The sequence below is a fragment of the Pseudochaenichthys georgianus genome, chromosome 21 (genome assembly GCF_902827115.2).
Source record: "Pseudochaenichthys georgianus chromosome 21, fPseGeo1.2, whole genome shotgun sequence".
Classification (NCBI taxonomy): Eukaryota; Metazoa; Chordata; class Actinopteri; order Perciformes; family Channichthyidae; genus Pseudochaenichthys; species Pseudochaenichthys georgianus.
Genome location: NC_047523.1, coordinates 23,094,168 through 23,162,265, shown reverse-complemented (window position 1 = coordinate 23,162,265; position 68,098 = coordinate 23,094,168). Strand labels below are relative to the sequence as shown.

Here is a 68,098-nt window from a genome sequence, read left to right as displayed (position 1 = left end):
GCATCCATATGAAACAGAACTGTACACAGATTTACTTTTTCTTTATGGATATTTTACTAATCACTCCCCTTTTAAACTGTATTCTTGTGTTACTGTCCTATAGTATTTCATACCCGTTTTGTATTTATTCTCTTATTCTTTAATAACTATAATGATCATATAAAGGTATTCCTCGCAAATACTTGTTTACATAAATGGTGACCAAACCGTTTGAGACCCACTGAGATAACCTACACTAAAGTGAACTATCTAAACACTGAGAGAGTCCTTACCTCACTGAGCTGAGGTTATACGATCCTCTCAGTCTGACAGGAGAGGACTCTCCTCCACCTTGGTGTAGAAACAGCTCTTTATATCCGTTAGCATCGCTAGCTAACCAGATGCTAACATCAACATTCCACGTTACCTATTCTTTCACACACACACATACGGGTATTGGGCCGAGCGCGACACCGTACTTCCGGTATCCGCCGTTTTACGCGAGGTGCAAGCAGCCGTACACCGTCCAGGTGTTGCTAAGCTTCCTGTACTGAATATCATAGTCTATTGCCTTAATCAATATCGAGTCAACTCTAAAATACCACATATATGCAATGATATGATAATATTATTGTGACAAGTGGGGTATTCACCTGGTGTTTCCAGAAATTAGACGTAGATGCAGCCAAAATCAATGAAGGCCACTGTCGTTTTTCAATACATCTGCAGGCAGTCTGTAAGAGCAATCCGACAACCCACACAGCTCTAGTTTACGCTGGTAACGACCTAAAGCACACCCCTCAAGTCCAGAGATGTAATCCGAAGACATGCAGCGATTTCTTCGGTCGTTAATTCAGAAAAAAAAACTAGTGCGCTCTGCCTGGCTACGTTAGCTAGCTGTTTATATTTGCACTTCCAGGATATTTGCAAAGCGAGAGCTGTGTCCTGGTCCTCGGCAGTAAGTCAGACCCATTTCCGGTGAGGGTTGGCCTCCGCCAGGGCTGCGCTTTGTCACCAATCCTGTTTGTAATATACATGGATCGGATTTCGAGGCGTAGTCGTGGGGGGGGGGGTCTGCAGTTCGGTGGACTAAGGATTGCACCACTGCTTTTTGCAGATGATGTGGTTCTGATGGCTTCATCGGTCTGCGACCTTCAGCACTCACTGGATCGGTTCGCAACCGAGTGTGAAGCGGCTGGGATGAGGATCAGCACCTCCAAATCTGAGGCCATGGTTCTCAGCAGGAAACCGATGGACTGTCCACTCCAAGTATGGAATGAGTCCTTACCCCAAGTGAAGGAGTTCAAGTATCTCGGGGTCTTGTTCTCGAGTGAGGGAACAATGGAGCGTGAGATGGGCCGGAGAATCGGAGCAGCGGGAGCGGTATTGCAGTCGCTTTACCGCACCGTTGTGACGAAAAGGGAGCTGAGCCAGAAGGCAAAGCTCTCTGTCTACCGGGCCATTTTCGTTCCTACCCTCACCTATGGTCATGAAGGATGGGTCATGACCGAAAGAACGAGATCGCGGATACAAGGGGCCGAGATGGGTTTCCTCCGCCGGGTGGCTGGTGTCTCCCTTAGAGATAGGGTGAGAAGTTCGGTCATCAGGGAGGGACTCGGAGTTGAGCCGCTCCTCCTTCGCGTCGAAAGAAGCCAGTTGAGGTGGTTCGGGCACCTAGTTAGGATGCCACCTGGGCGCCTCCCTAGGGAGGTGTTCCAGGCACGTCCAGCTGGGAAGAGACCAAGGGGTAGACCTAGGACCAGGTGGAGGGATTATATCTCTTCGCTGGCCTGGGAGCGCCTTGGGATCCCCCAGTCAGAGCTGGTTGATGTCGCCAGGGAAAAGAAAGTTTGGGGCTCTCTGCTGGAACTGCTACCCCCGCGACCCGACCACGGATAAGCGGGAGAAGATGGATGGATGGATGGATGGATATTTGCACCTCCAGGAAAATGGTGTATTTATATATATATATATATATATATATGGCGCGTGTTGCATTGTGGGTAGCTCGTGACGTCACTGTGTGTGAAAGACTTGCGCACTCACAAAATGCGCTCGTGCCACACACACACAGAGCCGAGCTTGAATGAAACACAGAGACCCAGAAGTAGGCTACTTGTACTGTACTGTATATCATATTATTTTCGATGGCTTTACTGTATAATCAGTGTAACAGATCGCCACCGGGCTTTCATCTAAACACACAGCCACGTAATGATAACAAAACAAAGGTCGGGGGTCATTGGTCAAGCAACACACCAATCAGAGAGCAGCAGTGAGCACACCTCAGGCTGTGTTTTATATTTGTATTCTTTATTTCTGACGTATTTCACACAAAAAACCCTTTAGTGGAAATGTTTTCACTTATATGATTTAATTTTAAAAAACGACAAAGTGGCAAGGCTTGCCCACCCTGCGTTGGGGGGGGCACAGTGACTCATTTGGGGGGGCATGGCCGAATGACCCCCCATGTCGCCAACCCTGCCACTCGCAAACTATCCTTCATTGGTACTATTAAAACAAGTATGATTATTTACAACACAATAGGCCTACTGCCCTGTGGATGTGGAACTACGACGGAGTATTAGGGCCACACTTAGAAGAAGAAAAAACAGAGAGATTTCGAGAATAAAGTCGTAATAATACGAGAATAAAGTCATAGTTACGAGAATAAAGTCGTAATATTATGAGAATAAAGTCATAGTTACGAGAATAAAGTCGTAATGTTACGAGAATAAAGTCATAATTACGAGATTAAAGTCGTAGTTTCATAAGTGAGACAACAGGAGCGTCCTGCAATAAAATGAGGAATGTGGAGCATCTTGTGAAGCAGTACTTTAGTTTAGGTTTATCAAATAACGAAATAGCCTACTTAATATTTTGGCACATCAGCATCAGATTATCATAAGTATTAGAACTTTGAAAAGGTTGTGCAATAAACTATGTCTATTATTTCGAAGAAAGAACCAAACGGACTTGGAGGAGATTGTCTCCTTTCTGCTGGAGTAAATGGCTGGTTCTGGCCAACTACAAGGCTATCGTTGCATGGTTACATCTACGAGCTGTTCAAAGGGGATTTGTTGTTTCACAAGAAACGAGACTTGTAATCAAGGCTTTGGATCCAGAAGGAGTCGGACGATAGCCTAGTGGAATCGGAATGAGCTCCCCATTGAAATCAGGACAGCAGAAACACATCTTCCGGCGCAGACTGAAAACTCTCTTTCGACTCCACTTCGAGCGATAGAATTACTAACAAAGAATTGCTAACAAAGAACTTATATAGGGGAGAAGGGGGTAAGTTGAACCACCACCCCCTGTAACCATGGCAACGCCTTATAGTTGTAATCAAGTGACCAGAAATTGTGCAAGCTCCACCCATTTCTCATTGCCTGTGAAAGAGAGATACTCATTGTGGTCTGGTAAGTAAACATTTTTACAAAAAAAGTGTTTTGCTTGTCAAAGTAAATTTTCTAGATGTCAGCTATATCGGCTGTCATGTCAAAATCCAGGTTTAAACACTTATGTTGTATATGTTGATATGTTGGCAGCGTATTAAACCATGTGAATCATTAAGCTAAAGATGACTCTGAATTGTAATGCTATGGTATTTTTTCTAAAATGGTGGCTATCGGGTAAAGTGAACCATGGGCCATGGGGTAAGTTGAGCCAGTTTTTCAATGGAGAAATTAAGTTGATAATAAGAGCTCATTGTAGGCTACATTTAAAGTTGAATTTACCCTGTGTTTGATTGGTAAGATGTATGAAATTGTATCACCATTTGTATGATTACTTTTCCTTTTAACATGTTAAAACAAATTCAATCAATTCAATCAAATTTATATTAAAAATATTTGAAAAACTAAGCTTGTATTTGGTTTGTAATTTATTGTTTATAGTTACCTTTAAGATTTGTTGTAGGGATGCCCAGGTTTGAACAGTGGTTCAATTTACCCCCTGACCTGGACTGATCACGGGGTTTGTCAAGCTAAGCACATGGTGTAGTCCCAAACGATAGCTGAGGATTCTGGGTAGTGTAGTGTCTTCTGCCATCCAAAAACTCCGAAAAAATCTTTGTTTCTCCGAATTGAAGGGGGAAAATACAAAAGCATTGCACACAATTCAAACCAATCAATGTTGTGTAATTAACAAGGACAATTTTGTGTTTTTTAGTCGATGAGTAGTGCAGATATCACTGTAAAATCAATCGACAGTAAGGAGAATTCTTACTTCCGGGTGTACAATTCTCCGTTATCCAATGGGAATGGACGCTCGTAATACAATACAGGGGACATGATCATTATCTTTTAAATAACGTTAACTAAAGGGAACAATCTATTTGACACAGCTGAAGCTCTGGCCTTCCTTACAAACTAACTAATTTAATAAAAATCACAGTTGCATTACACACAATGCACTGTTTTTTGAGAACACAAATTCGTAACTAATGTAATTTTTACATTCTGACGAATTGTTTTAATTATTATGAATACAAATAAAATAAAAGAAGCCTCCCGTGAGTTACTACAAGCTATAAAGTAGATTTAAAAAAACGTTTTATAGAATAAAAGCTCACTGCGGGACGTTGTAGAAATGCGTGTGTGCACCACGACAAAGGAGCCTCATTCACTTTACATTGGGGTTGTTTGCGTGGTGCCGACACGTAAATGTAACAAAGTTCGTGACTCCACCACGCATTGTGGTGTTAAGAAGTCGTGGTTTTCACGCATTCTGGTGAGATCAGGTTGAACCCGATCCTGCCCCTCCCTCTGAGGTTAGGTTGCAGGCTAAGAGCTCAACTCAGTGAAAGCACCGCCTCCTGACCAATCAGAGCTCAGTGTGCGGAGTTTAAAGCGATCAAGTCATATTACAGGAGAAAGGAAATACAGAAAAACTGCCGTCGCAGGAAAGACGGCCGGCAAAAATCACCGACTGTGTGAACGTGAACATTAATAGAATATCACCTCCCATCTTCAGCGCAATCTGACTATTATAACATTAGCGTTAAGAAAGCTTACTTAAATATCGGCCACAACATAAGTAACCAGATCAGAGTAACATTAAGTACAGTCTGCGGCATATCACTTCATAATGTATCATATCTCTCCTTATCTGAGTCAGCTGAGCCGTATCTGGCCGTGCAACACTCACAGTGTCACATACTGTATGCAGAAGTATTATTTTAAGCAACACATAAGTTGACGAAACACTCGAGACAAATGTAATTGAAGTCAGATCGTGTTTTAGACGGGGCAGTGATATCATAAACCTGTTAATGTACGCATTCAAACACTTTTTCTTTTACCAGCTGTATTCACCTTGCAGGTGCAACTATGTGGCTTTTATCCTGGATAAAGTGTCATGGATGTTTAAAGTTTAACTTCTTCATTTTTGACTAGTATTAAAGTTCACTTTTCATTCAGGAAGTATGACTCTGCGCTGTCAGTGCGCTTCTCCATGTTTGTGATTGGTCGAATGCTCCAAATACCACCCCTTTCATGTGAACGCGCACCTAACTAGATAGGACACGGCTGGCTTGAGCGATCCACTTGATAACCAGCGTCGTAGTACAGTTTAGCGAGAGCGCGTATGTTTTGGATTAGGCCAACCGGCTAACTCAAACATATCCAGGTTAGGTTGAACCAGGTTCGCAGTATAGGCCCCTGGTCCCGACCAGGTTAGCTGCTTAGCATATATTACCATGGAGATCTAGCCTGCTAAAAAGAGAACCAGCTTCGGATGACCGGAAAGCCGGAGTTTTCCCTGAATTTAGCCGGCTAAGCGAAAATCCTGCTTCGCAGTATACCCCCCTGGTTAGGTTGCAGGCTAAGAGCTCAACTCAGTGAAAGCACCGCCTGCTGACCAATCAGAGCTCAGTGTGCGGAGTTTAAAGCGATCAAGTCATATTACAGGAGAAAGGAAATACAGAAAAGCTGCCGATGCAGGAAAGACAGCCGGCAAAAATCACCGACTGTGTGAACGTGAACATTAATAGAATATCACCTCCCATCTTCAGAGCAATCGGACTATTATAACATTAGCGTTAAGAGAGCTTACTTACATATCTGCCACAACATAAGTAACCGGATCAGAGTAACATTAAGTACAGTCCGCGGCATATCACTTCATAATGTATCATATTTTCTTATCTGAGTCAGCTGAGCCGTGCAACACTCACAGTGTCACATACTGTATGCAGAAGTATTATTTTAAGCAACACATTAAGTTGACGAAACACTCGAGACAAATGTAATTAAAGGAGACCTATCATGCTATATTTAAATGATATAGTGTATGACCATACCTATATAAGGTATATTTATACATTTTATTTTTCAAAATACCAAACAGATCATTTTTTAGACATGCCTCGTTTCGCTCATTTTCGCTTTATTCCAAGCCCGTCTTTGAACATTCTGAGCAGCAGCTGACCACGCCCCCCTGCAGAAGAGCAGGCATGAGCCGGCGAGTCACGTTACCATGCTTGCTGTGATTACGAGTGTCGAATAAACATGTCATCTCAGAGCAATGCATGTGTTCAAGCATACTATCAATTTGATCCAGAAACTGACCCTGAAGCAGCGGAGGTTTTGGTGGAGGTGCAAAAATCTCGGTTGCAGCAGGACGTTTCTGAATGGTTAGCTGACAAGCTGTTGTCCCCATTTATTTTACTCTGTTACGATGCTTGCTCCTTATTCCGTTCATATTTTGGCTAATTAGCAAGAATGCAATGTGTACAGTTTGTAACGCAAAAACAGCGATATATATATATATATATATAAAGGGAGACATTCATATTTTCAGCATATATACAATGGCCTCATTGCGTTTAATAGTTTACAGTCCTTTTCTTCCAACATCCTGCAACAACCGTTGGAAAGTTGAATAACTTAGGATGATAAAAAGTATAACTCCAACAACACCTCAGTTGTCAGCAATGTGTGTAGTTTCATGTGTTTTTAAAAGCTCAGTTATTGACTTCTTTGTGCAAATTGCGCCACGACGTCATTGTACTATTATATACTACACAGCAATGGCATAACACACCCATGTGTACGACAAAAAGGTCCACACACACACAACCTTATGCTTTTGAAATCAGAATATTCTTTACCCATCCAAACATGAATAATCACGACACATTTTGATATCAACTTGGAACTTTATTGTCAAAATCAACGGTTAAAAAAACCCATACAAAAAAACTAAATGTAGCCTACTTGTATTTTGTATAAATGACACTAAATATTTTTACAGAAGCTTTGTGAGCTGGTGCTGGGGCTTCCTTGGACGCAGGATCAGAGTGGTGATTCCGGCCTGCGTTGTCCTCAGGATACGCAGGGAGTTTCCTGATCCGTGAAATGTCGATGTTGGGTTCAGACAGCAGCCAAATTGAACCGTGTAGCATACCCGGCGATGACCTCCTCCCTGTCAGGTCGCTCATAATGGTGCAGGGTCCACAAAGACTTGCTCGAAGATGAGGTCCATCAAGTTGGCCACGTAGGGCTGTGCAATGGTAAAAAAAGCACAACAAAAAATGTGGTTTAGATTAGTATATGCATGTAAAAAACTGAAACTTCTTAGCAAAGCTCTCTATTTAGCAAAGCTCTTTGCTTAGCCTTTTCCAATCTGAGTTAGTTTTGAACCGTAACGTGCATGCTGTGTTTCTGACTCAATACAGATGATGTGTTGGAGAGGGGCTGAGCTCAGTAGACTGACTGTAATGCGTGCTAGCCACTAATTAGCCTTTTGCTAGAGGTAAGGCCTTGTCAACAACAACAGACCGACGGGGCTTTAGCTCAGTTTTACTCGTGGTGTGTGTCCCCCCTCGCATACATACAGTGTTGTATCCTAACACACCCCCATTTATATTCATGTGCGCAAACAAGTAAACACACAAAAGCTTTTACATATAACGCTGCAAAACACGGCATGTTTCATTAGCGTAGCGTAGCTTAGCTTACAGATCGATGATATCTGATCGTTCTTACAGACTACAATCACAAAAGCGTTTACATATAACGCTGGAAAAAACGGCACTTGCCTACAGAATATTACGTTTGTTATTATAACTTACTCAATATGATTGTAGAGGATACAAAATACTAATAAATAGTAGAATAAATACTTGTGTTATCGCCTAGGGCGTGGCTGTACAGCCTTCACACAGATCGCCATTACGGCAGTATGTCTGAACATGTTAGCAAATGCCTGATAATTCAAATGACAAAGCAAAGACTGCGGAGCGTACAAAATAAAATGCGACAAAAATATATAAACACCTAACCGATTACTATTTGGGTTTGAGGCGACATTGATGCGGCGAAGCTACATGCTACATGCTACAAGCTAGAGATAGCTTTATCAGGAAAAACACCGCTAAATAAAAACTTACAGCTTCAAAATTGGATGTGTCCTCACTGGCCTGGTCCCGGATGGTTGGTATTGATCCCGGGTTTAGCATTAGTTTGGAGGCATATCCGTGTTGGACTTGAGAGAAGTTAATAAACATGTCCGTGGTAAAATGTTTGGAACACACAAACAGAAATCTTCCGTGGTCTTCTGGCACATGTCCCTTGTAAATGAAGTCTAGCCACAGATTCATTTCTTTTTCCACTGATGGCATTGCATGCAGTCCCCTGTCCCGAGTCTTGCAGCCAACAACAGCACAACGTTTAACTGGCTTAGACATCCTGGCAAGAGCAGGCAAAAACACAGATGTGACTGGGGTGTTGATTATTCAGCCTGCCGATGCGAATGAGAGGTTTGGCAATGCACGTGGCCGTGGCTCATTCCCCTGATAGGTGGAGAGTTGACCAATAAGCGGAGCACTTCTTTGTGACGTAGAAAGTATTGGAATGTGGATCCGTTTTTTTCAGATCCGTTGCAGCCCCTTTTTTAGAGATTTGGCGAAGGAGGAAAATAGAGAGGGTTGTGTTTTCTGACACTTGGTGAGTTCCCTGGAACACCGGGGACACATATTCATGTATAAAAGACGTACAAAGGTGCATTTTGCATGATAGGTCCCCTTTAAAGTCAGATCCACTCGTGTTTTAGACGGGGCAGTGATATCATAAACCTGTTAATGTATGCATTCAAACACTTGTTCTGTTACCAGCTGTATTCACCTTGCAGGTGCAGCTATGTGGCTTTTATCCTGGATAAAGTGTTTAAGTCATGGATGTTTAAAGTTGACTTTTCATTCAACAAGTATGACGCTGCGCTGTCAGTACGCTTCTCCATGTTTGTGATTGGTCGAATGCTCCAAATACCACCACTTTCATGTGAACGCGCACTTAACTAGATAGGACACGGCTGGCTTGCGAGATCCACTTGATAACCCGCGTCGTAGTACCGTTTAGCGAGAGCGCGTATGTTTTGGATTAGGCCAACCGGCTAACTCAAACATATCCAGGTTAGGTTGAACCAGCTTCGTAGTACAGGCCCCTTAAGAAGCCTTTGTTGTTCCACATGTGGAGCATAATGACATTCCAACAGTCAATGCTTGTGAGGAGGATGTTGGTTTGGGTAGCAGCAGCCAACAAACAAAACAAATTGGAAAACAGGCAGACTCCGCCTCTGTTCACTCTTACACTTGGGCTTTAAACTAAGACGGGTCATACTGAATAGTTTGTGCACACATTTTTAACATGTGATCTTTCTTTCATGTAGGACGCTTGAGGGAAGTTGCAACGCCTCGGCCAATGGGATGTCTTCTCCACGTGAAATACATTGAAGGCATCATTTATAACTTGAGACAATTTTCCAAAAGTTATGACTTTTACTTAGGTAGTAATGGATTACATCTAACACGAATCAAGATCTTATAGAAAAAAAGGAAAGTGTAATCCTTAGTTACATAGGAAAATATGTAATCGGATTAGTTTTACTTTTTTTAATAATAGGGAAACTCAGGATTACAATCTTATTCAAAACCTAAAAAGAGCATATAGTGTTTGTTGCTGGAAGCCGTACTGTTCTAGGCTAATACTTTCATTGTGAATCTATACACCTACTGCCTGAATATATACACCTACTGCCCGTATAATTTATGGTATTATATTATACATTTAAGTAAAAAAATCATATTCATATTTCTTCTCTCCTGTGTTTATTTGCATTGCATTTGATATTGAGGTAATCCAAAAGTTATCACGTTACGTTGATCTTGATACTCACATGAAGTTACTGGTTGTGTTTTTGGCAAGTAGCCCTCCCAACCCTGTACATAAGTTATATCATTTTAATTACTGATAGAGTTGTTGCACATCTTTAATTTATTTTGTAGTGTTCTTAAGTCATAAAATGATTCGATGTTTCTATTGTAAAACAAATATTTATCTGCATACTGAACAATTTCGAAACTCTCTAAAAGGTATTATCTTCTGTGACGTTACGACCCTGTAGGGATTGTGGGTATTGCACTTCATAATTACATTCTATGGTATGCTTATGACATATTTGATGCCAAAATACATGGGATTAGGGGAGACCTTCTTGTTGTTTGCATTGTCACTGATAAATGACAGCGTAGTATTCATTGCCATGCTCCGGCTAGGGAAAAGATTTGAGCCTTAATGTGTAATGTTTTCTGTATTGTATGGTAAGCTTATCCTTTCATTTGATAGACCCATTTGGATGTGATAGCTAACATTTTCAGTAAGCAGTAGACAAAAGAAGTGAAAATATGAATGTAATTTATTTTCAATATTTACATAAATACAGAATTATTTTAACAAATAAAATAACAAAAAACATCATAACAAATACAAAATAAAAGGTTTGACAGACAGCCATGCCCAGCATGGGCCTAGAGAGCTACAGAGTCCATTGGGGGAAGAGGGGGGAGGTGGGATGTGGGGAAGAGGAAGAGCAGCCATGTTAACAGTGTTATGGCTACAGATGTAATATCTAACTCAACATTAGCCATGACAGTCTGGGCTTAGCAAGGGCCTTAGAATACATACTCTAAAGGCCAAATCCAAAAACAGTGATACTGACATTTTAGCAGTTCACAGTCTTTGGAGGTGGTCTTTCAGGCAATTGGCTGGTGACTTTAAAAAAATATCATTTCCCCTAGGGGTGAAATAAACTCTATCTCGCAAAAACAGCCCAGGACTGTCATGTCTAATGTTGGAGTGGTCAACAATGACACCATTTAGACTATGAACAAAAGTAGCCATAACACTGTTAACAAACTTCTGGGCCTTGTCAATTTTGACAGGATTTGCACCAGCCCTCCACCGGCGCCTCTGGGAGAGCATGATCTTCATGCCAGGGTGCCGATGGTGAAGCTGGTGCAGGTCCTCCTTCATCTGGTTCAGCAACTGAACACTGGGCACATCCCCCAAGTCATTGCCGCCACAGTGGATGAGGAGGACATCCGGGACTGCTCTTCCTTGCAGGGAGTAGGAAAAGAAAGGGAGGACACCTCTCCAGCGCAGTCCACCCCAACCGAACCAGCACACCCTCAGGTCGAGGCCAAGGTTACTGCCGATGGTCTCTGTAGCTCTCTGGGCTCCACGTCGGACATAGCTGTCTCCGATTATCCATACAGTCACTATGGGAGGAAAATAAATGAGAGTAACAAATGCTTCAGATAATGAGGAATATCAAATTAAGTATAAAGGGTTGCTCATTTTGTTCCTTTGACAATAACATACAAAATAACTGAAATCACACCTGTATGGTTAAAAGTAACAAGAGAGCAAAACCTCAAAAAACAGATTAACAGCACACAGTTTATATATATATTTATACTGTGTGCTGTTTATCTACAATTGTGCACACGTGTATATATACATATATGTATAGTATGTTTGTGTGTAATGTCAACCATCTGAAGTCATGTAAAGTAAGCCAGGACCATCAACTTAAAGGTTGTGCAGTTTGGCGTGGAGGAGGTTGCCATCTTCTTTTTTCTTAATGCTGAAATAGATAAAAATGGTTTAATCAATATAAAAGCACCTTTCTTTTTCTACAGTCATATTTAATTAATTAAATGTAATTCACGCAACACTGGCCATATCTCTGCTAGTTTACAAAGTTTAGTTACATTTATATTTACATTTATATTTGAAAAACGGTGAAGCACTTAAAAAACAATTGTATAGTGTAGGTTCAAGAACATTTCAATCAAAAGGACAAGTTTTGTAAAGTTACAGGGTATCTTACCATCAGAATATACCGGGAACGAGGAGCAGTAACCGCAAGCTGGGTTGTTAGCATAGACTGTGTTGTTAGCATAGGTTGTTAGCTCAATACTGAGAGCATGTTAGCTTCTTAGCCTGAGCTAGGTCTGGAACGTCACGCTCGGTGGCAGCAGGTCCCGCCCTGTCCCGCCTCGGCACCGCTGATGATATGATGAATTGGAAATGGGGGACCCTGATGTAAACAAGACGAAAGTCTTTCTCTGGTCTGCATCCCCTTAACAATTGTATTTTTTGAGCTGTACTGTACCCAATATACAAGCTGTTAATAAACTTTTCAATCAATCAATCAAACCGCCTCTTTGCCCTTATTTGGAGCAGGCGGGAGAAGGCGGGAGTTATACTCTGACGTCACTGTCGAGCCGTTAGTGGCCGACTCCGCCTACTAAGGGCTTCACGGCAACTCTGCAGAATCCTATGGGTGACGTCACGGACCCTACGTCCATTTATATAATAAGGTGTTACAACCATAGACTGGATAAGATATCCAGTCTATGGTTGTAACACCTTCAATATCTCCAATCACAAACAAGCTAGAGTGATTAAACTCACTCTGCACATGCGCAGTTAGATTGTAAGATCGCTGAGAAAAAAAGGAGCCATGTTTGAATTTCTCGCGTAAGATATCAGCAAAAGTGTGTTTCTGAGGTAAAATATTAACTAAAATTATATGATGTATTTTTTGGATACTGTCTTGAGTTCAAATGTCTAGGAATCCAAACTAGTATTATTAGAATAACTGTTTTGTAAGCTACAAATATAACTAGCTAAATATGGGTCAAGCTAGCAATCAGGCAGGTTCACAGGGGGTGGAAGCAAGACTGGTGGTCCTGGGACGGTTGTAACATGGCACATTTACAATGATGGCTCATTTGCTTGAATGATCAATTGTTCATTCAAGCATACAGTTGTATTGTTGGTTGGTGTGTATTGTCCCTGTAAATAGACAGAATATAATACTGTACAGTAGGCCTAAAGTGTGTGCGTGTGTTTACAGTATGCCACATGTCAGAAAGAGGAAGACAGACAGGGGAGTGCCACTTGCTCTGCTGCAGAGGGCCTCAAATGAAGTTGAGAAGGGCAAATCATTCAGGGAAGTGGCAAAGTCCCTGGTCTATGCCATGTCACCCTGTACCGGTTCCATAACAAGAGGCTGAGGTTGGAGAGTCAGGGATCACAAACACCCCCAAGAGTAGGCTACTAGACACCAAAGAAGGTATTCTCAACAGAGCAGGAGATGCTTTTGAGAGACTACCTGATGGAGGCAGCTGATTTATATTATGGTCTCAGCTCAAAGGAGGTAGGTCTACATAATTAAGGTAGAAGCACCTCTCAGAGAACAGTTGAATCCTTCACAGAGGATGATGCTTTGTGTGTTATCTGTTATCCTGGGGGATGTGTGAAACCCCATTCAAATCTTGTTGCCTTAGAATTTGACAGCTTTCCCTATTTGTTGTTATGTAGTGTGAAAAAGGTAACCGTTATTAACATGTTACAACCGTGCCTGGCATGTGTTACAACTGTCCCTGTACACAAGGACAGTTGTAACAGTTGAGTTTTTAAAAAAAATATACATTTTCCAACCTGTAGGCCTACTTATTTCATAAAAACATCTTAAATACATTGTTTCAGTAGCTGAGATATTGATAATGTATAATATAGCAAAATGGCTATCCTATTGTAAATGGTTTTTTACTTATTGGGGAAAAGCCCAAAAAGTTTTGCAACTGTCCCTGGTCTCCCCTACTTATATGATTCTGTTTTCTTCAAGTGTGTATCTTGTTGGTCGAATGCACTTATTATAAGTCGCTTTGGATAAAAGCTAATGTCAGCTAAATGCAATGTAATGTAATGTAGTCGGCCAGAACCAGCCATTTCCTCCTGCAGAAAGGAGACAATCTCCTCCAAATCCGCTTCTCAAGTCACTTATGAAACTACGACTTTAATCTCGTAATTATTACTTTATTCTCGTAACATTACGACTTTATTATCGTAATGCTATGACTTTATTCTCGTAACTATGACTTTATTCTCGTAATATTACGACTTTATTCTCGTAATATTACGACTTTATTCTCGTAACTATGACTTTATTCTCGTATTATTACGACTTTATTCTTGAAATCTCTCTGTTTTTTTTCTTCTAAGTGTGGCCCTAATACTCCGTCGTAAAATATATACCAAATGCTAAAAATAGAAAAGTTTTTTTTTTACTTTGTCACATAATTTATGAATTTCCCATCTCAGAGGTCAACTACATCAAATCTGTCTGTAGATGGCGTTGTTTACCAACATGATGTAGCCCATCGCTTTAGTATTGCCATAAATTCTGCTTAACTTTCACAAAAAATGATTAACGATCAGTTTGAATTCAGTTATAAAAGTGCATTAAAGATGACACCTCACATGGTAGGAAGGCCAGTATGGGTTTTCTTACGATAATATAACCACAAGACGTGTAAAACTAGCTTTAAAAACAAAACAAAATACATTTAGCCTTCTGTAGCGGGTTCATAAGGAAACATACACTGTTAATGTTACTCTAAATATGCTACACAAAACGTGGTTTACCTTGTTTACGCCGTTATAGCCGGCATAACGTAAAGCGAGTGTTTTGCTTGACATTTCAACGCACCAATCAGCCGCTGAGGAGCTGATTGAGTCTACTTCCCTACACTGGGAGAGCTGAGGGGAAGCGGACGAACAGCTCGCACGGATATCTCATCATCAGCCACGGTACACGATCAGATCGCCTGTGAGAGACCTCCGGGACACAGCGGGCCATCGAGTTCTCTTTCCCCCCGGTTACGGTGTCTGCTGCAGGGAGATGGCGGGTATTTTGGCGTGGTTTTGGAACGAGAGGTTCTGGCTCCCCCACAATGTAACCTGGGCTGATTTAAAAAACACAGATGAAGCAACGTTCCCGCAAGCCGAGGATCTGTATCTGGCTTGTCCTTTAGCATTCTGCATCTTTATGATTCGGCTGGTTTTTGAAAGGTGGGTCTAAGCACGCGATAATCCAGGTAGCTGTGGTACGGTTGTTGTGTTGAGGAAATGCTCCGGTGGATGATGCAGGCAGCACACCCCGCTGTCCATGTTTATTTATCTGTTATCTAAACAATGGCATCTTATCTGGTTAGCCCACAAATCAACACGGTTGATCATCCTTGTTTCTGCAGGCCTGCAGCGTTACGCGCTGTCTGCATTTGATGCATCTGTCAGAGCACACATACACTCACAGTGCGGCCAAGTTACCATACCTGCCCAAATCCAGTTGCTGTCCTCTCTGCTCAAACCTGAATTTAGACAAAGAGCCATGCCGGAGACCGGCTCCTTTTACTTATCCGGGTGCTTTGTTGTCACTCTCCAGCTCCAGATATGACCATCTTATTATTGTACAATAATCAAGCCATGATGGTACAGTCATGCATATATGGGTCAGAAGTATTTTTACAAGTATTGAGTAAGGCCCCACTACACCCCTCACACGTTAAGTACTACAACACATAGTTTGATCATTTATAAAGGGAAGATCTGCTGAAACAGTGAAGGCACCAGTCATGATGTATCAGTTCAAATGTGTTAAATCCATGAGATTGTGCATACATCATTTATTTTAAACAGTTTATTTAGATAGTTACATTTGGTAGCAACTTGCATATTACTGCATCCCAGCTTGTGTTTTACCAAATGAATAATCAGAAATACACACACTGCCTATGATATGACACGATATGATGACAGGATACTGACTTTTCAACCGGAGATGCTCAAGATAACCTGGGAAGACAACTTGTGTTCAAAACATTGTCATATCCTGTTAGAGTAAAAGAATAATTGGTAACAAGCAGATGCGCATGTCCATGTGACAACTGAGTGTTTTGATATGCTTGTGCTTCCTGGTGCCTTGTGTCCCTATACATGTCATGTTATTTTTAATTGCAGGTTTATTGCAAGACCATGTGCCATGGGCCTGAAGATCCAAACCAACGGGCCACAGAAAGCACAACCCAACGCTATACTGGAGAAGGTTTTCACTGCTATAACCAAGGTGGTGCATGTGTTCTTTTCATAATTTTGTATGTTTTATCTAATGATATGTGTGCCACAATGAAAACTAAGATATGCCATGTTTATGTTGTCTTGCCAGCATCCAGACGAGAAAAGGTTGGAGGGTCTGTCCAAACAGCTCGACTGGGATGTGCGAACCATCCAGCGCTGGTTCAGACAACGCCGAAACCAGGAGAAGCCCAGCACCCTTGCACGATTCTGTGAAAGCATGTAAGGAAAATCAGCTTTAACACCTTATCATACAGCAAACACTAACTGAGATGCAAGCCAATTTTCTATGCATGTTATAACATTACAATTTAGGAAAAATAATTTCTCCAGAATTAGTGAAGACCTTATCTGCTTTATTACTGTCATGTATCACTCTTTTGTTTGTCGGCTATTTAGCTATGGGTGAAAATGTATTAATATAAGCTGCAGTGCTTCATCCACAAAAACATGTTTTATAGGAAGGTGGCAGTAATGTAAAACTTTTGTTAAGAACAAATAATAATTTACAAATCTACCAAATATCAAAAATGGGTAAATGCCCCTTAACAATTGTCCCAGAATAATGTATTTTGGCAAGTCAATAGAACATATACGTTCTGTTAAAAATGTTATAAATAAAAAGATAAGCAGAAAATCCTAATTGTAGTGTAGACTATCCATTAAAAAGCCACTACTAGGCTAATAGGATTTTAACTTTATGGGCCAATTACCAGAAATGATAGTAGTCAAAAAGAACATGTGCAGCTTAAAGTGTTATATAAACAATACAGGTTCCTAAATTCACAGTATTGGAACTGAAACCGGTAGATGTTTGGCATTTTTGCCCGAAAAATTACTGAAACAAAGGTAGCCAAAGTTGCCAATGCATTCTCAGTGGATTGACTAATCAGTTAATCCACCAACCATTTATGCTTTACGCACAAACAAAAGCATAAACTTTAACAGCGATCACAATAGTATTTTGTTTTATTAAAACATCACTGTATCTTCCATGGCCCATGAGTTTTGATGCTGCTGTGCGATAATAGTTAAACGTGTCCCAGTGCAGGCAACAAACTCTCTCAGGCTGTAATGGAGAAATGGCTAATCTTTAGTAAAGCATTTGCCATCAGGGAAATTGTAGTTACTTAGCAGTGCGATGTTAAAGGCCATCAAGCGAGCGTGGCTGTCAGAGCACAGTCATGTCAGACACCGGTACAGCCAATCTGGCAGTTTGAGACACAGGGAGCCAACATCCTCTGCTCCGCCTGAGGCTGCTGTTCACTCAGTACAACACTGCTGGCTGGTAAAACCACTGGACTCCTGTTACAACATCACGCAGGAATCTGAAAATAAACTGCTTCCTTGCTTGAGCTTTTTGAACATGATTAGCTGGCATTCTATCTCTCTAAGTAACAGCAAAGCCGTTATCAGCATGCAGCATAATTGACTGCAGGAGATATTAGACTGTTGTAGTAGTTTGGCTAAGTATACTGTCGCATTTGCTTACAGTGCAATTTTCCAAACCCGTCCGGCTTCAGGCCTTCCAGCAGCGATGGTGCTGTAATTAGGCGTTCATGCACAGCTGTTGCAGACTGATAGCATTCTTTGTCTCTCAGTTTTTCAGACGGCTGATCTGTTGTCTAGTCTTTTCATTATGCAAACAGAGAGAAGAGCAGTACACATGTGGCCTGGAAATAATGAAGACCCTGCATAGAGTTTTTCTACCAGCTTTTGTTACTGCCTCTTTTTTCCCAAGATATATTGTACATAAAAAAAAAAAAATTCCAACAAGTATATATTGATTTTGTTTTTAAAGACATCTACAGTAACATCTCTCTTACAACAGAAACCTGAAATCTTTCCAAAATGTCCTAAAACAGGTTCATTGCGAGTAAACATATCCAGATTAAAAGGTGTTTACCACTGTTTACAAAATTGAACGTGATACGACAGTAAATGATAAATTAACATGAACAGTTTTTTCAGTAGTTTCATCTCAAAGTCCATATTCTCATCAGTTCCCCTTGGTCAGGGCGGGCTGAGGAAGACATTTTTTTTTAATGTCCTCAATACTCCCTCTTGTCTCATCTCATCTTCCTCAATCGTTTCTCTTCTCTACTTCACTGAGTACAAAGAACATAAAATGTAATATGTGATAAGATATACAGTGTATTTCTTTGACAAAACTTAATGTTACTAAAGTAGTTACTATTTTGATCTTGTAATGTAGGGCTTCTCAAACTCCGGACCAAGGTCCAGATCCGGACCAAACTGCAAATCAATCCGGACCGAATCCTGTGTCCAGTTATAAAAAATGCTTAAAAAAAAAAAAAAAATCTGATTCTGATGTAAATTAAAGTGGACCTATCATGCTATATTGTAAAAATATATTGTAGGGCCATACCTATACAAAACATGTCTGAAGTTCTCATTCATAACACTCCGTTCGATGTCTCACTATGGGATGCGCCTCATCGCGGAGCAAACAGAAGCATCAATCTCATTACGCCAATCCTGATTGGCTGGTGATCTTGACGTCAGCGTCAGGGAATCCATCCCCTATAAGTAGCTTGCGCTACGTCGCATGCGTCATTCAAACACCTCTTCTCGCTTCAGAGCACATCTCGATGGTAGCCGGGCTAGCTTAACAGTCCACAGACTTTACTCATTATATTCTTAGCAAGAAGGAAAAGAAGTGCATTTCCCAAAAGTGAATGCTCTTGCTTTTCCTTATTTTTTCCTGTGACTGATATGTTGGGTCTATGATTTTCATAACTTTCCGCCTGCACACTTCTCTAAAGGCAGCTCGGCAGACACCAAGCCGGCAGTTAATAAGCATGTTTGTGTTCAGCCAAAGCTTTATAGGACAGCTGAGAGATGAGCCATTAACATGTGTTCTTAGGGAGGACAGCCACACCCGTGTTTTTCTTAAATTAGTTGCAGTCATCTTTTACCACATTTAAATAACTGGCTATGAACAAGCTTTTTCATTTTGATTTTTTTTTATGAGGCCTGGTAATAAACGCAAATTAGACGAGTAAACAAAGGTGTTAGGAACAGCCATTACTGCCTGGGGAGTAAAGGCAGTGACTAAATATATATCAAGGTTTTTGCACAACTTAATGCTTATCAAAGCGTGAGCTTCATGACTTAATTGTGATGTTAAACCATCCAAATGCAAATAGTTGCAGCCAGTTGGTACTCAGACTACCCACGTGGAGAAGTGACGACATGGAATTAAATGATCAAACATTGTCCGCTTGATATCATTTTATTACAAAAAGTAGACCTGTGCTCATTCTGAGTTTTTAATCAAATCAAAGCCCCGCCACCCCGCTACAATTGCTGCCTTCTGCAAACAGGTACATTTGTTAGTGATGATATATAGATGATCATCTTATATGGTGAATGGTTAATTAATGTATTCAAGCTATTATAAAATATGCTGTTATGTACGTGTATTTAGCTACTTTCTGCTACAATAATGATAGAAAATAAACGGCAGCTCTATGATAATAATATGCTTAACATTTAAAATATCTTAATCAAGACTTCTTGAAAAGAAACATAGCACACAATGACAAAAAAGAACATATGTGTCTGACTCTGGGGAAGAAAAACTATTCACGGGAATTCAAGGTGTGAGTCATTGTGATTGTACATGTATAGCAGCGATTCAACAGCACTTGAAACAGACTCTTGCAGGCGCAATGAACCAGTTGCCATGCAACAGTCTTTACTGTGTGCCAGGTAGACTTTAATTTAGTTAATTTGGTTTTACAATAGTGTTGATCAAGCACAAAGAGCAGCTAATAATGGTCTCCATGGGCCTTGTGTTAACATGCTTAGAGATTCTCCAGCATTCATTACGGAGCTACAACTGAAAACCTTGAACAAACATTCTCATAAAATGACTAGCTTTGTTGTGCGTGCACGGAGAAGCTGATTTATCCTGTTCTCTTTTTGTTCGTGTCATGTTTTGAGGCTGTGGATGTCAAAATGTGTTTGATTTGAGTTCAGCCGGAAAAACCACACGGCACGACCTTTGAGTATGCAAAACCTTGTCTCACATGACAGCTTATACAGCTTCCGTCACTGCGACGGGAGTCATCAGATGTCCGAGAAGTGAAGCTTTGTTTTGTGCCTCCTCAGTTTTCCTCCCTGAATGCTATTACATTGTAATCATAATTGTATGTTTCATATGTACTAGAATTAAGGCTCCCACAGGAAAAAACATGTTATCTACAATTCTAAACATATCTATTTTGTGAAATGCTCTGACAACACAAAAGAAACCAACAGGGGGTCTCCAATTCAAGCCATACAGACAAATTAGTTTTTGTTCCCTAAAGAGACACATGGTATCATCTGATGCAACTTCCAGTGATGTGTAGTTAATGGGCTTGCTATTAGACAAGTCTTAAATCCTTCCTCCCAGTTGCTGAATGTTATAAGCCAGTATATATATATATGCACATCACCCTGCTCAGCAAGGCTTTGATCACTGAAGTGTCAGCTGAAGCACTCTCTTCTCTGCCTGTAAGCCCAGACCTCATTATAACGTTCCCTACCATTGTGTTGCCGTAGTTACTGTACATTAGGTGCAGGGTTATATAAAGCTCGGATCAAGATGGGCTGGGACATTTTCGAGTGTCTTGTCTTTTTCACTCACAATTTTGAAGGTTCAGTGACTCACCCCGGTTTGAGTTTGATAGGAAATAAGAAGATCTCACACCACTTCAAATCTTTGAATCTCTGAGCCACAGTGTGCTGAATGTAGGGACAGAAGTACAAAAGTAGGATACCACAAGTTGTCTTCACATCCCCTGGTAAACTTGTGTTTTTACTGTATGTTGTTTGACTTCAGGATGTGATGCAGCTGTATTATTCTCTGTTTATTGGTTTTAGCAGATTGACACTTTGATTTTCTCTATAAATTAATCATCTCAATCCAATGTCCCAAATTATAGTATGGATTAAAAATGAGAAATCTAATTGGAAAAGAGAAAGGGAAAAAAAGATGAATGAAAATAGTTGAACACACACTGCACGCAGCTAAGGGCCCATTTTAAGGAGCATTCCCTCCACATTAGCCCATAGCTTACTAAACATTGTCACGCAAATCTAAACAAATTAAATGTTGAACATTTTGAAATGTATATTTAATTATATATATGTTCTTTCCTTATTTCTTTCAGGTGGAGATTTACATTCTATCTATACATATTTACTTATGGAGTGCGTTTCCTTAAAAAGGTAAGTGTTCCTTACTTACAGATGAGCACCAGAGTGCTGCTATGACTTAAGGTTAGAATGAGTCACTGAGTTCAAATCAATTTTTCTCTACTTCACATTAAGTTCATGGCAAGCATGTAAATCTTGTGGTTGCTCGCATGGTTAGAGCCTAGTCATGAGGCTGGCAAGTAAATGGATGGTGTATGGGACTCATTTAAGGCAATTTGTAAGAAAGCCTAGTGCAAAAAGTAGTCTTTAATAATGGATCATACAAGCAAAGGAGAGCAGAAAATGAGCTGATAATAGAAGGCATTACCAATGCTAAATATTGCCTTTCATTAAATATGCAATCCATTTTTCCAAGTATGTAGCGCTCAGGAATGAACTGTGTTTTTTTACGGTGCTTGACTGCTTATGGAAGTCAATGTTTGTTTGTGCTATTGTTAGCCATCCATGAAGTATGTGCAGGGTTACTTTAATGTCTGCTGCAAAACAACAATTGAGATGAACATGGTGTTGAAAACGTATTGGTAAATGGGCATTGGGACATACTCATAAAATACTGCCTTAAAGTGAATTAAAGATGCTTAGTGTTAACAGTAAAACATGTCTAAATTATATAATGATGTGGCTACTTCCGGCGGCTTTAAGGCTCCGGTTGTGATAATGATATACGCTTCAGTTAGCGCATAAAGTTAGCATGCTTTACATTTCACTTGTATTTTGTAGCTAAACACCCAAATAACTATCAAAACGAGTAAAAATGACAGTTCTGTAGGTTTGTAACCTTTTGAAAGACTATTTTGTTTCTAAGATAAAAAACCCAACCAACTGCAGTGTTGGCATTGAACGTTACTATTCTAGATAGGCTATCCTCTGCGTCCGCTAGCAAAAACATTAGCTTAAACGGCTAATGTTAGCTACATGCATTAAAACTATGGTAGCCCTGACTCAACATTTATCTCTGAAGTGCTCTTTTCAAAGCACTTTTCTAACTTTTTCATTCTGCGCCAATGTTAACTCTTTGAACTCCATAATCTCATGTATGTCACCACAATGTCTGCGTAGTTCAGCTCTCCTTGTTTTAGAAGTTTTAGTCACACACATTTTTGTCATTGGTGTAATCGCAGAGTAGGGAAAGGCCATAGCAAAAATCTCTCAAAGACACAAGTTGCATGATGAAGCACTTTGTGAAAATAGTTAATTCCCTGGCAATCCCCGCTGCAGGCTCCTTCCAGTCTCCGTGGGATTTATTAATAGAGCAGGTCTACAGAGGAGTGCAGGAGACGTAAACTCAGTAACAGTGGGTCACTGTTTGCTTATAACTCATTCTTATGTATCATAGTTACCATTTCTCTTGCCGTCTTGATGGCATTATGTTATGAATAATAACCTAATATGAGGTTGACCACCCCCACCCCTTGTTCCTTTTTACTCCAGCTTCCTTTTATGTCAGGGTAAGCACTATAAAAACATCTCTTAAACCAGTTATTCAGAATTTTAGAAACCACTTTGTTTTAATTCAGAATCCATCAAGGGAATTTTTCATTGTTTATTGTTCACATTGATATTTAGGCTATGTGTTGGATCTGAAATTACAAATTGAACTAGCTCCAATTGTATGTGTGCGAACAGCCTATCACTGCATTTATATTGTTGTTTATGGAGCCTGCTCTTTCTAGGCTTTATTAAAATGTAACATATGAGATGTTGTCAGGGATTTGAGTCTTTGGAGCGTTCTCCCTGGAGTTTTCACAGCAAATTGTTTTACAGTGGTGTCTTAACCTTTGTCACTTTAAGTTATTATCTTGTTTTATTAGTTTTATATTATTTAGGTTAAAAACTATTGATTTTTAACTTAATTTGTTTTTATTTTCTGCAGACTACATGGCTTTGGAACACTAAAGAGTGCTGGTACAACTACCCTTACCAGGTAAAAGGATTTTAATACATCCATACTCAAATATCATAGCAAGATTACTTGCTACCCACTTCTCAAATATTTATTTTAACCCTGTTACTTTTCATCTTTTGCAGCCACTGACTGTGGACATCCATTATTATTATATACTGGAGCTGTCTTTCTACCTGTCCTTATTCTTTTCACAATTCACAGACATCAGGAGGAAGGTAAGAATGACTGCAAGACACCAAGACATACATAACGCATCTCTAATAACATGAAACGTAGAAAAAGATCTACAGTAATGCAAAATATGACACTTTAAATTACTTATGTTGGGATGGATACAGACATTTCTGTTCATTTCGGTTTTTGTTTATGCCATTGTAAGTAGTTCCGTCGCAAAAAAGGGACATCATTTTATTTGCTTTTCTGTCCACCGGCCATTATTCTGTAAGGTTTAGTCTGTTTGCTTGTGACCATATTTGCTTTCTGACTCAGCATATTCTCACTGATGTGTGAAATAACATAATATTGCGAGGGCATAAAGGATTAACACTTTTTCCAACATTCAGAAATTGTCTCAGTTAAAATTCACTTATTCAACCTTTCTCAAACTCCCTCAACTATTTGTGTAAAGTTATTCAGCAACAATATTGTGCTCTTGTATCCCATACATGATGTGTGGTGTTGGAAGATATTCATGCCTTATCCTAGGCAAGAATTCTTCATTGAAAGAAAAGTAATAGAAAAGAGGATTCCATTTATGATGCATTCATTCTTAATCCTAAAATATTTCATGGATCAGAAACACACACAGTAGCACTAGTATTGTCATCTTTATATTCACTATTTCACAATGTATTCACTAGTGCTTCCAGTAAGCTGCTCCAGCTGACATTAACTTTACATTCTTATTTACAATCAGATGTATACACACACTACTGTTTACACATTATGCACAATGGTCTTTAAATAAAGTTCAAGATGTCCAACTTAGTCAGCGTTTCTAAGAACTGAGATCAGCTTGTTCAAACATTCTTCAACCCACTTTCATCTCCTTTTTTTTGTCATGAATATTGCTTCACATTTGGTTCATCAAGTATCAATTTGCATGCCTTCCAGCCATGATCGTACTCCTGTCTCCAGTCCATCCCAGCTCTCCCCTCTCCACAACAACACTTCACTCACCGCACTCGCAGCTGCCCCCACGATGCCATGCTGTGTATGCCTTCACTCTGTCATCTCTTTGTTGACTGTTGGCATGTTGTCTGTTTTTGTTTCTCCTTTCAGTTTTTTCATGCACAGCACTACACTGAGGAGGTCCTCTGCATCCCCTGCCAATTCCAGTATGTTCTCCCTGCACACTCTTGCCTTGCTTTCATTCTGTATCTTGCATCATTACTCTTCCTTCTCATCTTCCTCCTCATGCTGTCACCATGTTGGACTGGTTCTGGTTGCTTTGAGCTGAGACATTTCTTAAGATTTGCTAGAGGACTGCCTCCCTGTGCCACCTGTCTGCACCCCTAGTCTCCTGGAGTTTATTCAAGGCAAGCCCAGACCAAATGACAAGACAGGACTAAAGCTTTACTATTGTATACTTGACTTTTAAATACAGTATGTTTCAGATTACTGCGAGCTCAGGTTCAAATGTCCTTTTGTGTGATATCTTTTTACTGATATTTGATTCATTTTTAAACAATGGTGGAATGTAACTAAGAACATTTGCTGCAAGTACTATACTACACATGAGTATTTCTATTGTATTTAACATAACCTATTTTAATCTAAAGTTACCAATCACTTTAAAATGCAAATAGAATTCTACATAATGATGTGGTTATAAAATATAATACATTGTCATAAATAAAACTACCATAAAATATATATACAATCACTAAAAGGCAGCTTCACCATGGCCAACTACAACAGTAAAATACTGATTTCTGACTAATGCTAATGCTAATAATGACATAATTGAAATTAATTTTGTTTTTATGGAGTATGTTTTACTTTTCCCCCGCCACAGATGTCAAACATATTTCGAAATGTCTATTTTCCAGTTTGTCACAATATAAATCATTACCAACACATTCAGTAAGTGAACACGTAATCCAACCACACACTTGCATCACCACGGAGTGTTCGTCATTCCTCTGACACTGAGGGCGTGTTTGCTATGTTTGTTTTGTGGGTATGAATCATTGGCTTATCATTACTGTTAATACCTTTTTAAAGCGATGTGCCAATCCCAGTTGTACATGATGAACACGGTTCACCAAGACAAAGGTTTTATTTGAAAAGACATTGATCCACAATCATGACGTACACACAAAGCGGCCTTTACTCAGTATTCAGTCGTCAGAAGTTGCCTGGCCGTTTTTAAGTACAAACTATTATGTATTACAATAACAAACTGCTATGGTGTGTGCAGTCATGTCCGTCTGACTCAATCACACATCTGAACTGCACTAGATGCTATGAGTATGAACCGCATGCAGTGACTCAAACAGCCACGAGGCAGTGCTTACTCTAGTTGTGTGACATTTCCTTGACAACTTTGTCCCTAGGATTTCCTGATCATGTTCCTGCACCATGTTGCAACAATCTCCCTCATCACCTTTTCCTACGTGAACAACATGGCCCGAGTGGGAGCGCTGGTCATGTGTCTCCACGATGCAGCCGACGTGCTAATAGAGGTGAGGATGGGTGAGGAAAAAAAAGCCTGTGGATGGAGAGTTTGGCCATGGTTGGGTGTGTGAGTTTAATTAGCTTTTTCTAAACTCAATTGCAGTCTAATATCATGTACATTATGAAACACTTAATCATACAGGCACGGTGCATGCTCTTTGTTGGAGACCATTTAAAATCCTTTTTTAGATATTTCAAAGATATTCATTTTAGAAATACTTTGAGAGATATTTCAAGCAGTTGTTCGCAAGATTAATGATTGTTTCTTTTCTTTTTCTACTAAGGCTGCCAAAATGGCAAACTATGCCAAATGTCAGATACTGTGCAACCTCTTGTTTGCAATGTTTGCAATTATCTTCATAAGCTCCAGACTGGCAGTGTATCCTGTTTGGTAAGTGCAATTCTGTATATGTGTGTCATGGTTAGCATCTTTCTGAAGTCCGACTTCACTGAAATAGTGTTAGCCTGTCATTTATAATACACTCACAGTCAGAGACCTAAACACATGGGCAGCACAGATACTTTTGGCATCCCCAATGTGACTTATCAGTGCCACAAAGATTTCAGTGCTTTTCTAACTACTTTCTCCACAACGGTTTGCAGACACACTCTGTGAATGTTGTTGCTAAGTAATAGTTACTATGGATACAGCAGCTTGAACCCCTTGAAGAAAGCCAAAGAAAACAGTACAATACAAATCAGTCTTTGAAAGTATGCACAGCAGTGATCTTAAAGCAATCAGCAGCAGTGTTATCACACCTTTAGTGTGAAAACACGCCTGCAGGTGTCTGCTTTCCTTGATATACCATTGATTTTTGATCAGCATAAAAATTATATTTAAGGAATTTAGATTCAAGTTTATTGTCAATAATTCAGGTGTATCTGAAATACAGGTGCTTGTAATTAGTATAATTCAAACAGCCTTAAAACAGGTTTAGCCAACACCCCACAGCTCCACACCTGTGTGTCACTCTATGCTACACTACGTTTCAGTGAACCCCCATCACATCGATAGTAAAGTTGTCATTACTGTAAAGCTGTTGCCATGGCTTCAGTATCTAGAGGATGATTCACAGACAGTCATTTTCAGGAATTGTCTGAGGGATATATTTAACCATGCAGGCTTCTGATTTTTAAATCAATTAGTAATTTAAATTACATTTAGATTTGTGCCATGAATTGGACTATAAACCACTTTACAGGTTTGTTAACGAACACACACATTTCTGTTTGTTTACCTGCTCCTCAGGACAGACTATAATTACCCTGTTAAGAGAAAGCACTTTTACCCCCTTCTGTGTTTCTAATTGAACTCATCAAGTTAATTATCTCCCTCTCCCTCTGTTGCCATGGAAGGATTTTAAATACCACCTTGTTCGAGAGTTGGGAGATTGTAGGGCCCTACCCGTCATGGTGGGTCTTCAACCTGCTTCTGATCTCGCTGCAGCTGCTTCACTCCTTCTGGTCCTACCTCATAATGAAGACAGCGTGTCGAGCCATCTCCAAAGGGAAGGTGAGTCATTACACTCGGCTCCTCTTTCAAGCCCCTCTGCATAATATTTCCACTTATACCTGTTGTTGCATAATAGGCTGTTTTGCGGCAAGTTCATAAATAAATACTGTGTAGTGTTGTCAATAGCCACTTTTGACTGTCCCTTTATATTCTTTCTGCTTACCTGCATCCGCCAAGGTGGGAAAATGGAATCCGTTGCATGTAAGTAGCCTCAAATCATGTATACATTGTTGTACTGTGTGCTTAGATTAATTTCATGTCTTGGGCAGCTATGTATTCGTTTCATAAATCATGATTCTGTCAGTTTTTTTATCTAATCATTGCATATGCTTGCCGCCTAGCTTCAGGTATGTTAATGTGTATATTTGTCAGTTCCACAACGCTGTTCAGGACTGAAAGATCTTACTAAATATTTTACATATTACTATAACATTTTGCACAGATATTCACTTTCCCCCTTTTATCTAGTTCAACTAGCAGGTCAAATGTTCACTTATTTGGGGGAAATCCCAGCATCTACTAGCATCTATTTATCTAGCCAAATTGCCAGACATTTTCCGAAAAGATTTGAGGTTTTGCTGCCTCTCTCTTTTATTTAAATGTAATGTATTTATGTTAAGGATTTAAACTTAAAAAAACAGTCTTGTAATTGTGATTATAATAATGTTGATTATTTTATGACATAAAACAAGATTACATCTAATTTAGGTGAAAATGTTATGTTAATGTTAAGGCAACGTTCAATAAGTGCAATCAACAAAGAGGATATCAGTTAAGAATACCCTTTTTAAAAAAACACAACATAAAGCAATCATTTGGAATAACAACTGCAAGATTGATCAATAAAGTTGCAGCCACAATAATGTCATGTTTCAGAGGTCTCTTAGCATGGCTTTTACAGCGTGTAGCCTGATATTGATTGGCACAACACCTACTGGTTGGACACACAAAGGCTACCGCCAGACATGGCTGCTGCAGATGCTGACACAGAAAGGAATTTTAATGAGAAAAATCTAATCTCCAATAACCCCCTGTTATTTCTGCAGGTGTCTAAAGACGACCGCAGTGACATCGAGTCCAGCTCCGATGAGGAGGAAACTCCCCCAGCCAATCAAAAACAACACAGCAGCAGCGGCACCGCCAACGGGACCAACAAAAATCACGGGACCAACGGCTACCTGACAGGGGCCACATATCCCGACGAACACTGACCAATCTGATATCACAACACTGGAGCCATGCTACAGACACCATCCATCAACCTGTGTGTGTGTGTGTGTGTGTGTGTGTGTGTGTGTGTGTGTGTGTGTGTGTGTGTGTGTGTGTGTGTGTGTGTGTGTGTGTGTGTGTGTGTGTGTGTGTGTGTGTGTGTGTGTGTGTGTGTGTGTGTGTGTGTGTGTGTGTGTGTGTGTGTGTGTGTGTGTGTGTGTGTGTGTGTGTGTGGACATGAACAACATTGCCTGTCTGGTACTGGAAGTGTATGCAGTTTTGTTATCAATTTCATTCTTTACTAATTTCCTTGCTCAATTGAATCTCTTTATCTATATATTTGCATCAAACTGCTCTCAGTGAAATCAAAGCACTCCTTTCGGTACAACCCACTCTTTGTTTAGCCAATGAATAAAAGCATTTCACCTAATGGTGTAAGCATGCTACTTTAACATACAGTAGTCTGGCATACTGGGGGTGTGTTTTTTCTTATTTTTTGTCTTTTGATGTTATTTATTTTTTATAAATATATTTGCAGATGGTGATGCATCTATTTTACTTTGACGTTTAGTGTTAAAGATAAAATAATCTTGAATGATACGGCTATTTTTCATACCACACATCATGACGAGTATTAGCAAAATGCTAAAGACCTGGGTTTACTTTTAAAGCTACACCCCCAAAGATATGCCAAACATGTGTGAGATGCTCACATTTTAAAACACATTCTTCACTAAACTGTATGTGAGATGTCAAAAAGAGTATTATGTGTGTGCATCAGATATGGCTAGATGCTGTTTTTCCTATTAAAGCATTTTGTTAAGTATTCTGATACATTGCTGGTAAGCATTTCATGAAAGGTCATTTGTGCTCTTAGGAGGCAGACATGAGTTGTTTGAGTTATTCAATAATAAAAAAAAACATGAAGATTGCAAATGTGTTTGAGTTTGTTCAATAATTGTAAAGAAACACTGTTTATAAAACCCTGAGGGTGAATTAGAATTTTAAAATGAATTAAATATGATCATTCTCCCATAAGTAATGACGAGGGATCAAATACAAATAATATTTGTATACTCACAACATATGACTTACCGACAAATCCTTGCCTCTGCAGTTCCCGAGCTCTACCAACCATTGTAGTGTCTTTCTGCTTCTAGTTTCTGTTTGTCTACCAACAACCTTTGGTTTTGTTCAGTTAAACTTAGCTATCAATATGTTGTTTCAGACACAGTTAGCTAATTGTTGTAGAGTAATATTATTATGGAGCATTTAGCTGCTAGATATTGAGATATTTTCCCAAGGGGATGTAACCCAGACCGGTTTAAACAAAGTTAAAATTAGACTTTCATTCAGCATGTAAAATAAACTAGGTGAACACTAATGTTCTTCAATGTCACCTGGTTTCCTTTACAAGCAAATGCTTGCCAACAAGTTTCCCATACCAATTGTAAAGGTTATTTTAATGTCAACATGTATTGCTGCTTGGAAACATGAATTGGCCTTTGTTTTGTGTTTATCTTTCCCTTTATTTATATCTGCTCCACACTGACCTGCCATCCTGCTTGAGTTGACATTTGTAGTTTCTTTTTTTCCTCTCACTGGAATTTTTCTTTCTATAAAGCACTGACAAAAGCTCAGGTGATTTCCGCATGAGTGAGTTTGGGAGGAGGGTGGTCAAAGTTCCCGGTCCAAAGTCAACAAACTGCTACAGTCTTAAGATGAAGGACCCTATCAGCACCTGCTCGGTAAGTTTATCTTGAAAAGGTCTAGGTTACCTCCACAACGCACTGGAGTTAAAATATGATTTCAATGTGTATTTAATGTACAACTTAGTTTGTTTCGTTTTTTAACTGATTTAGGCCATGTTTGTTACATGTGGCAAACATATCACAGAGGCTAATTCTGTCTTTCAGTATAACCAACTCTATCAAAATGTGAAACGGTTTTCAAAATCCGGGGAGTACTTCTGCAGAGAACTTATGACAGTTTTCCAGCAAAGGTAGGTTCAGTACAACTATGTCCTTCAGATTAACTTGTAAAGACGACAGGAGTTACTGTTTGACTCAGTTTTTGTCACTTGCTGCAACGCTTTATTGTTTTAGGGCAGAGCTGGAACTTACTTATTCCAAAGGACTACAAAAACTTGCTGGCAAACTCATCAGGGCCTCCAAAGGAATGTCAAACAAGTAAGGAGCATATTTTAAATGGTTGTCTTTTGTCTATTTTGTGTTTAACATGACCTCTTCCTGATATCGTGGGAACATGCGCCTAGCAAGATAGGTGTGATCAAAACACAAACAGATGACGTTTATGAGCCCACAGCTCTAACCTATTCATGCTGGTTCCCCACTCAGTTCCACCTACAGTGCCTGGTGTCATGTGTCGGATGAGATGTACTCAAGAGCAGATGCCCACAGGTAGGTTTCAACCGCAGTCTATGGTTTCAACCCAAGTTCACTTCACAACCGTGTCTGTCCACAGATCAAACCAAAGATTTGAGTTAAACACAGTGTTTTCTTTTCAGGTCACTAGGAAATGCATTTCAGCAAGAAGCAATTCTGGAAATACGACAAGTCTTAGACGAGCATAACAAGAGGAAGAGGCCTGTATGAAGAATCTTCTGCATTTTTGTATCATTAAATCTGTCTGTGCAAGCTCCAAGATATAGCGTGTCTTTAACCTTTTTATGTGCTTTCATAGCTTGACAGTGCCATTGAAAGAACTGGGAAACTTTTTACTGCCAATTGGAGTGAACAACTTAAGGTAAAGGAAAATGCAGAAATATGCATTAGCTATGATGGAGCTGCTGCATAGACCATTGTTAACAACATGCTGATCCATAAATGCTTAACCCATAAAAAGTGTGCGTGACTGTCAGCTATTATGTAATAGTAGACTATAATATAGATTTTATAGTAAAGCCTTTACCGTATATTTAATGTATGCTTGAACTGCATATTGCATAACAATGCATTTCTGATGCGATCAGTATTAACAATGCATTATAATGTGTTACAACTGTTATGAGCCATTACAAGTAGTGCATCACTTATTCAAGGATTATAGTTTCTTATCAGTCAAAAGGTCATGACTGTAACAACAATTATAAACAACCATAACCAATTCTTTGTTAAGCTGACAGAACAGAAACATAATATTCATTTGACCTTTAAAACCCATCATGCAACATGGGATATTTAATGATGATTGACTGTTATCTTTGAATTTATGATGTTTATAAAAAACAGTTGGTTGTTGCTATGACACACCTGATATCATAAGGTTGATAGCGTTTGTTAAACTGAAGTATGACTGTGTTATAATGGATTATGTTTTACAGATGAGGGTTCTGTACAAAGCTTATGTTGGAAACCAATGTGAACTTTGGTGTTCCTTTAAGTATCTAAAATAGCCAGTGCATTAATTGGACAAAACAAAGATTATAAACCTGGCGTTTTTAGAGTTGCTTTAAAGAGATTGACCCTGTTTCTCTCGCACATGGTGTCGTAAACTGCTCATTCAATGTTTACCTTTACCGTTTTGTGTGGATTTCTTCTCTTCTGAAACAGATGAAGAAGAAATTGGTTGGACTAACAAGAGAGCATGAGGCTCTGTTCAACTTTGTTGAGAACAACAGACAAATCTGCACAGAAAAAGAAAAGCAAAAGGTGAATTTTATGGCTACCAAACACATTTTTCACCACTACATACATTACATTTCCCTCTCATGTTTTGCTAAAAGAGTTTCCCCTTGTTCTTGACCACAGATGCTGAACAGGCTGACTAAATCGGCAGAGTTACAGGCGCGGGTGGATGATGAGTACTTTAACATCAACATGGAGGGTCATCAGATGAGGCTCAAGTGGGAAAACACACTGAAAAACTGCCACCAGGTGCAGAAAACATGCTCTCCCGCTTCTCATACTGTCGGCATTTAGCTGTTTTTCCTAGTGAACAGATAGGGTCAATCCTTGTTTAAGGACACCCCATTTTGACAAGAGCTGAAGCAGTGACCTTTTTGCTGCAGAAAATTCTCTACAAACACTAGGTCAGTCAATTATATAGGTACGCCAAATATCTGCCCAGTGTTTTCAGCATTTTATTTCATTCTGTTTTCTCTGAGGTACACACATTTTTATTAGCATGCAACAGAGAAAAACATGCAACACTCACTATGACCTTGTTTTCCTTTTTATTCAACATTTACCTCAGGTTTAGATGGTCTTCATTCCACTGGAGGTGATATGTTGGGATAATACATGCTACACAGAATATATGACAAGGACAAGACTCAATAGGGATTGAATGTGCTGCACCAAAAGCGTCACAATGTTATGTTCTGCTTTTTCAGGTCATACAGGAGCTGGAGAAACAGCGGATTGAAGTTCTCTTCAACATATTGAATAGATACAACCTCCACATGTCCAGCTTTGGGCAAACCCTCCAACACGTAAGGCAGCCCTGAACTCCATCCTACTCATAAGTATGCAGTTATTCCTTAAATTAATGTTATAATTTATATTTTCCAGGCCCAAAAAAAGATAGAACAGACAGTGCAAAGGGTGGACATGGATAAAGACATACAAACCCTGCTGGCGGAAAACAGCATCACAGCAGAAGATCACAAAGCAGAGTTTTTGGTGGCTGATTATTTTGTAAGTGTTTTTTTTAGAAAGCTGGTATACCAGTCAGACTCATTCAGTGACTCACCCATTCAAAGACACGCTGAGTCATCTCCGCAGGGGGTCTCTTTTTGATAGGGGCGGACAAGCCTCTGAAGTATTTATCGTTTTGTGACGGGGCCTAACATGAAGGCGGTGCTCTAATGTATATGTTCTGCTTTTTGTTACATTTCGTCATATTTACATTTCTAATTATGTAGTTGTTAGGTCGTGCAAAAGTCTTAGAAAATATGATCGACATCCCAATGGGATTAACCTGCTTTAGTGGAACGTTGTATAACTGTGCAGTAAAGGCAATAGCATGTTTGAAATACTCACGGCACAAAGACATACTGTGTATTGTCAACAGTAGATTTTACCCAAGACCATCATTGTTACTGATCTGTGTTCTGGGTGAAACAGGAGGAGGACAGCAAGTCACTGATGGTCAAAGACCGAAGAAAAGAAGCCATCAAACTCAAAGTCCAGCGTCTTGAGGCCAGTATTACAAAGACAAAGAAAGACCGGGAAGGCAAGTTGAGCGCATTACTCACTAAATAGTTCATTTAAATACACAATATAACCTGGTGGATGTCCTTTATAAATCAATGCATTGATTTAAAATGGACAGTACCATGTGAGGTCATTCATCAAGTCTCTGTAATATTGTTGTTGCAGGAATTGAAAAACTGATGAGAACGTATTCTGCAAATCCATCGTTCTCAAACCAAAAGAACCTGGAGGAGACTGAGCAGCAGATTGATGAGGTAAACAATGCGTGTAATGGACGGAGGGATAGTCATTACAGAAGGACATTCACTTCAAATTGATTACTACTGTGCACTCATGTCATATTGTTGCTTGTAGAGTACCTTAAAACTGGATCTCCTCGAGGCCACTCACTGCAAACTCTCTGTGTCACTGTGCGAGTTGGAGGGCAAGGCCAAGTCCTTTCATCGATTCAGTGACAGCATCGTGAAATGGAAAGATAAGGTAAGACATGCGTCATCTTCAGGACATGGGAGTGGTTTAAGGAGGTTTCTTATTGAAATGTCACTGGTTTGAATGCTCAAAACTAACGGGGAAGAAAGCATATTTCAGAAGTGTATCTGGCATTAAAAGCAGACCCATTAAAATGACTTTCCTTGGATTAAAGAATAGTATGAAAAAGTTCCATTTGAAGCAGCCTTTTAGTGGTTATTGAGTTATAACTGTTTAGGTAAGGACTGTGTGGGCCAAAGTGCTGTACATATAATTAAAAAAATGTATGTATCGTAATTATTAAACACACACTGTCTGTTTGTTTAAGGACTGTGAGCACAGCGTTGTTCAACTGACTCGTCCAGTGAAGCTCCGCAGGACTCCCTTCAGGTCCCGACAGTCCCTGAGAGCTTCCATCATTTACAAAGGACCGGCTCAGTTTGTGACACAGCCGTCTGTGGAACAAGTCACTTCCACAACACACGAGGCTGCAGAGTGTGACAGCACTGTTAATGGAGCCCTGCCTCACACCAATAATGACAAAGAACAAGGCAAGACATTTTCAGAGTAACACAAAGATTGATTTTCTATTCAGCATATTTAAAAAGTTCATAGTAAAGTAATACAAATATCAACATTAAACAGGTACAATAACACCAGAGCTGTGCAGCATAGGAAAATGCAAGGCCCTGTACGACTTCACACCTGAACAGGATGATGAATTGACTCTGAAGGAGGGTAAGTAACAACGTAAGTGCAGAAAACAATTCCAAAACAGTCGAGGTTTGTAATTTTGTAAAATGTTTTTGGTCACAGGAGATCTTCTAGACATTTGTGAAAAGGAAGAGAATGGTTGGTGGTTTGGCGAACTTGATGGGAAGACAGGTCATTTCCCATCAACGTATGTGGAGGAGCTGCCTGTGTTAAGCAGCATCAAGTCATCGGATGCCTGACACAACTCATATTCAAAAACACCCTGAATCAAAGAGATTCACTTTGATTCATCACTGATGAAAATGTAATGGCAACAACTGAAAGACTCGTACAAACTACAAGTTGTGTTTGTTCTGACTGATTATGTTCATTGTACAGCACTATACTACTGTATATACTCAAATGTTTAATAACAAATAAAGCATTCATTAAAATGTCTATACATTCCTTTATACTTTTTGTCTGTGCTCTCCCTGGAGTTATTTTATAATGCTGTATGCATCTGTGAATTTAACACCTAAATAATCATTTTCACCATTATTTATGCGCAGATGAACTTAACTATTAGCGAATGTTTGATAAATATGTTATATATATGATTAAGGAAAAATGAAGCAAGGGAGTTATTAAAGTTATGATTATCCCCATCTACTTTAAATTGAATAATGAAAGGAAGAAACAAATGAAAGCTTTTGACCCAATATGTGAATGATGCATTTTTAAGATTTAGATAGAGGTTTCCACTAACATGTTTACAAGTCCATGCTCAATGATGAAACAAGACATTTGTGATGACACAGACATTACCCCAGTATTTATGCAATAAGAAGTGCAGATATTTCTAATATAGTATTTGAATTGTTACCCACGGAAATGTATATTAAACCCTTATTTGTCAAAGCAGTTGAAGCCTTGTTAGCAGATCTGTACTGTAGATACAGACTGAAAGCTTTGATCAACATTAGTCCTCATCGCATATCTTTCTCCCATCCTTCCAATCTCAGCGGCGTGCCTGAAAAATAAACTCCTTTCTGACGCTAGCCAGAAATGTTGGTAACTTATTGGTCTTCTGAAGCTGGCTCTCCAGGACTGGCAAACACACGAGCACGGGGTCACTGGACACAACTGGAGAAACAGAAGACTTTATTATAGAAGACATGGTGGTTGGAGGATAAAACTGATGATATATGTTATGTTTATATTGTCAATAAATCCCATACAAATACTGAACCAGCATTGCATTAATTAGATTAATACTACTCTACGCTGTCTGTTGTACTCAACCCATGTCCATTACTTCCTACTGACAACAAAATGTATTAAAACTGGTCTTAAATATATTTATATTATGAATGATTTCATAGAAACCAGCTGGGAAATGTATTTTTAAGCAAATGGGAGTAAAGGCTGCATTTGAAGGCAGTGGTGTAGTGTGTATATACCGCAGCAGGACAGTGAATAATGTATATCACAAACTCAAAATAAATGACAGTGGTCGTTGTCATGGGAATGGGAGAACACATCAGCTAGTCCAATAGTGTGACACCGTTATATTTTCAAATTTGAGTTTTGGAGAACAATTGAGCTATATATGGCACAGGGGGATTAGCTTCATGAGGCACTTCTTATGAGTATTATTTTTCCACACAAAATAAAATATATTGTCAGATATATATTTTATGCAAGTATAGTTTTCTTATGCAAGTATACGTGCATTACTTACTCTGGTATGATCCGTCTTGATTGAGGCCCAATGTGACAATGTAAGCGCTGTTCAGATCTGAAGGGTTGATATTCCGGAAAATGAATTGCAGCTTTTCACCTTTACGAAGACAACAAACATATTCTGTTATATTCTGAAGACACAGTGAGTGCCACTGAAGACATTCGGGGTATTACCTGACACAAGCAATTACTGGTATGTGTAATAATTGATGAAAACAGACAGTTATTGATAATGGAAATTGCTCACTTGGCCTACCTTTAACCACTTGTGTTTTGCCAGAGATTGTTCGTATCTCCATCGCCAAATGATCTTGAAAGACCCCTCTGGCTTTCTTGAGATACTTCAGTCTGTCTTTGTTTGTCTTGTGTTGAGACAGAATTACTGGAGGGAAAAAAAGTCCATGGTTCTGTTACTAAAATAACCTAAGGCTAAAATTGCAAATCAAGTTATGAGATCCACACCATATATTTAATTTTCAAAATATAGACGTACACTCTTTTCTCTTGGATTGTTCTTCTTTAAGTGTCTCTATCTTCTGGATGATGTCTTCTTTCTGCATGTCCTTGTGCTCAATCTCGGATATCATTTCAGAAACGGCATGCCTTTTCACTTTTAATGATGCACTTGTTTGTACCAAGTCTGGAGGACAAACATTGCAACAGTCAAAGTACGTTTTCATCATAAAACTGTAGCCCTTGAAGCGGCATTACAAAATGTTGCCATGGTGTGTATCAGAAAATGAAGAATTATTAAGCACATAAAACAGTTAAAGTACTAGAACAAAGATAACGATGGCATTGGTCAATATTGATCATTTCTACAATGTTATAATCGTATAAACACACATCTTGGACTGAATGTAAGCCATATTATCAATGCTTTGTGGTTTAATGCATCAACTCACCTCTTTTGAATGTTTCTATTGTCTCAAACAGCATCTCATCATCCTTACACTTCTTTAAACACGTATCTGCAAAACAAATACAAAGAAAGCGTTAAGGGTCAGCTTGATTTTAGTGTTAGAAGCCATGTTGAAACTATATCGTTTACAGACTGCAAACATTACTGACTATAACATTTAAATTGGATTCATTTTCAATATAACCCCCAGGAACAGTTATTATTGGAAGGCCAACAACTACTGGAGATGCCAATAAACAAGATGTCAGACATACCTACGGCACACTTCACAAACTCTCTGTGGGACTGGCACGGCTCTGTCGTCCGGTCGATGATCTCCCCGCACGTCTTCAGGTATTCGTTGTGGATCTCCTCCATGGCACTGGTGAAGCCGTCACTCATGTTTGGATCAGTAATGGACTCCATGATGTTCACAATCTGCAATGAAAACAACAACAACAAACAGCATAATGCTAACTATGTGCACGAAAATAACACAATTATTATGTAGTACTGCACATTTTGTAAAGGATGTGTATAACTTTAATATCTGGCTGTCAACTAAATCTCCTGGATCCTAATAATAAAGTTAAGACTAAAGCTGAGAAGCAAATACAAAAGGGACCAATGATGCAGCATAAATGCAATTTGCCTCACTTGCTGTCAGAGGTGGAAGAAGTATTCAGATCTTCTACTTAAGTAAAAGTACCAGAGTGTAAGAATACTCTGTGACAAGTTAAAGTCCTGCATTCAAACTATTACACAAGTATAAGCATCAAAAGTACTTAAAAGTACCAAAAGTAAAAGTACTCATTATGCAGATCAGTCCATTTCAAAAATAATATATATTATATGTATTGATTATAACTGTTGATGCATTAAAGTTATATCAAAGCTTGGTAAATGAGCATTTAGTTTGAATGACTTTGCAGGGTAGCTTGTAAATTTACTCCAGGTTTAACTAAAGTATTATTTAAGAGTTTAATATATATCACATCCTTAATCAAAATCTGTAACTAAAGGTATTCAATAAATGTAGTGGAGTAAAATAACAAAGTAGCAGGAAAATGAAATACTCAAATACTTACTTAAGTACAGTACTCGAGCAAATGTACTTACTTACGGTAGTTACTTAACACCACTGCTTACTGTAAATACCACCATACATGTTCATATGAAAGCACCAATCAAGTATTGGCACACATCAATAAACCAACGCACTGCTACACATATCTACCTATGAGACTCTATGTTTGTATAAATGTATAAGGCATTGCTAAAAGTAAATACAAACTAAAATAAGAGCAGATGACTCCTCACGAACTGAGATGCAATGTCAACAGAGCCATCTACTTGACGTACAACCGAGTGAAGAACAAGACTACTTGGTACTTTACGTATATTTTGATGCTAATACTTTTACTTGAGTCACATTTTGAATGCAGTACTTTAACTTGTAACAGAGCATTCATACACTCTGGTATTCCTACTTTTACTCAAGTACAAGATCTGAGTACTCCACCTCTGCATTTCCATAACGTTGATTTACTACTTACGGTGTGCCATGCTAAAAACAGGTCTAACATGAGCCTGTAACTAGCTAGGAAACATTAGCGGTTAGTGAGCTTGCAAAGAACTTGCGTTGGTTAACTTGTCTAAGCAGAAAAGAAAGCAACAGACCTATTAATAATGGCTTATTTTGTGTCAGTGGTGTTACTCACATGTGTACAAGCAACAGAAGATCCAACTTGTTTACGCAACTGAACCTGTACTGAACCAACCAGTCGTTATTTTTCAAAAGTCCGCGCTCTACACAAAGGAGTGGGCGGGGTCTCAACACCGGAAGTACCGTCCAGTTTATTTTCCTTCCGCTTTCAAACAACGAAAAAAATGTATTACATGTGAATCATGTGAATGCTTTCTATTCCGTTACTAACCAGAAAGGGGGGATACCGTAGGAATTTGTTATTTCTTGCTTAACATTTTAATAACGCCAGAGGAGAATGCATCATGTATAATATAATTATGTAAATGATGCTGTTTGATGTCCTTTTGTTGTTCTATTTATGTTTTTATGTTTCATGTGGAACTACTTGAGCAGGTCTCCCTTGAAAAAGAGATCAATGATCTCAATGGGATTTATCTGTATAAATAAAGGTTTGAAATGAAATGAATGTATGTCTGTATTGTAATTTTACACCATCTTGTGGTGAAACTGGGGAAGTTCAGGTGGGCCAAAACTACCCAACAAACTGTTTAAAATACTGTTCCCAAAACATTGTTATTTCTAATTAGGTAAATAAAAATGCTCTTACAATGATGACTGTGGGTATAAATGGAGAGAAACATAGAGCAGGTACAGGCTATAACTCTGGATGGCAGGTGGACTTTAGTAAACCCTTGTTATTGCTACATTCACTGAGAAGGGGATTTTAATGAGTCTGAAGAGATCCAGTGAGCTACTGGGGGCACTACTTGGGATCACATTATTTAATTCATAGTGGGGTCAAACTGAATATCTTGCTGTTGTTACCATGGCTCCGTTGAAATATTTATGATCCCAGAGAGAGATATAAAGCTGTCTTCGCTTCAGATTGTGCCTTGACAGGTGCCGAAGAAGCAGCCCAGAAAGGGAACCTCAGATGGATTGTATCTACAGCAGTGGTTCCCTGTTTATATATGTTTGCCCCATCAGAGCTTCTACAGGAAATACCACAACGTTCTCAACTTCATGTCAACTGTGGGAGACCCTCGTATCATTTGTTTCTGATTATTTCCCCCTGTGGTTCCATCTCAGCCAAAATGTGAAAACCAGGATGAAACTGTTATTGGTGACTGGTTCAATCTTATTTTCAACTCTGAGGATAATATTTTAATTCATGTCACTTTTGATGTCTATTATAGACAACACAAATTACCATATCTATATTTAAACATGTTATATATATATCTTATTCAACTTTGCATTCTAGCTTACTTCAAAACAATGCATCGGTGCTGTGATTGAAGTAAAATAACTCAGGCTACACAGATTAGAATTTGGTAGTTTTCAACACAGAGCAAGATATCATAATTATATTTAAGGCCACTTTATCATGCTATAACAGAACCATATTCTTTTTGTATAAAGAAACTACTTGTAAACAAATAAATAACTTTAAATATGTTTATTTCAATTTTTACATTTTTCAATAAGAAACTACAAGATCACTAAAACGAATTATTCAAATATTTATATTCTATACCTGCCAAATGAAAAAAAGTCTTCTTGTACTATAACACTCATTCAACATAATTGTCATACGCTCATCCTTCTGTCTGTCTAGCTGATAGGAGCACCTGTTGTGACCAGATTAAAATAGGCACCCTTCTTGGCCATGAGAGTATCATGTGTGCCTTGTTCTATCACGGCACCATTAGACATCACTGCTATGATGTCCGCATACTGGATACTAGACAGCCGGTGAGCGATGACGATGCAGGTTCGTCCTTTTCTCACCTCATCCAGGGCAGACTGCACAATCTGCATGAAAACAAAGCTTAGTCAGGAACCCTTATGCAAGTATGTGAAGATTTAGATCACACAAATAAATACTCATACAAGGGAACACATTGCTTTGTGTTCATGAGTTTTAATGTTGTTTATAATTGTGTTACCTGTTCACTCTCTGTGTCCAGGGCAGATGTAGCTTCATCTAGTAGCAAGATCTTTGGGTTTCTGACGATGGCCCTGGCTATGGCGATGCGTTGTTTTTGTCCTCTTGACAACTGGGAGCCCTGGGTACCAACCTGAGTCTCATATTTCTTAAGATTTGTATATGTGTTGAGAAAAGTGGGGAGAGCAAAAGGTCACAAAGTAAACATTCTGGTCAAAATGTACAACTAAAATAAAAATGGTTTCTATTGTTACAATTTTGCATAAACTTGACTTTCTAGTTGGGTGACAAATCCGACAGTCACATACATTCAAGTCCTGCATACATGCTTCAGATTAGGGCGACAGTTGAGATTTAAAATGGATATATTGTGCTCATTGTGATCCCTAATTTTATAATTGAAAACGTTTACATGCTTCAACGTTATAAAACATTTTTAGCCTATTCATTTGTTCATACTGTCTGACTGAGTATACTCTGTCCTAAACACTCAATTTTAGCACCCACCTTACATTACCAGACTTTAACAACTTACTTGTGGTAGCGTCATCACAAAGTCATGAAGGTAGGCTTTCTTAGACGCCTCAACAATCTCTTCCATGCTGACACAGCATGTGTTATTTCCGTATTGAATATTCTCCGCTATGCTGCAGCCAAACAAAACTGGCTCCTGGGACACTATGCCAATCTGGGATCTTAGGAAGGGCACATTTACATTTTGAGATGGGCGGCCATCAATCAACTGAAAAATGAAATATGACATAATTAGGACTTTGGTTTGGATAAACTCATTTTGTGATTAGTAAAATGAATATCTGAAATTGGTAACATACCACACGCCCTTGATCAGGGTCATAAAACCTTTCCAACAGTTGAACACTGGTGCTTTTTCCACAGCCGCTGCTTCCAACAAACGCCAAAGTCTGACCAGGCTTCACAGACACAACCAGGCCGTTCAACACTTGCACATCTGGTCGAGTTGGATAGGTGAAGTTACAATTAAGGAACTGTATTTCCCCTTTGAAGTTATCCTAAATATGAACAAATGAGATTAATCATCTCAAGGTAACATCACCACAACATGGCATCCCATTCTGATGTCTTAATGATTGAATTCACCAACCCATTTCTCTCCAACTGCATGGCTTGTGCTGATTTTGGGAATTCTGTCTAATAGTTTGAAAAACTGAGCAGCAGCTATTTTGGCCTTGGCGTAATCTGGAGTGAAGGAGGAAGCTTTGCCCATTGCTGTCCCACTCATTACTACAACCAGAATCACCCTGGTAATCACAAAACACCAAATACAGTACATTTAAACATGGAATAAAAAGAAATACAGATTTCCTATTGAAAGATTTTGACCAACCTGAAGACATATGTGTACAGTAATCCCTCAGAGCTAACCAGGTGGCCTCCATATCTAAAGGAAGCAGCGTATGCCATGAAGAGGACACACTTGGAAAAACCAAAACAAAGCCCATGGATGTTGGCTTTCTTTATGGCAGATATAAATGGAAGCTCCAGTTTCTGCTCATACGATTCCACAAAAAAGGTCTCTTTGTTTAAGCCTGCAATCGTCCTGATGTTGGAAAGAGCCTCACTGGATACCTGTGGGACAAAGTTATGATCTTTAACTGTGGCCATTGGTTTCTCAGGGCAGTGTATAGATCATTTGGGCTCGATGGCGAGCTTACTTGGCCTGCTTCTTCCATGGATTCTCTATCTTCATTTGCAAAACCTGTCAGCATTTTGGCTTGGAAAGCTCCAGACAATCCGAGTAGTGGCAGGAAGCACATAATAACCAAAGTTAACTTCCAACTATAGATAAAAGCAATGATGAAAGACGCTCCAATGCAGGTCAACGAGCTCACGATCATGCCAATCTGAGATCCTGTTGCCTGTAGAAGTCAAACAAGCAATTTGCACAACAGTGTTGAAATTACACCACCAACCATTTGCTTTTCTGTGTTACATACTGTATAATGAGAAAAATAGATACACACATGTAAATCCGTCACTTACCCTCTGCACCATGGATGCATCAGAGGCCAGTCGAGTGGTCAGAACTCCAGGGTTGTTTGAGGGATCATCAAAAAAACCAATCTCCTGACTCAACATGGCCTGGAAGCCCACTTTCCTCAGACGGCGGGTCAGCAGCTCTCCAGACTTAGCAAAAGAATATCCCTAAACAACAAATCAGAGTCAACACTACATTTACAGTAAAGGATGCACAATGTTGATGGCCAGTCATCGGTATTGCCAACCTATATGTTTTTTAAATGCAATTTGGGCATCGGCCACATTATTCACATGAGATACAAATTGTTGACTACAGTGCAACAAGAATTATAGCTGCAGTTCATTTTTGCACATAAAAATCAACAAAAACCCACATTGTGCATCCCTGGATTATACTGTTGGGTTTACTCCTATATCACATTGGTAAAAAGATGTATACTGAAATGTAATGTAAATGTTTTAATTATGTGGGAAATTCTGATACAAACCTGTAAGAACTGGGAGAAGAAACTAGCCACAGCCACAATGCAAAACAGAACACATATACCGTTGATTTGTTCCCTCTGTTGGTTCAAGTCAGCTATGGAAAATGTCTGCAATACAAAGATCAGAAAGGTCATTTGCAATTCAGTCAACTACATCAGCTTGTTAAACACAGCATAAGGAATTTAAGTTTGTGAAATACGCTATTCTTACCCCAAGAATGTGGCTAAACAGGATAGCATAAACAGGGGTGACAAAGCCATTGATAGCAGCTCCTATCGAGCCCATCAGCATGTAGGGCCATTCTGGTTTGTTGTATTTGAGGATACGTGCTACTGGGGCAGGCTCTACATGTTCGTCTGCAACATCCTCAGATTCCTGTTAAAAATACACATGGGAGCTATTTATTTCCACATCAAGTCAGTGTACAGTATTATAGGGCATCAAAGTAAATCTCAGTACCTTTTCAGGTATGAACTCGGAGTCTGAGGGGATATTGAGGCTCTCTGATAATGCGTGAATGGACAATTTGCTTTCAGATCTCAGTCGAACAGAGCCCCTAGAGTAGTACATTTAAGAATTATTTTTATTTCATTATAAGTTATTTTTTTTACCCCCCCTGATTTTATCTTTTTGAGCTGGATTGACTTTACCTTTGACTTGATGTGCAGCTCAAACTGTTCAGATGAATGGCATCTTCATGAGCTTCACTGATTGCATCTGAGAGAAGAAAAAAGCATGTCAATTAGGCTTAGGTCAAAGTATTGGCGATTATTTAGCTCTTAAGCAGACACTAAAAGGCCTTCAAACAATGTGGAGGACTGCCCACTGTCTCCTGGGATGAAAGCGTCCTGCAGAACAACAATAATGATGATTAGTAGCTTCAATGAATATCAGCCTTAAATAAAACTTTACCTTTACTTTTGTTGGATGTGCCTTGGCTCTGCAGGGTGACCAGGGTAAAGTAGACACCTTGCCTTTCTATTAGCTCAGTGTGTGTTCCTCTCTCCACAGCCTGTCCATGCTCAAAACCAATGATGATGTCGGCATTTTTTATCGTGGAAAGACGATGAGCTATAGAAATTGTTGTCCTGCCCATTCGCACCTGCACATTTTGAGAATGTCATTCCACAAATTATGATTTTTTTTTGCTGAGGTTAATCGTTGAAGTGAACTCAATTATGTTGACTAAAGCCAAAGAGTAACTTACCTTATCCAATGCCTCCTGGACAACAGCCTCACTCACATTGTCTAAGGCGGATGTGGCCATATCGAGCAGCAGGATCCTGGGGTTTCTGATCAAAGCTCGAGCGATAGCAATCCTCTGCTTCTGTCCTCCACTCATCTGTCCTCCACCTTCTCCCACCATCGTGTCAAATTTCTGGTGGACGAGCAGCAAGAGGTTATTTTTAACTGATCAAGCTCACAGTATGAACTATAACTGATGGATTATCTTTAAATAAGTGTCTTAGTACCTGTGGAAGAGCCATGATAAAATTATAGGCATTAGCCTCTTTTGTCGCCTGGATGATGTCTTCCATGGTTACTCCAGGTCGACCAAACTTGATGTTTTCTGCGATGGTTGTCGCAAACAGCGCTGGCTCCTGCTCTACAATACCAATGAGAGATCTGAGCCACTGGGTGTTTAAAGTACGAATGTCATGCCCGTCCAAAGTCACCTGAGAAGGAGAATAGAAAATGTTACATTGGACTGAAGCCTTCAAACTCTCCACTGGTGTCCTGTGTGTTTGTGCAGATGCCCGGCAGATTTGTACCATTCCTCTCTTTGGGTCATAAAACCTTTGGAAAAGCTGGATTGTGGTGCTCTTTCCAGATCCACTTGGACCCACAAAAGCCGTGGTTTCCCCTGCTTTGACCTGCATGCTTAGATCATTTAAAATCTGGAAAAGTAGAAGGCTCATTATAAAAGGGAATATTTCAGGAGTGAGAAATGGATACAAAGATATGTATTGGAAGAAATGTACCTCGACTTCAGGCCGAGACGGGTATGAGAAAGTGACATTATGGAACTCAATGTCACCTTTGACTTTGTCTAACTTGTGACCTTCTTCTGAGAAACAATCCATTTCTGGTTTCTGTGAAAACACAGTAAACAATATTATTTTTGAGGAAGATTCTTCCAATCTGGCTTAAATCTGCAAGTCTTAAATGGTATCTTGAGGTTACCCGATCAATTGTGTCAAAGATGTTTTTTGCTGAGGCTCGACCTGAAGAAAAGGCCTCCAGGCACGGTGAGGCCTGGCCCAGGTTAATTGCTGCAGTGAGTACTCCAAAAAACACCTGAAAAAAACCGCAGCCACATCGTGAAATATATGCCACTGTTTTTAAAAATGTATATCCTATAGTATTTAAAGTTTAATGCATTTATGTTTACATACCTGAATAAGAGTACCAGGAGTTAACTCTTTAGTGTCAATGACCAATTGAGCTCCATACCAAAAGGCCAGAGCGTAACAAAAGAAAATGATGCTCCACATGAATCCTAGGAAAATGCCAACGACGGCGCCCTTTTTCACACCCCAGGTCTGAGCCTCCTCAAGGTTTTTGTCATATCTGTATAATTGACCATTTCGGTTTAATTTCAAATCATGGAGAAATGGCTTCTCATGTGAAAAGCACAAACATTTCTTGAAGTCTTACAAAACGAATAAATACCTTTCAGTTTCTTTTTTCTCCCCACCAAACGCTGCGACTGTCCTGATGGATGTCAGGACCTCGTCGGCCACTGCCCCGGCCTTTGCATAGGAACTGAGCTCTTGTCCGGTCAGCCTGGACACAGCCTTCAGCAACCAAAAAGAAAATCAGGCGTAATAAATCATTTAACATATTTATTACGCATTTACTCTGCATCTGCTTATTGCACTGTACAATTATAGTTATAAACACTTAAACATATTTATAATGCTTTATAACAATAATCTTAAAACATTATAAAGCACTTTATAATCCTCATTTGTATCATCATACTTTAGAATAGTTTTTTAGGTGCATTATAATTCCCGCCATAGATATAACACATTGTAAAACAATTATAATACATTTGAATCCTATGATGATAAATCATGATAACTAACTAAGTGGCCATTTGCTGTGTGGAGGACTATACATAATTAATTGTTTATCCTAGAATAAATATAATTTAATAAAAATTGTCACTAAGTGACCAGCGGTTATAAAGTATTTTGATGCTTTATATTATGATTGGTCCTTATAAAGTGCTTTGTAAACTGTTGTGATTAAAGAGTGTATACATAGTTATAACCTGCGATAAGCTAATTCATAAGTATATTAATAATACATGGGCATTATAGAAAGTGTTACCTTAACCTGCACAAAAACTGTACTGTATGTACTTTCATCCAGCAGTAAGAAATCGTTTTGGATTCACAACTTTACCACGGCCATGAGTCCAGCAGCTACTCCAATCAGCGGGCTCACGGCTATGACAACCATAGTGAGCTTCCATCCTCCAATGAATCCCACCATGAAGCCACCCACAAACGCTGAGATCCTCTCAATGAAGGTAGACACCTGGTCAGCGATGGCATTGTTTATCTTGTTGATACCACTGTAAAGGAACATGAACACTATCTGTGAAAAACATTTCCCAGCTATGAGCTGATCACAGCCTGACCTGCAGATAAAGAGCAGAAACTCACTCTGTCATCCTTGTGTTCAGTTCACCCACTGAGTTACAGTCAAACCATCCGATCTCCATTCGCATTACTTTTCTGAAATAGGCCTTTCTCATTCTATCAATTTGTCTTGTGGCTGATGACACCCAGAAGAAAATCTATAGTGAAGAATGAGGGTGGTACAAAATCATTTCTTTGACATAAGATGGTACACAACCCTAGGTAAGTAACACAATCTTAGGAGAAATGTTCCCTTTTAAAGTAAAGCAGAATATGCCAAGCATAAATACATACCTGAAAATAACTAGTAAACAAGACTACTACTCCAATTCCAGCATAGTAATATGCAAATATGGTCAACTTTGATTCAATATCGACCCTGCAGAGAGAATAAAATGAGTAACAGCAGCTTTTCAATTGTAACAATATACTGTTAACTAAAAACCTACCCACAGTACACAGTGCTGTTTTCAGCTGGTTCATATATGGAGCCATTTTTCCAATAGATGGTGTTGTTGCTGCATTCCTTGCTTGGGTCTTGCAGTGTATCGATCTCAAGCTGGTACTCCACAAATATGTTTGTCATCTGGCCGAATACTATAAGCATGAGAGGTAACGCTACACCCTGTATGAAGGCACACAAACCCCCCACTACCATCATCACGGTGTCTTTTCCAGTGGCATATCGAAACTGCAAAGAGGAATTAGTGGATTTTTAGAATAAACTATTATTGTCTTTCATTTCCACCCTCATTTTTAATGATCAAATCAAAGATAGGAACAGTACAGTGGTGTGGAGAGGTACGAAAATGACCCAGATCCTTTTCGTACCATCAATGTCACACTGTGACACACATTTCAAGTACAAATCCTGCAATTCAACAAGTGTGTTAAGCGTATACAAGTCTGCAACACATATAGAAATCATTAAGTAACTCAAAATACATAATTTATGCTGAGGTAATGACAAATCACGTATGTATATATATATATATATATATATATATATATATATGTATATATAACAAAACGGCACGCACGTCAGCACTTAACAAGTATTTCGTTATTTACGTGGATTGAATGACTTTTTAAAAGTCACTCTGTCTGTTACGAATGGGTGAAGCAGGTAGGACTCAAATGCAGAATAACGAAAAGCGAGCTTTATTAAATAATAAAGCTGTGGCAAAAACAAGGCAGAATCCAAAATATCCAAAGCAGCACAAGGAACACAGACCGTGGAATAACATGGAGGGGAAACACAAGGACAACAGGTGAACACAATCGGGTAATCAGGGAGGGAAACAGACAGAAAGCAGACAGGCAGGAAACGGGGGTGAACACTTTACACCAGGGGTGGGGAACCTCCGGCCTCCGGGCCGTATGCGGCCCGCGAGACCATTTGGTACGGCCCTCGAGGTAATTTATAAACACACGCAAAAAATAAAATAAATCTAGACCGCAGAATAATTAAACAAGCGAGTGCCTGTTTTTCCTGGCCAAGGTCAGGGTCCTTGAACACAACACGAGCCTAACGTGTCATCACGTGGTATGTGTCTCGTCTGACAGGGGTGTAGTTCTAACGGAGAGCACCAGAACGCGGCTCCGGGCCGGGACTTCACAAATTGCAGTAACCATACGGAGCCGTACACATGCCGCAGTTTTTGCGTGGCTGTGTCTTTATTTGAGAGCCCAGTGGCGATCTGCTCATCTGTCATACTGATCATACAGTCAATACCTTTGTTGTTATTAGCATCTGGTTAGCTAGCTATGCTAACGAACATAAGAAGCTTTTTCTCCAACCAGTGAGGTAAAGGCACATCTTTATATGACCATTAAAGTTATCAAAAAACAAGAGAATAAAGTAAACAGGTATAAAATACTATATGACATTAAAAAAAAGTTATTATTAAACAAGAATACAGTTTAAAAGGGGAGTGATTTGTAAAATATCCATAAAGAAAAAAATCTGCTTACAGTTCTGTTTCATGTGGGTGTTGAGAGATGTATCCATAGATCTATTAATTTTACTCTCAAAATGCACCAGATTGATGCTTTTAACTTCAACATTCAAAACAAATCTTCCTGGTGGTGCATGCCCCCAAACCCCCCTAGATGAGATTAGATCCCCCCCCCCCCACATTGAGTTCAATAATTTGTACGGCCCTCGAAGGATGTTGTAAAAATTGAAATGGCCCTTGAGAGGAAAAAGGTTCCCCACCCCTGCTTTACACAATAACACAGGAAACCCAAAGACAAGAAAAACACCAACAGAGACAAAACTACAAACGTGACATAATGTGAGAATCGTGACAGAACCCCCCCCTCAAGGGACGGATCCCAGACGTCCCAAAAAAAAAGGTCCAGCAGGGTGGGTGGAGGGGGACCGGAGGGAGGACACATAACTAGGGCCAAGAAAGGGTGGGTGGAGGGGGTCTGGAGGACGGGTCTCGGGCGGACGGCCCGGGAGCAAGGCAGAGACCAAGGACGGGGTCTCGGGCAGAAGGCCCGGGGGCAAGGCAGAGACCAAGGAGGGGGTCTCGGGTGGACGGCCTGGGGGCAAGGCAAAGTTCAAAAAGGGGCGAAGGCCACAGCGGGCAAACTCAGGGGGCCGAGCATGAGGGCAAAAGCAGCGGCAGGAAGAGTCAGGGGGCCGGGCCCGAGGACGAAGACTGCGGCACTCAGGGGGCCGGGCTCGAGGGAGAAGACCGCGGCTCTCAGGGGGCCGGGCTCGAGGGAGAAGACCGCGGCTCTCAGGGGGCCAGGCTCGAGGGAGAAGACCGCGGCTCTCAGGGGGCCGGGCTCGAGGGCGAAGACCAGACAGCTCCGGAGGCCGGGCAGGACCCGGTGTCGGCCGAACAGGAACCGGAGCCAGTGGGACAGGCTTCGGCAGGATCCCCCACGGAAGAGGACCAGTAGTTGGCAGGACCCCCGGTGAGACAGGTGATGGTGGGGCCTCCAACGGAACAGGACAAGGGGTTGGCAGGACCCCCGGCAGAAGAGTTGTCGACGGGACCCCCAGAGGAACAGGACATAGGATTGGCAGGACCCCCGGCAGGAGAGCAGTCGGCGGGACCTCCAACGGCACAAGACATAGGGTTGGCAGGACCCCCGGCAGAAGAGTAGTTGGCAGGACCCCCGGCAGGAGAGTAGTCGGCGGGACCTCCAACGGGACAGGACAAGGAGCTGGCAGGACCCCCGGCAGGAGAGCAGTCGGTGGGACCTCCAACGAGATGGGACAAAGAGCTGGCAGGACCCCCGGCAGGAGAGCAGACGGCGGGACCTCCAACGGGACGGGACAAAGGGTTGGCAGGACCCCCGGCAGGAGAGTAGTCGGCGGGGCCTCCAACGGCACAGGACATAGGATTGGCAGGACCCCCGGCAGGAGAGTAGATGGCGGGACCTCCAACGAGACAGGACAAGAAGCTGGCAGGACCCCCGGCAGGAGAGTAGACGGCGGGACCTCCAACGGGACAGACATATGATTGGTAGGACCCCCGGCAGAGGAGTAGTTGACGGGGCCTCCAACGGGACAGGACATGGAGTTGGCAGGACCCCCAGCGGAACCTCCAACGGACCAGGACATTGGGTAGGGACTTGAGACGTGACTCGAGAGGGGAACTAGAGACGGAACTCCAGAGGGGACTTGAGGAGAGACTAGAGGAGGAACAAGAGGAGGGACTAGAGGAGGAACTAGAGGAGGGAACTCGAGAGGGGACTTGAGAGGGGAACTAGAGAGGGGACTCGAGGAGGGACTAGAGAGGGGACTAGAGGAGGGACCTCAAGAGGGAACTCGAGAGGGGACTGGAGAAGTGACTAGAGGAGGGACTGGAGATGGGACTAGAGAAGGGACTAGAGAAGGGACTTGGGAAGGGACTAGAGAAGGGACTTGGGAAGGGACTAGAGGAGGGACTAGAGAGGTGACTAAAAGGGGGACTGGAGAAGGGACTAGGGAAGTGACTAGAGGAGGGACTTGAGAAAGGACTTGAGAAAGGAATTGAGTAGGGACTAGAGAAGGGACTATGGCAGCTGGGACCAGGACTGGGGCCGGAACCATGGCTGCTGGGCCCGGCACTGAAGCCGGAGCCGCTGGAGTACGGGCTGGAATCCTGGCCTTGCATCTTCCAGAGACCTTTTGGAGGCTCCGTGGACCTCCAAACGCCAGACGGGTTCCTGAGAAAAGGTCTGAGGTTGGAACTGGAGCCGCTGGAACCGGAACAGAGGCCTGGACCATGGCTGTGTGGGCCAGGTAAACATAGCTTGCGGGCCGGCACTGGTGCATGGATCCATGGCTGTGGAAACCGGAACTGAAGCCGGGATCATGGCTGTTGGAGCACGGGCTGGAATCCTGGCCCTGCGTCTCCTAGAGGTTTTTTGGAGACTCTGTGGACCTTCAACAGGACAGTAGTTGGATCCCAGGAAAGGGTTAGAAGCTTGTGCCAATTCTTCAGGGCTACTTGAAAAGGTTTGTAGCCACTCAGGCAACAAGCTCCTGAGCCAGGGCTTGCGAGCAACCTCCCGGCGTGCCTCCTTCAAAGCAGCCTCTTTACCCCGTCTAGATGAGGCGTTCTTCCAGGTGTAAAAAATGTACTCCAGCGAGTACCCAAGACATTCCGCCTGTGGGGCCAAAACATTAAAATCTGCTGAGTCCAAATTTGGTCGGTTCATTCTGTTACGAATGGGTGAAGCAGGTAGGACTCAAATGCAGAATAACGAAAAGCGAGCTTTATTAAAATATATAAAGGCTTAAACAAGGCAGAATCCAAAATATCCAAAGCAGCACAAGGAACACAGACCGTGGAATAACATGGAGGGGAAACACAAGGACAACAGGTGAACACAATCGGGTAATCAGGGAGGGAAACAGACAGAAAGCAGACAGGCAGGAAACGGGGGTGAACACTTTACACAATAACACAGGAAACCCAAAGACAAGAAAAACACCAACAGAGACAAAACTACAAATGTGACATAATGTGAGAATCGTGACACTGTCATATGAATGTTAACAAATGAATTGCTTCATGACTGTTCATGAAAAATATGAGCAAAGATAATGTATTTACCAGCTGAAAGTATCCAACACTCAGTGCCTTTTCTTTTTTCTTCTGAACTCTGTAACACATGTAAATTAAAGTCAGCCCCAGGAAAATGTCACAACTGCTAGCATTTGTCAATACTGCGTAACACACTTACCCATTTCTGAGTTTCCCTACAAAGATAGACGTACAAATGTATCAAGCTACACTTAGATAGATGGGTTCTTTTTTTTTACAAAACTGTACAATTATTGTGCACATTTTTTTTGCGAGGAAAATGTGTCACTTACCACTTTCTTCTTCCCCGTGTGTAGATTTGATCGATTTCTTCATGTCTGCTGCCCTGACTCAGTCAGGTGTGTCCTCACAAGGCAACTGAATGAAAAATAAATATATACATCGTGTGAATGTTAATCAATGGAATCCATGGTCCGGTGGGACTCAAGAGAACCAGGTTTTATGACAAATGTATGTTCACGTAGGCCTACAATCAGGGTAGGAATTTTACGGCGGTCTGACCTTTATGCCCCTCAAATAATTGTACATCCTACGGCCACCATGGCCTTTGTGCCCCATACACTGTTAAAATCTCGAAGTTGCTTTAAAGGTGTCAGAGCAGTGGTCTGGTCTCTGAACTGCATTATGCTGCGTTCACAATGGGGTTAACTACCGGTAATCGCTGGAGATTGCCTGCGGCTGTATTTATTCCTGTCATTCTAACACAGTGGTTCTCAAAGTGGGGGGCGCACCCCCCCTGGGCGGCGCAGAGGCATGACAGGGGGGGCGCGAGAGACCAGGAGGAAAAATGGTCATTAAAAATAAAAATAAAATAAAAAAATCATAATTTGAAAAATGATTGATTCGAAAATAATATGATACAGTACAGTACTATTACGTCTGGGTCTCTGTGTTTCATTAAAGCTCGGCTCTGTGTGTGTGTGTGGAACGAGCCATTTTGTGTGCGTGTGCGCGCGAGAGAGAGTGCACCGGTACCGGAGATCGTTGTTGTTAGCTTCTGGTGCTAGCGAGCTACGCTAACGGATATAATGAGTTTTTTCAACAACAAAGTGGAGAGAGTCCTCTCCTGTCAGACTGAGAGGCTCAGTGAACTAAAGGACTCTCTCAGTGTTTAGAATAGATAGTTAACTTTAGTCTAAGTTATATCAGTGGGTCTCAAACGTTTTGATGTAAACAATTATTTCTGAGGCACACGTTTATATGATCATTTTAGTTATAAAAAAATAAGAGAATAAATGAAAAACAGGTATGAAATACTATATGACAGTAAAACAAGAATAAAGTTTAAAAGGGTGATTTGTAAAATATCCATAAAGAAAAAGTAAATCTGTTTCCAGTTCTGTTTCATATGGATGTTGAGAGATGTATCCATAGCCCGACTTTTTTTTTTCTCCAAAGGGAGGGCCTGACAGAAAAAGTTTGAGAACCACTATTCTAACATGACGCGCTGGAGAGGGGGCGGGGCTTATATCCATGTAAATACTGTGGTAGAAACCAACTACAACAAAATTAACATATTTGACCATGATTTAATTGTAATATATACGTTTCAAAATGAAGCCGAAATAAAAAAATACTGATAACGGTTAGTAAAAACCAAGAACTAATGCTTTGACAATTGTACAGACAAGACGGCAGGCAAAAAACCCATAGACTGTATATGAAAAACCTTTTAAAATGCGTGTTTTCTGAATGGAGAACGAATCGATCAGGCTGGCTAAACTAACCTGTAGCTGCTCCGTCCAAACTCACAACAACATCCTAAAGACAGAAATAAAGCAGCGACTGTATTCGCCATGACACATGACAGTCTGTGTGTTGTTCATATTTAACTTTTGTCCAGTTTCTGAACAGATATGAGGAGCTGTGAGCTCGTTGTCCTAACAGCTAACGGCTGATGTTTTGGTTTTCTGATTCAACATCAGTAAGTGGCTGAGATTCTCACTGCTGATTGGCTACCGCGAGAACTCGTCACGTGAATTTGACGCTCGAGTTGAAAAAATTGATTAAAGAGACTCTCGTACACACGCACACACACACAGACTTTTGCATTTCAAAGTATTGCTTGTTCATACAGTTGATTGTTTGAGCTTCACTGTGCACTGCTGAATGATGTATGTGCAGAGTTTGACCCTTGAAGGCTGTTTCTTCTGCTCTGAAATGGAATATATTTGTTACATATTAATATAATTTTAGATTTGTTGGTTTAATTTCGGATTTGTGAATGGGAGAAGTAGCCAAGTACAGTGGTTCTCAAATGGGGGTAAGATTTCGCAGGTGTGCCGCGTCTATGACGCTATCGCGTAGAGCTACGTCGATCCTTGCGTAATGCGGAAGTGGGCGTGTTAAATCTAAACTGGGTTGGAAAAACGATAGACGCGTCCTAAACGATAGCTGGGGATTTTGGGTAGTGTAGTGTCTTCTGCCATCCTTTACTCCGAAAAAATATTTGTTTCTCCGAATCGAAGGGGAAACATACAAAAGCACACCGTCCATTTTCACGCCTCGAGGTCATCGAGGCGCTTTTACAAGTACACATTGGTATTATACATGTACTGTGGACAATACCCACAGGAGCAAATCCGGGTGAAGTGTCTTGCCCAAGGACACAACGGCCTGACGCAGTGGTGGCAGGAGCGGGTTTCGAACTGGAGTTCCCCAGCACTCCCCCTTGATCTGATGATCGGATGCACAGACCACTGCGCCACCCGTCCCGGAATGGACGCTCACATTGCCTTTAAGGGCAGCCGACACAAACAAATGCCGTGCTTCCATGAGCGTCAAATCCCGCCGCAGATGGGAATACATTGCAATCAGTTGAAAGCTATTTGCATCCCTTGTCACAAGTTAGACACTTCTATTATTGTTTGTTTCATGCCTCATCTAAACTCTCCTGTCATTTCAGATCCCGCTTTCCTCCAGGCCCTTGTAATCAGCTCATTTCCCTCACCTGGTCTCCTCAGCCCTTCCCCTCACCTGTTACTCATTCCCTCATCACTCCACAGTATTTATACCACCTCATTATCAGTTGTCCTTTGCCAGATTGTCTTGTCGTTTCCGCCAAGCTCTCCAGTGAGTGTTGTGCTCTAGTCCCGAGTTTTGTCCTGCCCAGTTTTTGATTCCTGCCTGTCTGACGGATTTAATGATTTTGACTCTGCCTGTCCTTGACCTGGAATAAACTGAACATTACTATACTGGTTGTATCTGAGTCATGCTATTGGGTTCTGATCTGTACCTGTGATCGTGACAGTACAATCTGGCCAAACATGAATCCAGCCGACTCAGCGACAGAACCGCCTTCACACGATATCGTGTTACAACGCCACGAGCAGCAGCTTACCTTCATGGCTGAAGCGATGCAGGAGATGGCCGCTCGTTACGAGCGGACCTTTGTGAATCTCCGTGATCATCTTCAGACCCGTCCTGCAACGGTCCATGGCCCGGAACTAACTCCAGCTTCCGCTGTTCGAATCCAGACTCCGCCGGCATCGGATGCACGCCTGCCTCCTCCCGAACGCTACTCTGGAGCCCCAGGTTCGTGCAGACCATTCCTGGTCCAATGTTCCCTCGCCTTCGAGCTTCAGCCTTCCGCCTTCCCAACAGAAAGATCCCGGGTGGCGTATATTGTCTCTCTTCTCACGGGCAAAGCTAAAGACTGGGGTACCGCCGAATGGGAAAGACAATCCTCTGCCTGCTCGTCTGTAAGCGTATTCTCTGCTGAACTGCGTAAAGTTTTTGATCACGCCACACCCGGAAGAGAGGTAGCTCGGGGACTGTTTAACCTGGTGCAAGGAGGGAGATCTGTGTCCGATTACTCCATCGAGTTTCGTACCATAGCCGCCGAGAGTAACTGGAATGCTTCTTCACTTCTCGATGCCTTCTACAACAGTCTGTCGGATCGCCTTAAAGACGAGCTGGCAGCTAGGGACCTTCCTGCTGATTTAGATGAGCTGGTGGCTCTCTCCATCCACATTGTCTGCGGGAGCGGAGGAGAGAGAGGGTTTTCTCCGTCGCCCCTCAGGCTCCGCCTCTCCCGTCAGCGCATGCTACTGAACAGGTGAGAGGAGGATTTTCTAACTCGTCTGAACCAATGCAGCTGGGGCGGGCCCGGCTCTCCGAGGCAGAACGACAGCGCCGCCTGCGGGACAACTGCTGTCTTTACTGCGGCCAGCAGGGTCATCTTGCTTTCTCTTGTCCTGTAAAAGACAGGGCTCACCAGTCATCCAGAGGGCGCTGGTGAGCCGTATGATGAATTTAGAAATGCCCTCTCGACCCCTAACCCATGCTCAGCTGAGCTGCTTGGGGAAAATGCACACTGTGGCAGTTCTTATTGACTCTGGTGCTGACGCCAGTCTTTTGGACATAACACTGGCCTTTCAAATGGGACTTGGTCGGGAGGCTTTGGAGAAGCCCATCAATGCTATAGCTCTAGATGGTAGTCTTCTCTGCAGAGTAACACACCGTTCAACTCCAGTTCAAATGAGCATGTCAGGTAATCACAGCGAAACACTCTCTTTTCACCTTATCCATGCACCACATCAGCCTGTCATTTTGGGGTTTCCTTGGTTAAGGAGGCATAATCCTCATATAGATTGGGCTTCAGGGACTATTAGAGAGTGGAGTGCTCATTGTCATGCTGTCTGCTTAAGAACTAGTTCCTCAATTGATTCCAGTCAGCCGAGGATCTCGGAGTGTGAAGACCTTTCCGGTGTTCCCAAGGATTACTGGGACCTTAAAGAGGCCTTTAACAAAGTTCGGGCCACCTCACTCCCGCCTCATCGTGCTAATGACTGTCCTATTGACCTGTTACCTGGTACTTCTCCTCCTAGAGGTCGACTTTTTTCTTTATCGGCTCCTGAAACTAAGTCAATGGAGAAGTATATCAATGACTCTTTGGATGCAGGGCTTATCCGGCCTTCATCATCTCCTGCTGGTGCAGGGTTTTTCTTCGTGGGTAAGAAGGATAAGACTCTGCGCCCATGCATTGACTACAGAGGACTCAATAACATCACTGTCAAGAACAGGTACCCCCTTCCACTTGTTTCCTCTGCATTTGAACTGTTACAAGGCGCTACTATTTTTACCAAGCTGGACCTACGTAATGCGTACCATTTGGTGAGAATCAGGGAGGGGGACGAGTGGAAGACGGGATTTAACACTCCTAGTGGACATTATGAGTATTTAGTCATGCCTTTTGGACTCACCAATGCACCTGCTGTCTTCCAGGGGTTGGTGAATGATGTTCTGCGGGATCTTCTCAATATCTGTGTTTTTGTATACCTGGATGACATTTTGATTTTTTCCAAGTCTAAACAGGAGCATGTGGTCCATGTTCGCCTAGTCCTCCAGAGGCTCTTGGAGAACCACCTCTTTGTCAAGGCCGAGAAGTGTGTGTTCCACACCACAGAAGTCCCTTTCCTGGGATTTGTGGTCTCCACCGGAAACATCAAGATGGATCCTGAAAAGACCAAGGCGGTCACTGACTGGCCGCGCCCTTCAACCCGCAAGGAGCTCCAACGCTTTCTGGGTTTTGCCAACTTCTACCGGAGGTTTATTCGAAACTACAGTTTGGTGGCAACCCCTCTCACAGCTCTCACCTCTCAGAACATTCCCTTCCGGTGGTCCTCGGTGGCCGAAGGGGCTTTTGGTGAGTTAAAGTCACGCTTCACCTCTGCTCCCATTTTGATTTTTCCAGACTCTACTCTGCAGTTTACTGTAGAGGTAGATGCGTCGGACACTGGAGTTGGGGCAGTTCTTTCTCAACGGTCGGCCGAGGATCAGAAGATGCACCCGTGTGCCTTCTTCTCCCGGAAGCTGTCTCCAGCAGAAAGAAATTACGACATTGGAAATCGAGAACTGTTGGCAGTGAAACTTGCCCTGGAAGAATGGAGACACTGGTTGGAGGGAGCAGAGCAGCCTTTTGTGGTCTGGACGGATCACAAAAATTTGGAGTACATCCGTTCAGCTAAGCGGCTGAACTCTCGTCAAGCCAGGTGGGCTCTGTTTTTCACACGCTTTGATTTTTCTCTTTCATACAGACCTGGTTCTAAGAACATCAAACCTGACGCCCTGGCTCGCCAGTTCCAGCCAGAGAGCTCTCCATCTCATTCTGAGAATATCATCGCTTCTACATGTGTCATTGGTCTGGTGACCTGGGAGGTGGAGGATAAGGTCAAGTGCTCTCATGCGGAACACCCAGCCCCAAGTGCCTGTCCTGTTAACCGTCTGTTTGTTCCTGCCACTCTCCGTACCCAGGTTCTCCAGTGGGGTCATAACTCTCGCCTGGCTTGTCACTCAGGAGTGAGACGGTCCCTAGCCCTGATTCGACAGCGATTTTGGTGGTCTTCCATGGAGAAGGATGCCAAGGAATTCATTGCTGCTTTCCTAGTCTGCTCTCAAAATAAGACCTCACGCCAAGCTCCCTCCGGTCTTCTTCATCCCTTGCCTATCCCTCATCGTCCCTGGTCCCACATCGCCTTGGATTTTGTCACCGGACTACCACCCTCAGACGGTAACACAGTCATACTCACAGTCATAGACCGGTTTTCCAAGTCTGCCCGGCTTATTCCATTAACCAAATTACCTACTGCCAAAGAAACGGCTGAAATCATGCTACAACATGTGTTCAGGCTGCATGGTCTCCCCAGTGACGTTGTGTCTGATCGGGGACCACAATTTACTTCTCGTTTTTGGTCCGAGTTTTGCAGGCTGCTGGGAGCCAGTGTCAGTCTCTCGTCCGGATTTCATCCCCAGTCCAATGGTCAAGCAGAGCGAATGAACCAGGAGATGGAGACTGCCTTACGCTGTCTAGCTTCCTCCACTCCCTCCTCCTGGTCGAGGCAGCTTCTATGGGTTGAGTATGCCCACAACACCCTTCCTAGTTCTGCTACTGGTCTTTCTCCATTCCAATGCTCCCGCGGATACCAGCCGCCCCTTTTCCCGGCACAGGAACGGGAGGCCAGCGTCCCATCTGCACAGGCGTTTGTAAGCCGATGTCGACGCATGTGGTTAAAGGCCCGCTCCGCGCTCCTGCGCTCTTCCGACCATTATCAACGGACCGCCAATCGCCGTCGCAAGCCAGCTCCACAGTACTCCCCAGGGCAACGTGTCTGGCTCTCCACACGGGATCTCCCTCTCAGAGTGGAGTCAAAGAAGTTGTCTCCCCGTTTTGTAGGCCCATTTCCCATAGCTAGGATTATCAATCCTGCAGCTGTCCGCCTGCGTCTGCCCCCTTCTATGAGGATTCATCCTACCTTCCACGTGTCCAAGATCAAACCAGTTAATGTGAGCCCTCTTCAGCCCCCCTCTACACCCCCACCACCACCCCGGACTATCGACGGGGAGACTGTTTACACTGTCCGTCGCCTCATCAAGTCCCGGCGACGTGGTAGAGGGTTGCAGTACCTGGTACACTGGGAGGGTTATGGTCCTGAAGAGCGGTCATGGGTGCCCGCTCGCAGTATCTATGACCCATCTCTCATTACTGACTTTCACCAGGCCCATCCCGATCAACCCCGTAGGACGTCAGGAGCCGTCCATAGAGGGGGGGGGTTCTGTCACAAGTTAGACACTTCTATTATTGTTTGTTTCATGCCTCATCTAAACTCTCCTGTCATTTCAGATCCCGCTTTCCTCCAGGCCCTTGTAATCAGCTCATTTCCCTCACCTGGTCTCCTCAGCCCTTCCCCTCACCTGTTACTCATTCCCTCATCACTCCACAGTATTTATACCACCTCATTATCAGTTGTCCTTTGCCAGATTGTCTTGTGGTTTCCGCCAAGCTCTCCAGTGAGTGTTGTGCTCTAGTCCCGAGTTTTGTCCTGCCCAGTTTTTGATTCCTGCCTGTCTGACGGATTTAATGATTTTGACTCTGCCTGTCCTTGACCTGGAATAAACTGAACATTACTATACTGGTTGTATCTGAGTCGTGCTATTGGGTTCTGATCTGTACCTGTGATCGTGACATCCCTTTATGAAGCTGAAGGAGCCTAGGAGCGTCACAACTGCACGCCACGGACACTGACCAAACGTCGCTCCGATTATGGAGTGAGAGTATTGCAGTTTCTCGTCTCTCCCGTTTTTGTGCTTAGTGAGTACGCATGGGTTAGAGTTTGCGTGGAGGACCGCACATTTTCCCATCAAGTTAGTATTTTATAAATCGCAAACATTGCGTAGAAACTGGCGTACGCCATTTTTTGAGCTTATATCCCTTTATAAATGAGGCCCCAGATCTCTGATCTCTGTCTCGCGTCCGCTTAGACTTCACTCGCGTTTATGTCCAAATCTATCAGATCTAGCTCTAGCTAATGATATGACTGCCTGCTTATAAAAGGACCTAAACAATAAGCGTTGCTTGGCAACGGCGTGTGGCCGCAAAGTATAGCATATGTTTATATGAGGGGTCAAAATCCCATGCTCATAAAATGCTCATATATTTTTTTCTCTTCATTCCCCACGCCCCAAAATAAATAAATATACTAATTTTAGGAAAAGTAACGAAGTTTGAGCAGTGTGGGTTTTATATTAACAGAGTTACACATATTTCAAAACGCAAAGTGTAATAACCGCAGTTGCCTCATGTCCGAATGACAAAGATCCTCAGTGAAGCACAAGCCCATGTTTCTCACTACATTGTAAATACAACTTGTTAAAAAGATCAGTTCAATGCAACTAATGTCGTCTTAAGGGTGCGTTCACACCTGCCTTGTATAGTCCGGTTGAATCGAACCCTGGTGCGTTTAGCCGCTTGGTGCGGTTCATTTGGGTCGGTGTGAACGCAGTCCGAGACCTCTTAAGTGAACTAAACAACCGGACTCTGGTCCGCCTAAAGAGGTGGTCTCGGAGCGCTTGCTTGTGAACTCTGGAGCGGTTCATTGCTGGTGTGAACGCAGTCCGCAGCAAAACATAGGAAGCGCAGTATTTACGTGTCACAAGAACGCGGATATCTTCACAAATCTATAGCGAAAGAGTCTTTCAAGACATCCGCGGTTGTTTAGTTAAAGAGTAAAGCAGAATTAAGTGTTGAACAGTGTCGTGTAAAGTAAAAATTCTCCGTCAGCTACATAAAAGTAAGAATATCTGTCGTCGGTGAAACGCCCCTCCTCTGCAGAACGTCTCTCATGGATAAGCAGGAAAAGAACACCGACAGGCTGATCAGGAGCCCGACGCGAAGCGGAGGGATCTAGATCGGCATGAAGGTGTTCTTTTCCCCATAATGACCGCGCTGCTGCACATTATCCCGCTTATTACATGGCCACATTCTCAACAAAGTAATGACATGACTCCCAATATTAATTGAAATGCCTTTGTGGATTTAGAAAAATAGTCCGTTGTTACTGTTTGAACTAACGTAGCAACGGCAGGAACTGCTTCGATAGCGTTTTTGAGGAGCTTTTTGATTACAGATTTGAAACAATCGTTGCTTGCTTTAAAAGTAGCACAATTCATTATGTCAAACCGTGGGAAGTATCTAGATATCCCTGCCCTAATGCCAAAGTAACTGGCAACTGAATATGTGTCACCGTCTGACCTTTGTCTGGACCGCTGCGTAAAAAGGAGGGTTTCTGCCCGTTACTTCTCCGCTGTTTTCTTGTCGCTCTTGTCAGTTAGTTTCAGCCAAACTGTATACAGTTAAATCGAACGGACTTCTTTGTGCAGATGTGAGCGTCCTTAACAACGGTCAATACATCCTTGACAGCGGTCTGTCTGTTCTGGATTAAAAACGTGTCACGTGTTTTGAATTGACCAATCAGAATCGAGTATTCAACAAAGCCATGTAATAATGTTTTTTAACGGACGTTGTCTGATTATATAATCATATGTCTGTTGATCTCCAGACTAACAGCAGCATGAGAATAACCTACCGAAAGTGCCGATGCTCCATGGCGGAGGCTCCGCTAGAAATTGCCGGGATTTGCGTTTGTACACCCTTAATGTCTGACCAATGGTTGAACAACATTTCCGAGCACATGACTTGTGTATCAAGTTTATAGTCCGTTTGAGTTTTGCCCGTGTGAACGCAAACCGAACCTTCTGAAAAATGAAACAATGTAACAAACTGTCGTCTGGTGCTAAGTGTTATTGCATGATGTTAAAATTGGTCTGCCATGAATTTAGTGATGGATTGTAAACATTTGAAATGTAGCATTTAAGTTTTTCTCAGTTACAATGTTGTTGTTTTAATAAATCAGACACTGATGGTGCATCGCTGTACTGTACCTCTTTCAGAGTTCCTGTTAGAATATTTTTTCGCCGGTCAACATGTCCGTTAAAGTTTAAATCTTCCGGACAAAATGAGAAACGTGCCGGTCAAAGGTCTTCTTTGTTATTTATTGTGCTTTAAAACAAATTGATATGATTCGATATTAAACAAACTAATTATAGTAGATTAACTATTCAAAAGTGTACAGTAATTTATAATAACACAGGAATAATAAACGGAGCGCTCTCTCCCTCTCCTGACAGCCCGTCAGTATGAGTGACCCGACAGTAAAACTAAACTTATCTATAACTAGTTTAGGTAGTTTGAGAGGTCATTAAAATAGCTATGTGTGATATTCTAACCTGAAGTGTGTGTTTTGTTCCGCTCACCGCTGCAGGTGATCATGCAGAGCTGCTGTCACTGTCGACTCAGCAGCAGCTGATCTCTCTCTCCCGCCAGATTAGACTTTACTCGCGTTTATGTCCATATCGATTAGATCTAGCTAGTTCTAGCTAATGATAGGACTACCTGCTTATTAAAAGACACCTAAACAATAAGCGTCGCTATGCAACTGGGTGAGGCCACAAAGTATAGCGCAGCATTATGCATTTGTTTACATGCCCACCGGAACCCGGAGGCATTACCAACAGATCAATGCACAATCAACCCATACAGGACATCTCTTTCTCCACATTAAGTGTTAGACATTAGAATGGACTCTTCTTGTCTGTCACATACTCTTTTGTGTGTCACATAAGTGGCGCAAGTTGCGCAACTGATGCGGTATTGCGCTAAACGGAAATTATTTTGAACGGACACTTTGACCGGAGAGATTTAGATTTGCCGGTCTTCAGCATATTTTACCGGTCGTAGTCCGGTAATTACCGGCTAACGGGAACTCTGACCTCTTTATATAGGCATTTTTTCCCTAACCATTGTTTTTGCGCTGATCAGTGGGTACTTGGCTGAATCTTTTTTTCAAAGGGGGTACATTATTGAAAAAAGTTTGAGAACCACTGGCCTAGTAGATAGACCAGTGGTTCCCAAACACTAATTATTCAAAGTAGAGTATTTCATTTTATATACAGTAATACTAAGGAGGCATAGGCCTATTGTTTTACATTATTGATATTAAAAAAGCGATTTGTTTTCCGTGTCATTCGTGTGTTTTTCTTATTAGAAAGTGAAATTATTTATTTGTAAGCTCCAAAACCAATGTTTTCCCTCAATGGCATTTGTGCCCTCGCATGTCGCATTTGTGCCCTAAAAAAACGTGTGGCACCAAAGGCCAAATGGCCTTTCCCCTAAAATGACGAAATTCCAAGCCTGCCTACAATTTTAGATAAAAAAACAAAATGGAATTTAAATCTTGAAAAAACACTAAGACATTACTTTTAGACACATAAATAAGTCAATGGATAATACAAATGTTTTGCTATAACGAAGTGTCCGTTTTCATCCAGCAGCATCAACATAAGAAATGAAGAAAATTAATCATGTTACCAGGGAAACCTAAATAAAATATTTGTACCTTGATTAACATAAAAATACAAATATTTGAGGGAATTTCTGGTCGATCATGAACACAGCATAGCAATTTAAGGATTAGAAAAGCAAAATACTGTACCTGGACTACTCACTGGTTCCTTCAGAGATCCAGCAACACAACTGAGGCTCATCATAGTAAACCTGCCTCTCCTTTCCCATTATCTACACCTCCACATTAGACTGATAAGAGGAGTGGCAGCAATATAACCCGTACTAATCTTCCTTTGTAAGGTTATATTTAATCACTAAACCAAGTTCATTGACTCTTATTAGATATACCATTGTATCCTTGATAACAAACCCAGGAACTTTTAAAATCTGAAATTGACCAATAAAGCATCCCTTAGTATTACTGGGTTCACCGGTTTAAATAGTGTGTGAATGGGTTAATGAGTATGCATTACCTCTTAAATCTTCTTTATTTTGTATGTATATTTATTATACATTTCTCAAGATTAAATCCCCAAAGTAGTCAAAGGTCTCTAGAGAAAAGGAAAATGCCCCAAAAATGTGCAAATCTAGAAACATTTTGTATCCATCACATTCACCCTCTTTAAGATGTACATATTATATCCAGAACGTTTCTACACATTAACATAGTTCCATTGCTTTTAACAGAACTGTGCAGCTTCCTTATTTTCCAGTTGATTATTAGTACACCAAGTATGATTAATAAAATATGTTGTTGACTTAAGGTAAAACATGAAGAGTAATCAAGAGGATTTCCAGGAGGTTAATGGCCCCTAGGACAAGAAGTGGAGAGTTTGGAATTTGCTCCTTCACAGGTGATTGATATTTCCACAGGAAGGTGGAGGCTCTAGTCAAAGACACACTTTGATATAAAAACTCAGTTTCAGGTTTTCTCTCACAGAAACCTAACTGTGTGTAAATATAGCTGTAGAAAACAGGGTCGAACAACTCTATTTCATGTAAGGGAGCTGATCATTTCAAAGTCACAATTATAGGAGATAAACATACATGGACATTATGTCACAATTAAAGGAGCTAACTAAAAACAAGTAATTTTGTATACATGTATATGTCATCTTGTAATCTTACAAAAGCAGTAGCAGTATCAGTAGCAACACTTAAAACATTTGACTCTCCTGGTCATTTGATTAATTAATAATATACATATTATTATTAAACATGTATATAACCAGGTATAAGTCCAACTGAGAATATAAATGCTCTTTTTTGGAAAGGGCCCTGTCCAAGAAGTTAGAAGCAACAATATTTAAAAAAGAGATACACATTTTAAAACATGTAAAAAAATAAATACTAAGTATTTCAGATAACAATATACATACAAAAATGCCATAAAATGGTTTGAAAACACACCAAAAACAAAAATCTTATCTTAGACTCTAAGCTAAGAATACTATTGATTTCACTTGCTTAACAAGCTAGACCTGTTTCCTATTGGCCGTGCTGAATACTGTATCTGATCCTGCTGTACAGTAGGTGATACTGTGTTATATTAATGTCTTTTAACCTTAGTGTGCATGTTGTTAAGTGTACTGGAAGTTAATAATGCATGTTTTTGGTGTGTTTTCAAACCATTTTATGGTATTTTTGTATGTATATTGGCATGTTATCTGAAATACTTAGTATTTATTTTTTTACATGAGGTAATGCATACTCATTAACCCATTCACACACTATTTAAACCGGTGAACCCAGTAATACTAAGGGATGCTTTATTGGTCAATTTCAGATTTTAAAAGTTCCTGGGTTTGTTATCAAGGATACAATGGTATATCTAATAAGAGTCAATGAACTTGGTTTAGTGATGAAATATAACCTTACAAAGGAAGATTAGTACGGGTTATATTGCTGCCACTCCTCTTATCAGTCTAATGTGGAGGTGTAGATAATGGGAAAGGAGAGGCAGGTTTACTATGATGAGCCTCAGTTGTGTTGCTGGATCTCTTTTTTCAAGATTTCAATTCCGTTTTGTTTTTTTATCTAGAATTGTAGGCAGGCTTGGAATTTCGTCATTTTAGGGGCAAGGCCATGTGGCCTTTGGTGCCACACGTTTTTTTAGGGCACAAAGGCCATTGAGGGAAAACATTGGTTTTGGAGCTTACAAATAAATAATTTCACTTTCTGATAAGAAAAACACACGAATGACACGGAAAACAAATCACTTTTTTAATATCAATAATGTAAAACATTATAATAGGCCTATGCCTCCTTAGTATTACCGTATATAAAATGAAATACTCTACTTTGAATAATTAGTGTTTGGTATGTTTTCTATCTACTTGGCTACTTCTCCCATTCACAAATCCAAAATTAAACCAAAAAATCTAAAATTATATTAATATGTAACAAATATATTCCATTTCAGAGCAGAAGAAACAGCCTTCAAGCGTCAAACTCTGCACATACATCATTCAGCAGTGCACAGTGAAGCTTAAACAATCAACTGTATGAACAAGCAATACTTTGAAATGCAAAAGTCTGTGTGTGTGTGCGTGTGTACGAGAGTCTCTTTATGTTTTCAACTCGAGCGTCAAATTCACGTGACACGTTCTCGCGGTAGCCAATCAGCAGTGAGAATCTCAGCCACTGACTGACGTTGAATCAGAAAACCAAAACATCAGCCGTTAGCTGTTAGGACAACGAGCTCACAGCTCCTCATATCTGTTCAGAAACTGGACAAAAGTTAAATATGAACAACACACAGACTGTTTGTGTCATGGCGAATACAGTCGCTGCTTTATTTCTGTCTTTAGGACGTTGTTGTGAGTTTGGACGGAGCAGCTACAGGTTAGTTTAGCCTGATCGATTCGTTCTCCATTCAGAAAACACGCATTTTAAAAGGTTTTTCATATACAGTCTATGGGTTTTTTGCCTGCCGTCTTGTCTGTACAATTGTCAAAGCATTAGTTCTTGGTTTTTACTAACCGTTATCAGTATTTTTTTTATTTCAGCTTCATTTTGAAACGTGTATTACAATTAAATCACGGTCAAATATGTTAATTTTGTTGTAGTTTCTACCACAGTATTTACATGGATATAAGCCCCGCCCCCTCTCCAGCGCGTCATGTTAGAACAGTGGTTCTCAAACTTTTTCTGTCAGGCCCTCCCTTTGGAGAAAAAAGAAAGTCGGGCCCCCCCAACACAAATAGTCAGGCTCAGTGGCGGCGCCAGAGATTTCTTTTGGGGGTGCTGTGGGGTAGCTTGACGTTTCATAGAGGGTGCTCAAACATTTAGGGTTTCCCATTAATGTACCGGGCGCTACAGTGGAATTTTCTACTGCAACACTCCCCACACGCACATACACAGTGTGACAGTTACAATGAAGGCTTGATAATCAGCTCACGGCATATAGGTGTAAGCAGGTGTCAAGTGCTATTTTTATAGGTGGTGTGTGGACCTAACATAGGGGGGTCCGAGGGCAAGCTCCCCCGGGAAGATTTATTTCTAAATATTGAAGTTAAAAGCATCAATCTGGTGCACTTTGATAGCAACATTAAGAGATCTATGGATACATCTCTCAACACCCATATGAAACAGAACTGTAAACAGATTTACTTTTTCTTTATGGATATTTTACAAACCACCCTTTTAAACGTTATTCTTGTTTTAATGTCATATAGTATACCTGTTTTTCATTTATTCTCTTATTTTGTTATAACTATAATGATCATATAAACGTGTGCCTCAGAAATAATTGTTTACATCAAAACGTTTGAGACCCACTGATA

General features: G+C 41.0%; 4 protein-coding genes across 4 annotated transcripts; 2 read left to right on the top strand and 2 right to left on the bottom strand.

The window, feature by feature from the left end:
• The first annotated feature begins 14,848 nt into the window (after nucleotides 1-14,848).
• Nucleotides 14,849-28,907, top strand: cers6 (ceramide synthase 6). Its single transcript, XM_034109380.2, has 11 exons — nucleotides 14,849-15,182; nucleotides 16,131-16,236; nucleotides 16,336-16,466; nucleotides 21,428-21,485; nucleotides 23,347-23,397; nucleotides 23,502-23,594; nucleotides 25,938-26,066; nucleotides 26,343-26,449; nucleotides 27,415-27,571; nucleotides 27,749-27,772; nucleotides 28,618-28,907. Exons 1-11 carry the CDS (start codon nucleotides 15,013-15,015, stop codon nucleotides 28,780-28,782), a joined length of 1,191 nt encoding a protein of 396 aa, XP_033965271.1. The 5' UTR covers nucleotides 14,849-15,012; the 3' UTR covers nucleotides 28,783-28,907.
• Nucleotides 28,908-30,433: 1,526 nt separating this feature from the next.
• On the top strand, nucleotides 30,434-35,577 carry nostrin (nitric oxide synthase trafficking). Its single transcript, XM_034110645.2, has 16 exons — nucleotides 30,434-30,528; nucleotides 30,697-30,782; nucleotides 30,886-30,969; nucleotides 31,138-31,200; nucleotides 31,308-31,389; nucleotides 31,484-31,546; nucleotides 32,353-32,451; nucleotides 32,551-32,676; nucleotides 33,135-33,233; nucleotides 33,313-33,438; nucleotides 33,868-33,976; nucleotides 34,123-34,211; nucleotides 34,312-34,437; nucleotides 34,754-34,976; nucleotides 35,071-35,163; nucleotides 35,242-35,577. Exons 1-16 carry the CDS (start codon nucleotides 30,502-30,504, stop codon nucleotides 35,376-35,378), a joined length of 1,632 nt encoding a protein of 543 aa, XP_033966536.2. The 5' UTR covers nucleotides 30,434-30,501; the 3' UTR covers nucleotides 35,379-35,577.
• A 265-nt stretch (nucleotides 35,578-35,842) lies between these two features.
• Nucleotides 35,843-39,581, bottom strand: spc25 (SPC25 component of NDC80 kinetochore complex). The gene is made up of 7 exons (XM_034110648.2): nucleotides 39,487-39,581; nucleotides 38,041-38,203; nucleotides 37,770-37,835; nucleotides 37,358-37,504; nucleotides 37,121-37,246; nucleotides 36,863-36,961; nucleotides 35,843-36,264 (listed from the first exon to the last, which is right to left on the bottom strand). The coding sequence occupies exons 2-7, from the start codon at nucleotides 38,189-38,191 to the stop codon at nucleotides 36,140-36,142; spliced, it is 714 nt and encodes a 237-aa protein (XP_033966539.1). The 5' UTR covers nucleotides 38,192-38,203; nucleotides 39,487-39,581; the 3' UTR covers nucleotides 35,843-36,139.
• A 1,469-nt stretch (nucleotides 39,582-41,050) lies between these two features.
• On the bottom strand, nucleotides 41,051-57,777 carry abcb11a (ATP-binding cassette, sub-family B (MDR/TAP), member 11a). The gene is made up of 26 exons (XM_071207018.1): nucleotides 57,471-57,777; nucleotides 52,643-52,674; nucleotides 48,029-48,270; nucleotides 47,874-47,958; nucleotides 47,604-47,737; nucleotides 47,341-47,512; nucleotides 46,600-46,724; nucleotides 46,323-46,497; nucleotides 46,111-46,224; nucleotides 45,909-46,019; nucleotides 45,699-45,824; nucleotides 45,399-45,602; nucleotides 45,134-45,304; nucleotides 44,839-45,028; nucleotides 44,577-44,643; nucleotides 44,386-44,482; nucleotides 44,137-44,301; nucleotides 43,929-44,033; nucleotides 43,444-43,605; nucleotides 43,116-43,319; nucleotides 42,932-43,029; nucleotides 42,545-42,704; nucleotides 42,255-42,452; nucleotides 41,957-42,163; nucleotides 41,423-41,569; nucleotides 41,051-41,288 (listed from the first exon to the last, which is right to left on the bottom strand). The coding sequence occupies exons 1-26, from the start codon at nucleotides 57,616-57,618 to the stop codon at nucleotides 41,088-41,090; spliced, it is 3,840 nt and encodes a 1,279-aa protein (XP_071063119.1). The 5' UTR covers nucleotides 57,619-57,777; the 3' UTR covers nucleotides 41,051-41,087.
• Between the last annotated feature and the right edge of the window lie 10,321 nt (nucleotides 57,778-68,098).

What these genes read in the sequence shown, in the direction of transcription:
- abcb11a (XM_071207018.1), bottom strand. Translation starts at nt 57,618, where the DNA reads ATGCATGGGCGCAGAGTCTTATCCTTCTTACCCACGAAGAAAAACCCT. An exon ending in CTCCTGGTACTCTTATTCAG is followed by an intron (nt 46,225 to 46,322) that starts GTATGTAAACAT and finishes GGTTTTTTTCAG; the next exon opens with GTGTTTTTTGGAGTACTCAC. An exon ending in TGGACACAGAGAGTGAACAG is followed by an intron (nt 41,289 to 41,422) that starts GTAACACAATTA and finishes GTTTTCATGCAG; the next exon opens with ATTGTGCAGTCTGCCCTGGA.
- cers6 (XM_034109380.2), top strand. Translation starts at nt 15,013, where the DNA reads ATGGCGGGTATTTTGGCGTGGTTTTGGAACGAGAGGTTCTGGCTCCCC. An exon ending in TTTTCACTGCTATAACCAAG is followed by an intron (nt 16,237 to 16,335) that starts GTGGTGCATGTG and finishes TTGTCTTGCCAG; the next exon opens with CATCCAGACGAGAAAAGGTT. An exon ending in GAAAATGGAATCCGTTGCAT is followed by an intron (nt 27,773 to 28,617) that starts GTAAGTAGCCTC and finishes TTATTTCTGCAG; the next exon opens with GTGTCTAAAGACGACCGCAG.
- nostrin (XM_034110645.2), top strand. Translation starts at nt 30,502, where the DNA reads ATGAAGGACCCTATCAGCACCTGCTCG. An exon ending in TTTTGGTGGCTGATTATTTT is followed by an intron (nt 33,439 to 33,867) that starts GTAAGTGTTTTT and finishes TGGGTGAAACAG; the next exon opens with GAGGAGGACAGCAAGTCACT. An exon ending in CAATAATGACAAAGAACAAG is followed by an intron (nt 34,977 to 35,070) that starts GCAAGACATTTT and finishes AACATTAAACAG; the next exon opens with GTACAATAACACCAGAGCTG.
- spc25 (XM_034110648.2), bottom strand. Translation starts at nt 38,191, where the DNA reads ATGGAGTCCATTACTGATCCAAACATGAGTGACGGCTTCACCAGTGCC. An exon ending in GTTTGTGAAGTGTGCCGTAG is followed by an intron (nt 37,836 to 38,040) that starts GTATGTCTGACA and finishes TTTGTTTTGCAG; the next exon opens with ATACGTGTTTAAAGAAGTGT. An exon ending in AATAGAAACATTCAAAAGAG is followed by an intron (nt 37,505 to 37,769) that starts GTGAGTTGATGC and finishes TTTGTCCTCCAG; the next exon opens with ACTTGGTACAAACAAGTGCA.